The following is a 72,089-nucleotide window of genomic DNA, read 5'->3' on the forward strand; positions in this document are numbered from 1 at the left end:
CCATGATGTTTAACCTGCCTTGATAATGTAGTCTATATGGGGATTCATTCTTATATTTGTATTGGTATTAGAGTTGGACTACTAAGGCTGTTTAATTTTAAAAATTTCTTTATTGAGGAATTAACATTTTACAATTGACAGTAAATACAATAGTTTGTACATGCATGACATTTCCCAGTTTTCCACATAATAATACAACCCCCACTAGGTCCTCTGCCATCATGTTCCAGGACCTGAACCCCCTCCCCCCACTCCAGAGTCTTTTACTTTGGTGCAATACACCAACTCCAGTCCAAGTTCTGCTTAGCATTTCCTCTTCTGATCTTGTTTTTCAACATCTGCCTACACAATGGAATACTACTCAACTACTAAAAATGGTTATTTCACCATTTTTGGCCCATCTTGGATGGAGCTTGAAGGAATCATGTTAAGTGATATATGTCATAAACAGAAGGATGAGCACAGGATTATCCCACACATGGGCAGAAGCCTGTTTAAATTATAATGTGATGGGGTACTTTTTTATTTTATATTTTTATGACAAAAAGGGAGGAGAGGTAAAAGGATAGGCACCAAGGCACCATTCCACCATCTATAGAGATCCAGCTGTATTTGTCTTTGATGCTCTTCCATGGTACCAGGAATGAACTCAAAGCCTCACATATGGAAGGCATGTGCTCTACTTGCTGAGTCACCTCCTCAGTCCCTTGAGTGATCTTTAAAAATAAAAATATCCCATTTCCGGTACATCAGACCTTCATTCTAGCTCATACAAGATACCCATATATCCAGGAGAAATCCCCCCCCCCTTTTTTTTTTGTTTTTGCTGTTTTTTTTTTTTTCTTGAGGAATCTGAAATAAAAGATACCAAGTTTCTGGCATGGAAGTTCAGAACTTCAGAGCAGATATTTCAAATCCCTTTAATTCCACCCTTCCTTTAGCCTGACATTATAAAATCAACCATCAATCAGTTAGTAAACTGTATCACAAAAGTTTGACAGTCACTAACATACTTTCTTCATACCTGCCTCATATTGTTCCTGGACACCCAAGAAAATCATGCTTCCCAGTCTCTTCTACAATTACTACACTTATGTAGCTGATAAAGTGAGGATAGAGTGATGTTTATAACTTCTGGTTCTAATCTCTAGCATGTACACCCCTCCAAGAACCCTCTCTTCAGCAATTTCCTAGCATAAAAAATTCAGTGGAAAACTTAGGTATTATAGAACACGACAGAGACAGAAAATGTAAAATCCAAGGACCCTGAATAGCCTCATGCACCAGAGCTCCTTGATTACCAATTCACCCACTGGTCCACAGTAGAATGTAGTTAAGCTTAGAATAAATTCTTCTTTAAGTAACTAAGAGTTAGAGTTACTGTTTTTCCCCAGTGGCTAGCATTGCTTTACTGATACATATAGTAAAAGGTATTTTTGATGGGGCTGGGTGGTGGTGTACCTGGTTGAGCGTATGTATTACAATGAGCAAGAACCCGGGTTCGAGTCCCCAGTCCCCACCTGCAGGGGGAAAGCTTTACGAGTGGTGAAGCAGGGCTGCAGGTATCTCTCTGTCTCTCTCCCTCTCTATCAGCTCCCTCCCACTTGATTTCTGACTGCCTCCTTCCAATAAATAAAGATAGTAAATTAAAAAATAAAATAAAATACTGTTTAAAAAAAGGTACTTTTGACATTATTAAAATTTAACAAAAATTAGTCAGAAAGACATAATAAAGTATCGGTCTCTCTTTCTGATCCTAGACATTTGCATCAGGAAATACATGTAGAGAGGTAGAAAGGAAATTTGTTCTGATATATTTATATCTCTCTGGTTTTCCTGTCTAGGTGTCATCTTTGAGATAAATACTAAATACTTTGAAAGGACTACGAGGGTATGACTTCTTATCTTTATCTGCATTTGTGAATCTCTGAAGAATCTCTTGCTCTAATAAAGGATTAATCACATCAGTCTGGTACCGAGTCTAAGCCCAGGGAATCCCAGTGCACTCTATGTTTCTGTAGCGGTACAGATAGAACATGAGTTGTAGGATTTGACTGGAGAAGGGTGAAGACAGGTTGCTGATGAAAAGGAATGTGGTTCTCTCATATAGGTAACTGACAGAATAACCAAACGGAGTTAACTGGAAGTCATAACCACAATTCACACAAGTATGTGTAAAAAGCACAAACCCAAATCAGGTCAAAACCTCTAGCAAATGCCAACTGACATTGATTAAATGGAGTTAATATTGAAAGCTATCTTGGTCACAGTATTTAGCTATTAATACCCTCAGGCCTTGTAACACATTGATAGATAGGAGACAGAAAGTTTGGACAAAAAAGTCTCCACTTTTCCTCACTTTTGCAAAAGTATTATGAGTCACATATTGCAGTCAATATGCCCAGACAAGATGATGAAGAAAGAAAAAGATGATGAGAATTACCTTGGGGTGGGGAGACATGATTACTAAAAAAATTTAACACTGTTAAATCTGTTAAAGAGCTCTTTAAATTACCATAAAAAAGAATGAAAATTTAGCAAGATTTTTACTGTTGAACATTACTTGGAAGATGGGAAATTATTGGGGCTAGGGGAAAGAGTTGGAGGAATGGATAAGACATTCAGATTACTTTTAGACAACATATGCATGCTTCTTTATACATCAGAGTTGTAACATGAGTTATATCTTGTGAATCTGCTATGTATGCTTTAAAGTGAGTGAACTTATTCCAAATTATCCCCTACATTCCGTATACCTCAGGAGTCTTTCCAGTAGGAAAATCTAGTAATGACAAGTTTTTTTGGTTGACTGGTTACTCCTTATCCTTACTCAGTGATGCTATGATATTCCTTTTTTACATTTAATTATATATAAATATGGAGAGAGAGAGAGACCACAGCATTGAAGCTTCCTTCAGTTTAGTGGGGGCTAGGTTCAAATGTGGGTTGCACACACACAGGCAAAGAAGCGCTATCCAGGTGAGCTATTTCACGAGCCCAAACATGTTAATTTGAAGTATAGTTTCCCTACCTGTATTCTTATGAAATACTGCATGAAAGAAGGAAAAATTAATGAATGGTGCCAGATTTTCCATGTTATCTTCACACAGTGCCCTGGAAAACTAAGCCTGCTAAGAACGATGTCAGAAACATAGTTGTCTACAGTGATAACAACATACCCAGAAGGCAAGCTGTCTGACAATAAAGTTGCCAAAAAAGAAGGTGCTGTACTACACTGTGGATATTTTGAGTAATTCTACAAAGGTGGTCCATAACCAATAATAAAATTATATAATATAAAGGCAATAATAAAAACACAGAGCAGCTAGAATTTCTTTAAACTCAGCTAGAGCTTCCTGAGCCATTTGGTTTCACAAGGTCATTCAAAAGATACAAGATATACACTCTAGAGCAAAGACAGTTTCATTATAAAGGCAATTGCCACCACCACCATCACCAATAGTACAAAATGAATCCCCTCTTATACCCATCTTTAAATTACACTTTCTGTAAGGACTAAAAACAAATTCTATCCTGAGATGACTTGTTACTAGGTATAAGGCAGAGAATGACTGTTTACTTTGGTCATGTATGGTATTTTTAATTTATGCTAAGTTGGCTTTTACCAATTCTTCTAATCAATATTTGAGTGTACAAACATGACCAACTATAGTTTTATGGTACAGTAGGAGAGTCTAAATTTTACCACTTCAGAAATTTGTTCAAGGTGGGTCTGACAGTTTCTGCTGATCAGAATAGCTCATGTCTTATCAAGTTTGCATTGCTTGTCTGGAGACAAAGTACCTTTTTTTGGGTGGCTGGTGAAAATCTGAGAATGTTAAGAGCAAGAATGCAGATGGGACCCTAGATATCTGAGATTTGGAGCAAAAGATGCATAAGGCCAAGTTCAACTCTTAAGAACAATATTGACTTCTGGGATCCCCACCACTCTCATCTTTGAAGATGAGAGAGAAGGACTTAGGAGAAAGAAGCATATATTTCATGGTAAAGTTCAAGATCAATTTGAGTTTGTGTGTCTTACTCACTTGCAAAGCAACCCAAGTCTTGGTCTGTTATTTTATCATTTATGTAGCATCAGTTTTTATTTTCAACCAGAGTGTCCATGGACTCATTTTGGACAAGGACATTTTGCTAGTCAGGGTACTCACAGGTACACTCTTATGAGAAGAAAGTTTAATAGAAGAATAAATAGAAAGGTGTAAGTGAACCACAGGGATGGAACAGTGCTTCTTGGATAAGAGTGGCTTTTAAAAAATATCTTATTTATTTTATATTAATGAGAGAGATACAGATAAAAAGACACAGAGAAAAACACCAAAGCACTGCTCAGCTCTGACATTTGATGGTTCTGGGGATTGAACCTAGGACTTCTGAACCTGAGACCTCTGAGCCTTAGGCATGGAAGTATTTTCATACCATTATGCTATCACCCCATCCCCAGAGCAGCTTTTTATTAGTTATGTTCCCGTCAAAGAAAGCAAAGAGGCATCTTGGAGATGCTTCTCTGTGACTTGGTCATAGAGACCAAACAGAGGCAGGCATAGGAGAGAGAAAGAAGGGGGGAAGAGAGAGGGAGGGAGAGGGAGAGGGAGAGAGAAAATGAGATAATATTACCAGCCCTCAGTTTCCTTTGATAGATAGTAGCTTGCTTCTCATGAGGAAGTCAGAGGGCTCAGAAGTCTCCACAGGCTCCCTAAGTCAAGAAGAGCTGAGAGTGAATCTGGGAAAGAAGCTCTAAAGATTTACTACATAGACAAGTTACCTCCTTCTCTTCTTAATCTATAGCACCTGTTCTCAGTCACCAGCTGTTATATTGTGAGGTTGCTCTTAGTATCTCAGTGGTTCATTTTTCTTATCTGTACAGTAGCAATGCACCTGTCTGCCTCTAGTTCTCACAAGAAATAAATGAGTTCTATCTATTTGACGTGTCCTTAAAGAACCTGGATATAGGAATGATTTTAAAACATAATTTAAGCCAAAGTAATAAAAAAATCCCTAAAAACCCTCATCAAAGTTCTTAAATAAATTCACCTACTGTAACTGCCAATACACATCTATATCCTCAACTTTATAAACCAGCTCCAGCATCCCAGAGTATACATCCATTCCTTGATGAATTTTCAGTAAGGAATTCACTTTTCTCATAACACACTTCTCAACATCAGGCAAGTCCCAGAATGACCATCAAACAGAAGCAATGTGAACAGCTGGGAGTATCTGTTGGTAGTAAACACAGATGTGCCTGACAGGACATTAACTGCTTAGTAAGTTGATGTAACTGACTTCCCCACATTCAGCAAAGCTTTGTAGTCCCTGCGATGCTACTGCCTGGGTATAATGACTGCTGTGCTCCCCATTCACTCTTTGTTGAAGGTGTTTCTGGAGCATTTGAGGCTGTGCTTCAGCTTGGTGTTAATTATGAGATCAGCTCAAGACCTTTGATTTAGAGCCTGGGCTTGGAATCTTTTCAGTAATTCAGTTCCCATAAGTCTCTGAATGCACTTGCTTAAGCTAATTAAAAAAATCAAGCAGAAGAAATTCATTTCTTATGCAAAATTAAACCTGGTGTACACACTGAATATTGCACCTTGTCATGTTCATTTTTAGTTCAATTCTACCTTTTATTGTTCACTTTGCAGCTTCAGATTTCCCACTTGAGGAAAATGTTTGGTTCCTGATGACAAAGAATTGGCCTTTTTGAAAATGTTTGCTTATAATATGACTCAGATAGAAATTAAAGTACAAAAATATTTTAATGTTCTTTTGTGGTGTTATCAATGAACCAACATCATCAGACTGATAAAAATGTATAATCCCTTGGTGAAATAGGAGTAATCCTTCATAAAACCTGTCTTTTGCATAAGAAAATAATACTGATATAAAGGAAGAAAAGAAAATGACTTTAGTGTACCCGATAGTCATGTGTCGCCAGCACTAGTAACTTGAGCAGTAGAGACTAATATCTCTATCCTGTCCTACTTAATCTACCGAAAACTGATGTCACAGATTTGCAGAGTAGGTTGATAAAATTCCAGGTTGGCTTTTATAGAGTGAAACATATATAAATCCATATCCTATGCTTGCCTCTCTGAGGCTGCTCAATGGGAAGAGGTCCAATGCCTTGTTGTGAAGGGAGATGGCCTCTTTGGTGGTAGGTGATATGTGGAAACACATATTTTGAAAAAAAAAAAAAATTGAAACTGTACCCTTGAGACAACTATAGTCTTGTAAACGAACATTATTTTTGAAAATAAAATCCTAATTAAGTTCAAATTGAAAAAATAAAAGCACAGAGCTTTCGCAGGAAGCAAAATCACTTTACCTTGTAATTGTTTGTTAGCACTTTATAATATCAACTATGTATGATACCATTGCAACTGGGCCAAATTTTTCATTCTTTCTGAGAGAGAGAGAGAGAGAAAGAGAGATATTCATGTCTTGGGTGCATGGGTGAGGGGCACTAGAGGACACCATGGCACCACTTCACCATCCAAGGAACTTCCCTCATAATCTTACACACAGCAAGATGTGCACCATGCAAGGTTAGCTATCTCTCAGGTCCCACTTTCCTTTTTTCTTCCTTTCTTTCTTTTTTTCTTCCTTCCTTCCTTCCTTCATTCCTTCCTTCCTCCCTCCCTCCCTCCCACCCTTCCTTACTTCCTCTTCCTTCCTCCCTCCCTTCCTTTATTTCTTTCTTTCTCTTTCTTTTTTTGGTCTAGATAATTAATTAATTAGTTAATGAACCAATGTTATCAAGTTGACAAATCGATAGTCTCTTGGTGAAATAGGAATAGCCCTTCACAAAACCTATCCTTTGCATAAGAAAATAATTTTTGGAATAAAAGATTTCAGGCTTAGAAAAAAAAACAAGTATAGCCACATGCCCTTTGGAATATAACTAAAATATGCCTACTAGCTATCTACAAAATGAAGTACTCCCCAACTCTTCATCTGCACTATTCCAGCCTTCAGGTTCATGATTGGTCAACAATTTGTTTGGCTTTATATGTTAACTCTATTTTGAACCACCAGGTTCCATCTATGATGCCAACCAGACTTCCCTTGGACAGATAACCCCACCAATGTGTTCTGGAGCTCCAATTCCCCAGAACCCTACCCTACTAGAGAATGAGAGAGGAAGGCTGGGAGTAGGGATCGACCTGTCAATGCCCATGTTCAATGGGGAAGCAATTACAGAATCCAGACTTCCCATCTTCTGCATCCCACAATGACCTTGGGTCCATACTCCCAGAGGATTAAAGAATAGGAAAGCTATCAAGGGAGACTATGGGATACGGAGTTCTGGTGGTGGGAATTGTGTGGAGTTGTACCCCTATTATCTTATGGTTTTTTTTTCAGTATTTCCTTTTTATAAATAAAATAAAATAAAGAAGTAAAGGAAATGCCTTTAGTGTACTTGATGAATAAGTACAGAACATGTAAGTCACAGAGTTTCAGAACAACTATGTCTGCTCACATATACATCTCCAATTCTAGCAAGAAATATCACAGCAGGACTGAGATACAGTTCACTAAGAAGGGCACATGCCTTGCCATATGTGTGGCCCAGTCTGGAGTCTCATTACTACAGGGTATGTGTGATTGCATTAGAGGAATCTCTGGTGTGGTGATGCCTTTCCTTGTCTCCTTTTGAATGAAAAATTACCCAGAGCAGTGAAATCACACATGTAAAAGATCCTGGCTTGAAAAAATAATTAGGTAGCAGTTACTTGCTTTCCTGTCTAAACTTTTTCACTCTCTCTCCAGACATGTTTGTTTGTTTGTTTGTTTTGCCTCCAGGGCTATTGTTGGGGCTGGGTGGCAGCATTAGAAATCCTCTGCTCCTGGTGGCTATTTTTTCCAACTTATTGTATAGAACAGAGAGAAATAGAGAGGGGAGGGGAAGATAGGGAGAAAGATATGCTCCTAATGATGTGCTTCACTGCTCATGAAGCGATCCCTCTGCAGGTGGGGAACTGTTGGCTCACACAGGGACCCTTGAGGTCTTTGTGCTTTGTACTATGTGTGCTTAACCCAGTACGCTACCACTTGCCCCCCAAACTGTCTCAACTGACTTACAAATGCTGTTTTCAGATACAAACTAAACTAGTCAGAGAAATATATCACTACTTCTAGAAATCTTCTAAATACCCTCTGTTTTATAATGAGGGATTAAAAGTGTCAATGTCTCATAAACCACTTGAGACAAATAATCAAAATACTGTTTTCTGTTATAGAAATGTCAGGATGACCAGTAGCTTTACCTACTTGGTCTTCTTCTTCTAGTGTTTGCCCTTCTTCCGTAGCCAGTCAACAGCGTCAGGTTGAGCCTGATGTAAAGTTTCGAGACCTCCTTTGAATCTGGAGAGGTGGCAGTCATTGACTATGTGGGTCATAGTCTGTCTGTAGCCGCAGGGGCAGTTCGGGTCGTCTCTGGCTCCTCAGCGATGGAACATAGCGGCACACCTGCCATGGCCTGTTCGATAGCGATTGAGGAGGGCCCAATCATAACGTGCTAGGTCAAAGCTGGGTTGACGCTTGCAGGGGTCTGTGATGACGCTTGCAGGGGTCTGTGTTTGTTCTTTACCTCAGCTGACTGCCAACTCTGTTTCCAAGAGACTGGAACAGAGAAGTTCAGTGTAGGCGTAGGGGACCAGATTGGGTGACGAGACGTCAAGCGTTGGACAGGGTGGGCGAAGATATCCGCGTATATTGGCAGGTCCGGTCGAGCGTAGACGTGGGAAATTAACTTAGATGATGCCACATCCCAACGAATATCTGGCAGGGCGATGTTGCTAAGAACTGGCAGCCATGGAACCGGGGTGGAACAGATGGTTCCAGATATTATCCTCATGGAGGAATATAATTTGGAATCGACCAAGTGGACGTGGGGGCTACGGAACCATACTGGGGCACAGTATTCTGCAGTGGAATAGCATAATGCCAGAGATGATGATCTTAGTGTGGAAGCGCTGACGCCCCATGAAGAGCTGGCCAGTCTTGCAATGATATTATTCTTCGCGCCCACCTTTGCTGCGGCTTTTATGAGATGTTCGTGAAATGACAGGGAGCGATCGAGAGTAACGCCAAGATAGACTGGCTGGGCTTCATACCGGAATCTCGTATCGCCAAGCTGCACATTAAGCTCACGCAAGGCTGAGACATGGTGTAGATGGAAAACAGATGATACCATTTTTGCAGTGCTAGGGATTAGTCTCCATTTTTTACAGTAATCAGATATCAGAGACATGTCTTTCGTGAGTGTTTCCTTGAGGATGTCAAACTTGGATGCCTGAGTTGCACAGCAGATGTCTTCGGCATAGATGAACTTCCTTGAAGAAGTTTCTGGAAGGTCATTGATGTAAATATTAAATAGCGTAGGAGCCAGAACAGAGCCCTGAAGGGAGGCCACTTAAGACAAGTCTCCATCTGCTAGACTTGTCACCCAGATGCACCCGGAATCTTCTGTTTTGGAGAAGAAACGATATAGTGTTGGCCACCCATGGAGGCAGGCATCTTGAGATCTTGACTAGGAGACCACGGTGCCAGATCGTGTCATAGGCTGCTGTGAGATCAACAAAGACAGCACCCATCTTTAAATTCTTCTGGAATCCATTTTCAATGTAAGTTGAGAGGGCCAGGCTTGTTCGCAGGTAGATCTTCCTGGGCGGAAACCAGCTTGGGCGGGTGATAGGAATTTCTCTGTAAGAGGAGAAATACGTAACAGAAGCAGCCTCTCAAGGAGTTTGTAACACACGGAGAGGAGAGAAATTGGTCTATAGCTGGCGGCCAGTGTTGGGTCTTTCTTTGGTTTCAAAACTGCTATTATCTTCGCAGGGCACCAAATTTTGGGCATAGATTCGGATTCCAAGATGTGGGACAGGAATGTAGTGAGCCACTTCTTTGCCGCGGGGCCCAAGTTAAGAATGAGTTCTGGGGTGATTCACCTACTTGGTGAATTCTGGTAATTCACAGTAGTCTTCTGGGGCAACATTTGGTAGAAAAGAGGACAGAGTATGTGATCATTTAATTGTTAGAATTCATAGGTATATAATGCATATGTACATATACAGTTAGCACTTGAACATCATGAGCTTCAACTACATGTGTTTACTTATATGTGGAATCTTTTTTATTATTATTCTGGAAGGAAAGCAGAGCATCTCGGTCAATGTGTACAGGAACTAACTAACCTCCGTGTGCAGGAGATGCACAGTACATGCTGCCCAGACATGATTGCTTTCAAGGTTCATATGTGTGTGCAATGTTTTTAGTCAACATATTGGAAAACTTTGAGTGTTGTGACAAGATCTGAAAAACTTTCAATGAACCAACGACATAGAAATATGAAAAAAAAAAGCTAATGTTAGATATGTCATGAATGCATAAAGCAGATACAGATTATAACAATAAAAGTAGATAATAATAATATGTGGATAGTTGTTCAGTATTTCCTGCCACCTATACAAATCTATTATAAAAACTAAAAACTTATCAAAACTTACAGGAATAAACATAGACAATTTTCAGTCTAGAAACATGTAAACAAACATTACCAGTAAGGTTTCTAATCAACAGTAGGCTACTATTAGTTAAATGTCAAGAGAGTTTAATATATGTAGGTTTCTGACTGTGTAGGGGTCAGTGCCCCCCAGCACTGGCATTAATCAGGGTCAACTAGAAGTATACATGCAGGAAGATATAAGAGTACAAAAAATGCTGAAGAAATTTACAAAATTTGGTTAAGCTTATTTAAGAAAATGTCTTAAGTTGCAAACATGGTAACCATTCCACTTTTAAAACCCTGTGGTAAGGGGTAGACATGCAGCTTCCTGGGCCGGGGGGTGGGAGTGGGTGGGAGGGATGGGTCACAGTCTTTTGGTGGTGGGAATGGTGTTTATGTACACTCCTAGTAAAATGTAGTCATATAAATCACTAGTTAATTAATATGAGAGGGGGGAAATTAATTGTATGTCTTGAAGTTTTTTAAAACACAGACTGAATCTTCTTAATATATAGGCTGTGTGTTTGATATGTGGACTCTCTCAAAAGCCTAGACCAAGTAGATCAGAAGCAACCAATAGCACAGCTATATACAAGATACTGGATACTGTACAGAAAACCATAACAAAAGGACTTTTCAAAGTTAACCCAATTACCAAATAATGTGATGATAGCATTAACTAGCGATTGTCTTTTTGAACCCTAAGACAGCAGGAACCTCACATCTCCACTATAGAGCCTCTACTTCCCCCAGTCCTGGAACCCTTGGATAGGGCCCACTTTCCGATATGCCTCTCCCAATCCATATCAAATAATATTGCATCTGCTGATCACAACCTAACCAACACAATGATTGCCACCTCAACATGCTTCACTTCAGACTGTGTGTAATGACAACCCTTCAACTTCATTACTCTGGTGAGACCTTTCCTTTCATAGTATACTCTAATTCCATCCCAGGTGGTTCACTTTCTAACAAAGTCCCAAAACCTAGATATACAGCAGTTTCTGTAAGAGAGAGCATATGTTTACACATATCCATAAACTACTGCAAAATATATACCTGAAAGCAGAAGTACACTAGAGTTTGCAGTGAGTATCTCCCTAACACTTCCTCTCCACTATTCCAAGCTTTGGGTCCATGATTGCTCAAAAATTAGTTTGGCTTTGTATGTTAACTCTCTTTTCAATCACCAGGTTCCAGATGTCATCAGGATGCCAGCCAGGCTTCCCTGGACTGAAGACCCCACCAATGTGTCCTGGAGCTCCTCTTCCCCAGAGACCCACCCTACTAGGGAAAGAGAGAGGCTGACTGGGAGTATGAACCGACCAGTCAACGCCAATGTTCAGTGGGGAAGCAATTACAGAAGCCAGACCTTCCACCTTCTACAACCCACAATGACTCTGGGTCCATGCTCCCAGAGGGATGGAGAATGGGAAAGCTATCAGGAGAGAGGGTGGGATATGGAGACTGGTTGGTGGGAAGTGTGTGGAGTTGTACCCCTCCTACCCTATGGTTTTGTTAATTTATCCTTTCTTAAATTAAAAAAAAATCACTCTATTTTGGAAAACAATGCTGTGCAAGTTCAGAGATGAATAGATAAAATACAGATTGTTGTCTACCCTCAAGATACTAGCCATACTTTGCTTTTTATCTTTTACATTTAACTTATTTGCACTTTCACAGTGGTATCAATGATAGTTTTTGAGATGACTACACCATGCCTCGGCCTCGCATGAGCTTAATGTGCAGCTTGGTGGTACGAGAATCCGGCATGAAGCCCAGCCAGTCTATCTTGGCGTTACTCTCGATCGCACTCTGTCATTTCACAAACATCTCATAAAAACTGCAGCAAAGGTGGGCGCGAGGAATAACATCATTGCAAGACTGGCCAGCTCCTCATGGGCCGCGAGCGCTTCCACACTACGATCATCATCTCTGGCATTATGCTATTCCACTGCAGAATACTGTGCCCCAGTATGGTTCCGTAGCCCCCACGTCCACTTGGTCGATTCCAAATTATATTCCTCCATGAGGATAATTTCTGGAACCATCCGTTCCACCCCGGTTCCATGGCTGCCAGTTCTTAGCAACATCACCCCACCAGATATTCGTCGGGATGCGGCATCATCTAAGTTCATTTCCCACGTCTACGCTCGACCGGACCTGCCAATATACGCGGATATCTTCGCCCACCCTGTCCAACGCTTGACGTCTCGTCACCCAATCTGGTCCCCTACGCCTACACTGAACTTCTCTGTTCCAGTCTCTTGGAAACAGAGTTGGCAGTCAGCTGAGGTAAAGAACAAACACCTCATCACAGACCCCTGCAAGCGTCAACCCGGCTTTGACCTAGCACGTTATGATTGGGTCCTCCTCAATCGCTATCGAACAGGCCATGGCAGGTGCGCCGCTATGTTCCATCGCTGGGGAGCCAGAGACGACCCGAACTGCCCCTGCGGCTACAGACAGACTATGACCCACATAGTCAACGACTGCCACCTCTCCAGATTCAAAGGAGGTCTCGAAACTTTACATCAGGCTCAACCTGACGCTGTTGACTGGCTACGGAAGAAGGGCAAACGCTAGAAGAAGAAGAGATGACTCAGTATAATCAGTTAGTAATATTCTTTGGATCTGAATTATATGGAAGCTCCTTCAATCATTAATTTATGTGGGTGACCTGAGAGCAAACTTTGCCTTGGAAGCAAAATAAAGTGTAGAGCTCTGCCAGTGATTGGTTTGCTCAGGGAACTTGTCAGCCCTCTCCATAAAAAGTCATTACAGCTATTCTTACTCTAGAATACTCTCATCAGGTCACAGTGATATGTTATAGATTTACACATGGTATTTTAACTACTAACTAGTTAGGAATACTTAAGTCACCGTATCAGCATATTCCTTTCATGGAGAAACTTAATTAAGGTTAGAACCTTCTTGTCATTAGTAAATAAAAACAAAAAGGACTGAGTGGTTTCAAGAACTTTATTCAAAGAAATATTTCAGAAATTAGTTGTTTGGCTGAAATTATCACTCTGGGTTTTTTTTTTTTTTAATATTTATTGGTAGAGAAAACACTTTACTGTGCATGAGAATCCAGCTTAAGTCACCTGTATATCATATGTGAATGCCATTCAGTGGTGAAGCTTCCTGAGTGGTGGAGCAGTGTTATGCTCTCTCTTCTTTCACTCTCTATAAATCTATAAATATAAGATTTTTTCCTCTACAAAGCAAGAGTTTTCACATAGTTATGTGTTTAAACTAATGCACAGCATCAACAGTTCTCCAAAGAAGACATACAGATGCCAATAGGCACATGAAGAAATGTTCATCACCACTTATCATCAAGGAAGTGAAAATCAAAACCACAATGAGATATCATCTCTTAATTTTAAGAACAGCCTATATCAAATGTCAAGAAACAACTGTTTGTATGATGTAAGGGAAAAAAGAACCCTGTACACTGCTGATAGGAATGTAAATTGGTGAACCCTCTGTGGAGAACAGCATGGAGTTTCTCAAGCAATTAAAAACAAAAAATATCAGATGATCTAGTAATTTCAGTTCTATACAAGTAATAGGGGAACACTAATTTAATCACACAAATATGTTCATTTCAGTTCCATTTAAAATAGTTAAGACATGCAAATAACCTCAATGACCATTGTTAGATAAGTGGGTAATGAAGATGTGGTATATAAACAATGGACTACTAGTTATTTTTATGACTAATGAAAATTTGTCATTTATGACAACACTGAAGGAAATAGAATACAAAGAGTGAGGCTGATATCTAGTTCTAGACTAGAGGTCAATAAAGCTAGCTATTTTCTATGACATTACTTTTTCTTTTTTTAGGTTTGATGCTTATGAAGTAATAATATTATTTTCTGATTCCATTCTCTGTCATTTGTAACTTATTAATTTTAATAGATATATCTTCTATTTTTTTAATTTGTCTTATTTTTCCCCATAACCTAGTTGATTCTGGAAATTATCTATGGCTGTCTGACACCAGCTGCTGTTCCAGAGCTGGTACAGATTAGATGTCAATAGATGTTTGTTGAATAAATTAATGACAACTGCATCATTTCCTTTCACTTTTTTTTCCTCCTGGGAGCTCTCTAAATAGAGTGACCATAACATGTTTGTTATTGATCCTTTGTCTGAATGAAAATGCTACTGATGATTAAATCACAGCAAAAGGATTATCTGAGATGGTCCCTCCCATACTAGACATATGGCCACTCTACCTTGAAAGAGCTCTCCCATTTCTTTCCAGTGAGACTTTATTAATGACTAGAATTAATGAGCAACCCATATTTAGATAGCATATGTTGGGTCAAGCAACTTTCATTATTGCTCTTATACCAAAATACTCAATAATCACTAGTGAAATTTACCTCTCTCACAAGTCTTCCCTGTCAATATTAACATTTTCTCCCTTTATATTTTAAAATGACCTAATTACTAGGACTGACTTTTTGAATGATTCACAATTTCTTTATCTTAAACAGTCTACCTGGTTATATCTCAATGATAACTTAATTCAACTTTAATGGCACAGATGCTTGTCTGAGTTGATGATCTGGTTCCCTTTTGGATGTACTTATTGGCAGTTCCTGGCCTTTCTGAACAAGCACCAGATTACCAACAATGTAGAAAATTCAGACTTGGATGAAAATTTCAACTTTCAAAAGTGAGATTAAAGTTTCTTTGCTGATTCCTTCTACCTGGTATCTTTATTAGAACAGGCCCAAATTTGAAAAATAAACTTTGAAAGAAAAAGTAGACCACTTAGGTGGCTAATTTTAGAATTTCTATTATAAATCGTGTACTACTAGAACTTACAGATTGCCACTTTGTATAGTATGTATTATATTGGGGGAGGGCGGTTTTTTAAAACAAGAATCAAGAAGAGATAGTCTCCTGTACCCTTCTGCTTAGCATGTTAATGAGAACTCTAGACAACTTGAGTAATGTTCTGGGTACTCAATGTTTTTATACCAGTTTTTCATTTGCAACAGGGTAGACATGAGGATAACATTGCTCATGTGGGTAGGATATAAAGGTATCAGGCAATTTGAGTTTACATTATTGCTACTTACAAGGGTTTTCTGAGAAACAGTTTCTGAAGTAGGTTTTAGATCTAGGGATCTTTGTATCCTTGAGATGCCATCAAGCTTGCTAGGGTAAAAAAAAAAAAAAAAAAAAAATCTCCTTGAGCCCATGGGAGTTAAGTTGTGAATAGTGCTTAAAAAACAAAATGTAATACTATGTTACATTTTAACACTTACATCATTCTATACAAGGAACCAGTCAGCATGATTACAACTCATAAATTTCAAGTAAAAACACAGCTAAATCTAGAAGATTTCAATCTGAAAAGTGCATTCAGGATACAAGGCTTCTTATTGTTTATTAGAAAGGAAATTCTATTGCTTTCTCTGATTCTCTTTTAATAGAGGCAATGATCAAAGTAAAATGGAAATGAAAGATGATGAATGGCCTGTAGTACCATATTCAATGACAGAAAACAAGACATACAAATGGAAATATTAATCAGTGCACTGAGTTACCTTAGATACTGAGCCGTGGAAGGTAAACATCCCACAACTTAATTATTACTTTCACATACATATTGGCCCAGTGTACCCCCAGGCAATTGCATCAATATAATATCTAGCTAGAGTCAGTTCAGCATAAAGTTGTTCTACTTTCATGAACAGCTTTGGATTTATATTCGATTCATGATAATATTCTGAGCAGTGTGTATTCTATCTTCTTCACTTAAATTTGCAGTTGAAAACACCTGCTCTCAGTCCCAAGATGGGTCTTAGTCTTTATTTGGAGATGTGCTTGCTCACACCAAAAAAGATGTCAATTGAACTGAGCCATGTGATGCTACATAAAATCCAGCTTGCTACAAAAATAAATTGGCTGAAACAAATGCTTTCATCAGAAATGTCACTATTGAACAAGAAATAAAAGAGTTTTTTTCCCCCCTCCTGGGCAAGAGTAGTGGATTGCAATGTTTTTTCCCCCTGATATCACATTTTAAATACATTTTTCTGTCCAGAATTAACATTTGTTTAAGGACATGAAAAGAAAAGTAGACCAAAATGTGTCTTATCTATCAGTAAATCTTTAGAAAATAATTATTCTAATGAATTCACAGGTTATAGGAAAAAAATTAAAAACTGCAAGAGAAATTATTCCAGAATTTCCCCTCTGGCTTATCGTATTATAAATCTATTGCCACTACAGATGCTGTATTTTTTTTTTTTTTTTTACTTTATGAGGTTAGATTCTTCATCTAAGGCTAGATTCTAGGAAGAAAGTTAATGCTAACGGGTTATCATGAGCTTGAGAAAAATAAAGAAAATTCAAAGAACTCTGTCTTCAACCTTTTTAAAGAATATTCTCTCAACACACACACACACACACACACACACACACACACACACACACACACATATATATAAAGCATTAAAACATTTACATCCCCCAGACATAATTCTGAATGTCACTGTCTGGTTCAAAAGCAAACTCATCTTGGAGACATCTGAAGGAAACTTTTATCTTTATATTCATTGTTTTTCACTTACCTTCTATAAATATTCAATGACAATTATTCTGATTTATTTTGAAATACTAAATACTCAGTTTTCATCTATCTGGCTTCCATCAATATTTTCATACTGTATGGTTTCAGTAAATGTGACCAAAAGAAGATATCATCACATGAATTATATATGAAAAATTTTAAAAGAAATTCAATGGGAATCGTGTATATCAGATCTGTGTCTCCTGAAAATTGCAAACATACAAATGTAAAGAAAAAATGTTCCAGCACCCAGATGTCAACCCTGAAATAACTTTAACCACTGGGATGTTTTGTCTATGCTGTGTTAACCATCCCAGTACTTTTGAGTATATGGCTGTTCAGACTGTGTAGACAAAACAGATGGATAATTTGACAGCACCATTCAGTTTTTTTTAATCCAGATGTTCTGCCATCATGTTGGTAAATTCCTTCTACAGTCTTAACAGTTGATAATTGATAGAAACCAGCTCAGTATATTTATATCTGGAAGTTTTTCCTGAGAAACTTTTGGCTTTTTAAATCTTTCTGATTATTTGCCCAATATTACAATGTAAGTAAGTTGACAATACTGAGTAGCTTATTATGTGCTGTTAATATTTTAGTGGAACAAAGCTAGACATAATGGACACACATACCTCTACACATAAAATTTTATAGCTTTTCACTTCATAAATAAATTCTATTTTGTTAGTTGGTTTATGATTAATAATCGTAGGTAAACCTATAGGTAAAATCAATATATAACCACAAATTTCACTCTTAAACAATTACATTTCAAGTGTTCTTTCGGGAGTATACAATTAACTGTGTTATTAATAGGAAACAGAATTTTTATTATAATGTTGAAATTATAAGGATTTATAGTTTTTAGTATCATATTTTTTTCTCCCACAGAAAAAGCATACATTCCTTATAGTTAAAATTTTAAATATGTGTATTTTTTGCTTGTGTTCAGAAGCACCAACTTAAATATTGTTCTGACAATCAATATATTTGTTTCAAGAACCCTTCATAAAATGTAAGAGCTTTTAGCATGAAATAAATAAAGGCATTGTTCTCTGAGATTAGGTCAGTGTCTTTGAAATATACTGCATTAGAATGTTAATTGAGTTTGACATAAGCATGGATATAAAATGCATCGTGCCATTCAACTTACCAGCAGTGAAACTGATTACCAATTCTAATCATTGCCTGCATGGTGACAGCCTACTGAGATGGAGATGTTGAATATTTTAGTTTGTGATATTATCATTATCATGGTTGTTTAAAGTACTGACTACGTGTTTTGCAACCAACAGAAGTAATTGGTATGCATGTAAGACTAGCAGGCTGAGCACATCATTTATTCATAGACTCGTTTGATGTCACTCTATGGAGAAAAAAGTTAACAAAACATGGTTCAAAGATAAATTTACACTAACCACTATTATATGACACAAAGAACAGATCATTGTACCAAAACCCGTTTTCTAGTGAAGCACACTCTTTATAGGTCTTAAGGCTATTTTGGAAAGCAAGCAAGAAAAGGGTAAAAGCAAGAGGGACATGGGTATTGCTTAGTCCTTTAAAAAACAGTTTATACAACTATGACAATTAAAATCCATGTGCCAACAGAGAAAAATCAAGTAGCAATACTATTCAAACCTTCCCATAGTCTCCTGTAATAAAGTAGGGCGAAGTCTCTAGGATTTACCACTATGTCTATTGGGAAGTTAAGATTAACTAGAAAATATATTTAGGAAGTAACACTATAGCCCTATCTGAAAGGCCAGACACAGAGAAAACAATTCTGTATACAAATCCTGATTGGCAGAGAGGATACTGACAAGTCAGTCTCTACTTAAACAGGAAACACATTTTTACCACAATGCTAATTAAATGTCTAATTGCTGGCTTCAAACTAGATATTCTTTAGGCAGAATCAAGGCTTTAAAATGTACTAGAAAAATAAGAAATTTGGGTGCAGTAAACTAGGTAGGGCTCTGTTTTTGCCATGTGCACGAATCAGGTTTGACCCAGGTCCCCACTGCATGGAAGGACACATTGGTGCTGTGGTTTATTGTCATCTCCCTCTGCCTCTCTGTGTCTCTGTCTCTATTGAAAAAGTTAGCCTAGATTAGTGAAGCCCTGATGATGACTAAGTAAACAAACAAAAAGGAAACTTCTGTCAATAAAAAATAAATGTGTTCAAAGTAGTGCCATAAGTTATATGCAAACAAGCAAGAAGAAAAGTGGATGCTCTTGTGTACTTCAGCTTTCAGGTATATATTTTCCCCTAGTTTATGGGCACGTGTGAACATATTCTGCATCTCAGGGGATCTGGACTATATCTAGGTTTGGGGACTTTATTGGGGAGTGGAACACCTGGAATGGAATCAGAGACAGCGGGGAAGCAATTACAGAAGCCAGACCTTCCACCTTCTGCAACCCACAATGACCCTGGGTCCATACTCTCAGAGGGATAGAGAATGGGAAAGCTACCAGGGGAGGGGATGGGATATGGAGATGGGGTGGTGGGAACTGTGTGGAACTGTACCCCTTATCCTATGGTTTTGTTAATGTCTTTTCTTAAATAAAAAAAAAAGAAAAAAAGAAAAGTGGATGCTAATAAATAATGCTAGACTATTATCATTTATAGAGTAAAACCGACCTGCTATATTACATATACAGAAACATTTCTAATCATTAAAGGTTACGTGGAAGAATAGTTGGGGAACTACTCTGAAGTCTGAAGAGTTGGATTTCAGGTTTTAACTTTTATAGACAAATGTGTAGGCAAGGATTTTAAACCTTTGAAACATTTTTAGAGAGAGAAATTCTTAGTGCTATGATGCCATCTCTCAAGAATATTTTTAAGTTGGGAAATTCTAGGCCCCTGAAATAAAGAAAAGGTTAACTAAGAGCACTTCTGTGGGTACAATTTTTTAATCAAATAGCATATATATATGTCAATTTTTTAATCAAATAGCACATATAATAGCATATATATGTATTCCCTCCACTCTCCCCCACCCAGCTGGGTTCTCACACATACATAATTTCACAGTTCTTGATAAAAAGGGATAGTTTGTACACTCAAATAGAGAGACAGGGAAACCACAGTATCAGACCTTCCTCTAGTATGACTATGGAATTTCCAAGTGGAACAGGGGATCTGAACCTGGTTCACACCAATGACAAGATACTCAACCTATCCGATGAGCTATCTACTGAACCTCAATTAATATTTTATATATATCAATGTAAACATTTTCATGTGAGTACCTATACTCAGGTTTGCAGATTTTCAGGAAAGAGCCTCTCACCCCACTATGTCCACTTCCCAATAAAGTTCCCAAACCTAGATATAGTCCAGGTTCCCTGAGATAGAGCATAGGTTCATATGTGCCCATAAACTAGGGAAAAAATATATACCTGAAAGCAGAAGTACACAAGAGCATGTAGAGAATACCCCCCAACACTTTATCTGCACTATTCCAGTCTTTAGGTCCATGATTGTTCAACAATTTGTTTGGCTTTGTATGTTAACTCTCTTTTCAGCCAACAGGTTCCAGATGCCAGCAAGATGCTGACCAAACTTCCCCGGACAGAGGACCCCATCAATGTGTACTGGAGTTCCGATTCCTCAGAGCCCCACCCTACTAGGGAAACAGAGAGGCAGACTGGGAGTATGGATCGACCAGTCAACGCCCATATTCAGTGGGGAAGCAATTACAGAAGCCAGACCTTCCGCCCTTTGCAACCCACAATGACCCTGGGTCCATACTCCCAGAGAGATATAGAATGGGAAGGCTATCAGGGGAGGGGATGGGATATGGAGATCGGGTTATGGGAATTGTGTGGAATTGTACCCCTCTTATTCTATGGTTTTGTTAATGTCTCCTTTCTTAAATAAAAAAAAAAAATCTCCAATGTTTTATTTGAATTATTATTACCAAGCAGTAACTGAAAATAACTAAAACAAAAAAAATAGGTATTCATTACTGAATAACTTCCATTAGCAGGTACTCTCTCGCTCTCTCGTTTAACTTTTATTTATTTATTGTTGGATAGAGACAGAAAGAAATTGAGAGGGGCAGGGTAGGGAGAGACAGAGAAACACCTACAGCCCTGCTTCACTTCTCATGAAGTTCCCCCCTTGCAGGTGGGGACCAGAGGCTTGAACTCAGGTCTTTGTGCACTGTAATGTATGTACTTCATCAGGTGTGCCACTACTTGGTCCCAGCAGTTACTCTCTAAAGATCTGAGTATATATGTGAAGTAGTTCCTATCTTGTAAGTTTATATCAAGAGTTGACAAAATACTTAGCAAATGTCCAGATCACAAATATTTAACCTTTGTAAAAGCTACAATTTCTACTACAGTTGCTCACTTCTGTTACTATAATATAAAAACAACTACAGTAAATATACAAACAAATGAACATTACAGTAAAAATTTACAAAATTAATATCAAATTTGTCTACAGGTTAGTTTGCCCCTGGTCTAGTGAAGATTAAAAACACATCTCCAGAAAAATGCTTACATATCTACTTTTACATATATACTTTTTTTTTTTAGTTTACTCCTTTCTCAGTCTATAGATATCTTCCATTAGATCAAGAAGGTGAATTTCCCCTATATTTTAATTAAGTCTTCTCACTGATTAAAATCAAAAGAATGAAAACCTCAGAACAAGAAGTGCTATTAATATTTTGTAATTTCTAGGATCATGACTTTCATTATATTTTATTTATTAATTTACTGGGTAGAGTTAGAGAGAAACTGAGATGGAAGGGGAGCAAGGGAGAAATGAGAGACGGGGGGTGGGGGGGACCTGCTTCCTTGTTTGTGAAGCATTCCCCTGGGTCTTCTTTCATGGTAATGTGTGTGTTTACCCTGGTATGCTAGTGCCTGGCTCCCCAGGTTCAAGTCTTGAGATGTTCAAACCTGTTGGTTCACGAGCCCACATCACATCTGTATCTCTGTAGACGATACAGAAGAGAACTGAGATATTGTGATTGGTAGCTTCAAATATGCTCCCTGTTGACTTCCTTAACTGGGGGGAATCCCAGATGATAGTATTTGGCAGCCTATATCACATGGAATAGAAGAACTGTCTTTCTGAATCAAGCCAACCTCCAGTTATGAGATGATGTAAGGGTATTTTTATATCTAAGTTAGACATGATTTGTAATATAGCAATAAATACTTAAAATAACTCATTATTGGTAGATGATAGTATAAATATAAAATAATTTATAATTTATGGAACTTATAAATTAAAGATGAAATACTTTAGTTTAACTCAAAAATGTCCTACTAGGCCTATGAAAAGCAAGAAAATTATAGATGGAGGTTAGAATTTTTTACTCGTTCTTAGTTCTTAATGTTTATTCTTTCTTTCTGTCCTGGTTTTCTTTATGATACACTGTTACAGTGATCACATAACTTCTTTAAAAGGTGTAATTTTTTAGAATTTACACTTTGAGTCTTTTGCCTACATTCTTGTAAATATAAAAGTTAGTGAGAAGTGAATCAGGAAACTGAGGTTAGGAATGAAGTTTTGGTCTTTGACTTCATGGTTAAATTTTTCCTGTCTCCTAATCCAGGTGCTCTGTAATATCAGATCAACTAGTGAATATTTCAGAACCAGATAGTTGAGTCAAAAATTGTGTTCCAAACTCCGAAGGGAGGCTGGACAACATACTCTATGCTACACCTGAGGAAGATAGGTCCTGATATTGGGGCAGCTTGGAACTACTCATGACCACAGAATGTGAGCTCAGATCTACAGAGGTCACATAGGCTGCTAAGCTGAATATGGGCCCCAGATCATATCAAATCGATGGGGTTTACAGTCAACAATATCTATAAACCTCTCCAATATTACTCTCTTCTTCCTTCATCCAGCTTTCTGGTCCTTTTTTTCCAGCGATGACATCGTCTCCCCAGACAATAACTTGGATCCACCTGCATATCAGATTTCAGGCTCAGGGAAAACAAACAAACAAACAAACAAACAAACAAAAAACTAGTATAGCCAAAGGCCTTTGAAATATCACTAAAGTATGCCTACTAGTTAACTACAAAACAGAGACCCCCCAACTCTTCATCAGCATTATTCCAATCTTTAGTTTCATGATTAGTCAACAATTTGTTTGGCTTGTATGCTCTCTTTTCAGCCACCAGGTTCCAGAGGCTAGCATGATGTCAAACAGACTTCCCTGGACAGACAACCCCACCAATGTGTCCTGGAGCTCCACTTCCCCAGAGCCCTTCCCCTCTAGAACATGAGAGACAGGCTGGCAGTATAGATTGACCTGTCAATGCCCGTGTTCAGTAGGAAAGCAATTACAGAAGCTAGACCTTCCATCTTCTGCATCCCACGATGACTGTGGGTCCATACTCCCAGAGGGATAAAGAATAGGAAAGCTATCAAGGAAAGGGATGGGATACAGAGTTCTGGTGGTGGGAACTATGTGAAGTTCTCTTATCCTGTGGTTTTCTTAGAGCTTCTTTCTTAATAAATAAAATTTAAAAAATTGGATACGATGAGAAAAAAAAAACCTTGGAGATATCACTTTATAGACAGAATATTTCCTGGCAGTTTAAAATTGTGGTAGATTACAAAAGCTATTCAAAACATATTTTTATAATAATGATACAAATATCAAACATTTACTATGTGCCAGATCTGACACTAAGCAATAACATAGGACTTCATATAAGACATAAAAGAACCTCCTGAATGTGGTTTTTAAATGAGGGTCTAGATCCACTGCTTCAAACATTTTGTGGATTCTGACTGGCATTAAGAATAAAAGAAAGAAGACAGTATGAAGAAATAGCTTAGTTGGTAGACTGACTTGAATTCTGAGACAAACTATTTCATACTTGGTTCTACAAGTGTTTCTCTGGTGTCTCTCTCCCCACCCCTGTCAGTGTTCCTCTCTCTTATATGAAACTACCTTATATGTTTTGTCTGTTTGTTTTTGTTTTTTTACCAGAGCACAGCTCAGCTCTAGCTTATGGTGGTGTGGGGACTGAACCTTGGTCTTTGGAGCCTCAGGCATGAGAGTCTCTTTGCATAACCAATATACTATATACCCCACCTGAAATAAATTAAAAAAAAAAAAACACCTTGTCACATATAATCACAAATACTGCTTAAAATGTTTCTGTATCTATGTGGATAAATGTATTTTTATCAAGCCAAAATGTAAAAAGTCTTTTTACTGGTAACAGTCCCCAAAAAACTACATCATAAGGTACTACTACTACTAAATGTATTTTACAGAAAAAAAATAACAGCTTTACAAACAATAACTTCCAAAGTTTTCAAGTGAATTAGTTTCCATAGTATTAATGGCAAATAATGTAGTGATATTGTTGCTCTACGCTTCCTGTTTCTCTTCTGGTTTTCATTTACATAACATCAAGGCAATCCTAACAGAGGGTGATTAAATCTCATCAGATCAGACCATCTGTGCCACTGAGTAAGTGAGATACTTCAAATAAGTGAATGATGAATTCTGTTCCAGACTGTCCTATAAAATTACAATAAAAATAATAATGAAGTGCTCTCTAATAAAAAGAAAGTCGTTACAAATACCATGCTATTGATTTCAAAGGGCAGTAATTTTAGAGGAGCTCTATCATCTGTGTCATAATTCTCAGCAACCAGTGGAGAAATGTCAAGATTTTAAAAGCAAACAAATAGGAAAAAATTACTTCACTGTTCATCTTTCATGATGTTTTGAGTAAAACTAAGGTAGCACAAATATTTAAACAGATGGTTCAATGATATGCTTTTTTTTCTTTGCTAATCATAGTTATTAAAGTGCTCACTCTATTTTTACTGTGTTTTAAATAGGCAGAGAAAAATCCAAGTCTGATAATGACCTTTGTACCTCATGCTGCAAATTGATTTTGATGATCTTTCCCTCTCCAATAATTAGGCCAGTTTCATGCAAAGTCACCTCCCTCTCTCCATCCTCAAAGCCCATGGTGCAATTTTTTTTTCTGTCTGTCTGTCCCTCAAAACCATATTAGTTCCTTTCTTTCCTTCTTTGCCCATATCATTGCTGGATTGGGATTCTATCTCCTCCCTAAAAATCAGAGATTCTTGAATAAAGAATGAAGAAGTATTTAGAGTCTGCCAAAATTTTTTTTAACTGATGTTTTGAACGATCAAGTATCTTAATTGTCCTGTAATATGACCATTAGAATGATATGTTATTGCTATAGGCATTTAGGGATTGTGTATAATTTTTTGAAGACTTGTTACTACAGTGAATTATAAGTTGGTCGTTTAATGAATTTTATAAGGGTATACTTTGTGGCTAATGTGAGCAGATGGTAGAAGTGGAGAAGAAATAAACTACCTTATTTTCCTTTATATTTTCTTGTTAACATGCACTGAATTTAATTCCAAGGAGACATGTTTATATATATAATTTAAATGATTATCTTTAAAAAGATATTTTCAAAGATATTTTGAATCCCATGCTTTCTTTATATTTTTATAGTGAAAAAATAAATTCAGTATATAATTTTCCAATTTAATTATTTAATGTACACTTCCATATTATTAAGTAATACACAATACTATGAAACCATTACTACCATCCAGTTTAAGAACTTTTCATCATCACAGACCTTAAGACATATTTGAAGCAACTATAGTTCTGATTCACTAGGGAACATTTTTCTCTTCATTAAATCATATTCTTTATTTAAGTATAATTAACAGTGACTGCATTCTCTTATTCTCTCTCTCTCTTTCTCTCTCTGTCTCTGTCTCTCTCTCTCTCTCTTTCTCATTTGACAGGACAGAGAGATTGAAAGGGGAGGAGAAATCAAAGAGAAATGTCCCCACACCCCCTGGCGCCGGCGCCGGCGCCTCCGCCACCGCTGTGGGAGTGAGAACTCAAGCCCGGTCCGGGTCCATACACATGAGAGTATGCGCATAGCTCAACCGGGTATGCCACTGCCCGACCTCCCAAATCATATTATTTTCATAATCACCTCTATATGAACCTCTAATTCTGAGGTTGTAATGTGTTTTCTCTAGGGATTCTATGGGTCTGTTGAGAATGAAGAACTAATTTAATTATTACACTTAAGGAAAGGAGAAAGATTAGATAACAGAAGCTTATTTAGAATATTCTTTAAGACAAAGTTTGATATTGTTGAGTTTTTCATGCATTTGTGCACCAACACACATCAAGTAGGATCATAAGAAAACTGAGGCCATGCTTAAATGTTTGCAGGTCCCAGTCTTACTCTGCTTTTTGTGGTTATTCCGCAGGGCTAAAAGAAAACAAACAAACAAACAAAAAAAACAACAGAAAATAGACTATATATTTTTAAAATGAAGAGAAATTAAGAGGGGGGTGGGAATTGGGCACACAAATGGAAATGCTGAAAATTAAACAGGAAATTACCAAACTACTGCAGTATTAGCAACAAAAAGGTGATGCAGTATTACAGGAGCCCAATCATAGTAGGAGTCAGCACATGGAAGCTGGAATCATACAGGAGACAAAACCATTGTTAAAGATATACTCCCATCAAGAGAGGAGGAGACATATTTTGACCTTTCACTTCCTCATATGTTTTACTTTCCCAACAAATCTTCCATATGCTTAATCCAATTAGAAGCCACCTGTCAATATAAAATTAGACTTGACTATAAGATTCTCTTTTACTGATTTGGTTCTTTCTTGTTGAGGAGGGTAGGAAGGACAAAAAGTAACTGAGGGATAAAGAATAGGGAAGTTATCAAGGGAGGGGTTTGGGTATGGAGCTCTGGAGGTGGGCACTGTGTGGAAATGTATCCCTCTTATCCTATAGTCTTGTCAATATTTCCATTTTATAAATAAAAAAATTGAAAAAAATTGCAATTACCTCCTGCTTCATTTCATTTCACTCTTAACTTTTTTGTTATTTAAAAAGTAAGTAAAATGTGATGAAATACATACTTTTTAATATGTGAGTTCTAAAGAATTAATCTGCATATGCAAGTAACACCCCAATTAAGATAAAGAATGTTTCAACCATTTTGGAAAATTTCTTCATGTGTTCTAATTTAGCTACACTTGATCTCTCATATAGATTGAAATTTTACTTTAAAAAAATTGGGGGATTAATGGTATACAGTCAACAGTACATACAGTTGTTGGTACATGTTTAAAATTTCTTTATTTTCTACAAAATATTCTAACCTCTGGCATAAGTCCTCCTCCACATTGTGCACCAGGACCTGAAACATTCCCTCCCCAGCCAGAGTCATTTAGTGCAGTATTTCAAACCCAGTCTAAGTTTTGCTTTATATTTCCCCTTCTATTCTTACTTTCTCAACTTCTGTCCATGAGTGAGATCATCCCAAATCCATCCTTCTCTTTCTAGCTTATCCCACTTAACATGATTTTTTCAAGCTCTATCCAAGATGAGGTGAAGAAGATGAATTCACTATTTTTAATAGGTGAGTAGTATTCCATTGTAAAGATAGATAGATAGATAGATAGATAGATAGATAGATAGATAGATAGATAGATACCACAACTTTCTCAGCCACTCGTCTGTTGTTAGATATCTGGATTGTTTCCAGGTTTTGGCTATTACAAATTGTGCTGCTATGAACATAGGTACACTTTTTGGATGGGGGTGTTTGATTACTTAGGATATGCCCAGGAGAGGAACTGCAGGGTGATAGGTATTTTAGTATGATTGTATTTACTTATGAATCATAGAAACAAAATGTCAGTTTATATATAGCATTATTTTTATTTTGTGAGAAGGACCTCATGCATGTGTAAATTCAGTACTTCTTGTTAGCTTTTTTTTATATAGATGAAGAGTATAATGAGAGGTTCTACAGCGCCAGAGTTTATCCTAATGAGATGGCTCTTCCTATGTGTTGCCTGGGTTCAAATATGGGTTATGTGTATTCCGACAAATGATTAAATTTTATTGAACTTGTATGGTATTTAAAGTTCAGGAGAACTGATACTTTTACATCACTAAACTTTCCAAAACATTACCATAGCATATCTTTCATTTGTTTCAAAATTCTTCAACTTCCTTGAGCAATACTTTGCAATTTCTGGAGTAGAATCTTAAATGCTTTACAAGTTTATTACTATATTTAGTTTTGGATACTATAATAAACAGTATTTGTGGTACTCAGATTTGACTAAAGTCCTCAACACTGTTGCTTCTTAATATGTTTGTCTTGTGCAGGTATTCCCACTAAATAAAACAACCTTGTGTAACCAAGAGGATGCTGGAAGAATTACCAGGTGGAACTTTAAGGACTCTGTCGGAGAAGAAACTGTGACTTATGCACTGCTCTCCTTTTAATCATCGTTTGCTTTGGAGGAAGTTTTTGTATGTCATGTGTACAAAAAAGAGGCCAATGGAGAACTACAGATAGGAAACTTCATGCCAATACTCAACATTAATTTGTCAGTATGTGAGTCAACCTCCTTGGACAGAGGTATTCCAATTCACTCTAGCCTTCAGATTACAGCTACTTTGCCTGATCTCTTGACTGCAAACCTTGAAAACTCCGAGTCAAAATTACCCAATAACAGTTCCAAAATTGACTCATAGAAACTGAGAGATGATAAACGGACTTACTGACTGCTTAAGGCACTAGCTTTATGGTATGTTATGTAACAACCAACAGCATGAAACAGTAACTGTTTTTAGCCTTTATTTTCTATTTGTTGCTGGTTTTCCTATTGGGAATTTTCTACTATATATGAATGACTACATAACTGTATTTTAAATAGATTATGAGGTGAAGATACTTTATTTACATATTGATCATGACTAGAGTATTTGTATTTTTATTTTTCATCCTTATCTTTAATATAGCACTGTTTCCCTTCATCTTGAAGATTAAACTTTAGCATTTCTCAAAATCATAGCGTTGGGTGACAAATTTCTTTCAGGCTTTCTTCATCTGAAAAATCCTATTTTATACCACTTTTGACAGGTTTTATTCAGGGGGGCAGATGGTAGTGAATCTGTTTACATATGCAAGGATCTGGATTCAAGCTCCTGGTCCTCACATGCAGAGGGGAAGCTTCATAAGCAACAAAACAGTGTTGTAGGCATTTCACTCTCTCCTCCCTCTATATCTCTCCCTTTCCTTTCAATTTCTCTATCTCCATAAAAAATAAAGGAAAAGAGAAAACCATGGCCACTAATAGAGATGGAATTTCCATGCAGGAAAAGAGTGTATCAGTTGGCACAGTGTTTATAGTTTCCATGACGATGTTGGGTTTGATAGTGTTTCTTGAAACACTAGTTACATTTATGTGGTGTTTTGAGTGTCATAAATTAGATTGTTTGTAACAGCAATAATAAATATGGGAGAAGAAGAAAGTAAAAGAAAGTAGGACTTATATATAAACATCCAAAAATTTATACTATGTTTTAAAGTGCAAAATCACAAACTATTGTGAAATGATGTTTCATGTACATAGTTGTATATACATACATTATATACTTAATACTTAATACTATCTCTATGTTCACTGAAATAGGATAAGTGGAAAGAAACTAGATTATCTATATTGCAAATAATTAAATATAATAATATATATTCAATATCTTCAAAATGAGATTAAGAAATTTTTGGCACTTTTTCAGGATGTGTATGCATTGATTCTCTACTTAATGGCATAAAAATATCCAAAGGATATGGAAAGAACAATATGTGGAAAGAGGGAGTGAAATAACAGTTATCCATTACATTTGACTAACAAAAGTTTTATGTGAAGTCTTTTGAACACACGTACAATTTCAAATAATTACAATTATCTAACAGTGATTTTTTTAGCCTGAAAAAGGACAATCATGTCTAAGTAATATTACTTAACAAAGTTTATAATACTGACCATAAATAAACCTGAAAACCTTAGGATAAAAGTTAGGATTAGAATGAAAAGTGATAAAATGCATTTTCTAGGGGGGCTGGGGAGACAGCACAATAATCATGCAAACTACTTTCATTCTGGAGGCTCTGAGATCCTAGGTTCAATTCCCAGCACCACCATAAGCCAGAACAGTGCAGTATATTCTCCCCTACCTCCCTCTCATTTTTCCCCTTTTCCTCTCTCCCCCTCTTTCCCTCCTTCCTTCTTACACTTTTTCTTCCCTGTCTCTCTGTATCTTTCATTTTGTATTTTACTTTCATTAATAAGTAAGTTATATATTTTTAAAAATGATAAGCAGGTGTGGTGTTGCTTCTTCATTTGCATGATCAATTTAGGCAATTCATGGAACCTTCTGCAAAGTAATGTCCAATACAGGCATTCAATAGATGTCAACTGAATAAATGTAAAAGTAGGTTCTATTAAGATGAAGTACATAGACTTGCAGACTATATATACATTTTCCACATCACATAGTAAGCATACACAACACAAACACTTTGCTAAACCATCTTTACATGACAAGAGATAGTGTCACACTTAATCTCTATCTAATATATGTGATATTTTGTAACAGGGGATATAAATTTAAATATGAAGCACTTGTACAAAACATTGACTAGAGGTTTGAAATGTTAAATGCTTTGTCAAGGCAGGATTTTCACTGTAATGTCCATGTGTTAAATCTTACCCTAATCAGCTATTTTCTTCCTTAATTTATAGTGGAAATTTCAAATATCTTGATTTTGCTGGAAAATCTGATTTATATGCTTCAGTTAATGTAGAATTTTCATTTGGACTGTTCTTCAGTGATTTATATCATTGTTTTCCTTTTTGGACATGTTTTTGCACAATAGCCTTCTTTCAAGCAAGATGGCGTTAACCTTTTCTAACTGCAAAGCCACTTTTCTACTAGTATCAATACTACTTTGTCATTTCTGTCAGTTACTTTATTACATTTGATAAACAAATAAATGGAGCCCCACATATCAAAACATCAAGTCAACTATTTTGAGGATTAACCTTTGGTAATCATTACAACAGATTACAGAACCAGTATAATATTTCTAATAATTGGCCTTTTTCAAGTTGATGTGGATATGGGGATTTGAGTTAATTGCCAAAGCATCTCAAACAACAGAGCAGGTGCTAGAACATAGAACATTCCTTTGTTATTTGTGGTTGGAGCTGTTATTTGTGGTTGGAGCTCTGTTATTTTCTTTGTTATTTGTAGTTGGAGCTGTTCTGTACTAAACCTTTGAGCTGGCTTTTTAGAGTCCACTGTATAACAATTTCATTCACTTTCATGTCAACAAGCATTGGCTTGATAAATTAAAACAGAAAAATGCTGGCTAAAGCATTGAATTCCTATATGATTCATTTTACTTCAAGTTTCTGGCAGCTACCCAAGAATGACCTGCTCTCTTCCTATTGTTCTTATCATTTTCCCATCTGGAAAGGGCTGAACTTTACCTACACTGGGGAGTTAAAGGCTTGTTCAGGCTGCATTCAAAGGCTATTAACAATCATAAGTCTAAAATATCATCACCTTCTTTCAGGCAAGGTTAACAGTAGTCTATAGAATAGGTAGGAAGGTCAATATTTTACATCTACTTAAATAAATATGAGCCATATTGCATGATTTCTTTAATGATGTAGCACTTCACTTTAAGCAGAACTATTATATATCTAGGCTTTGTGATCGTCCATAAAATCGTCTAAAAGTAATTTTGAGAGCCTATCCTACATTAAGTAACTTTTGGTATTAGACATCAATTCACTTGTAAATGGTAGCTTATTCATGTATTCTTACTGTTTCACCTAAGAAGAATTATATAGAGTAGTTAATTTAGTAATTAGGCAATTAGCTACTAGGATGCAAAGGTCATTAAGGAAAAAAAAAATCACATTTTATTTTTTGCCTGTTGAGGCCTTGCATGTGCATGATTCCACTGTTTCCAGTAGACCTTTCTCATTCTTCTTCTTCTTCTTCTTCTTCTTCTTCTTCTTCTTCTTCTTCTTATTCTTATTCTTATTCTTATTCTTCTTCGTCTTCTTTCTCCTTCTCCTCCTCCTCCTCCTCCTTCTCCTCCTCCTAACCCCTCTCCCTTCCCCTTCCCCCCTCCTCCCCCTCCACCTTCCCCCTCCTCCCCGTCCCCCTCCTCCTCCTTTTCCTTCTCCTCCTCACCCCTCTTCCTTCCCCCTCCCCCCCTCCTCCCCCTCCTCCCTCCCCTCCTCCCCCTCCTCCCCCTCCCCCTCCCCTCCTCCCCCTCCTCCCTCCCCTCCTCCCCCTCCCCCCTCCCTTCCTCCCCTCCTCCCCCCTCTCCCTCTCCCTCCCCCTCCTCCTCCTTCTCCTTATCCTCACCCCTCTCCCTTCCCCCTCCCCTCCCCCTCCTCCCCCTGCCCCTCCTCCTCCTCTCCCCTACTCCTCCTCCTTCTCCTCCTCCTCCTCCTCCTTCTTCTTCATCTTCTTCTTTTTCATCTTTAAGTTCAGATAAAAAGATTTAGTGAGGGAAGAAGAGAAACAGAGAAGAGGTATCACTGCACCATTCCACTGTTCGTAGATTTCCCCTGGTGTTTTGCATGATGCTTCTACATGACAGATGATACTCAAATCCAGGTCCTACTGCATGGTAAGGTGTGAATTCTGGGCTCTGATTGGTGACACACTCAGTAGAACATACATGTTAACAGTAACCAATATCCAAGGACTAATATTCAACCTTCCAGTCTCCACCTTCCAGGTGCTTGGGAGCTTATGGAGCAGTAGAGCAGTGCTGCAATTGTCTCTTCTTCTCATTCTCCCTTTATCTCTTCCTCTCTATCAAAGAAAAGGAAAAAAAATTGCCAGTCCCTGTTCAGGGCACCATTTTGCCGGGCTAGCTTCACGAGTGGGAGAGAGAGATGACTCATGGCTGAGTGGTACGCAGTTCAGTCTTTATTCATGTGGAATGCAGCACAATCTAAGCTACCTCTAGTCACATTCCTGTCCTTATGTATCCTGAGGTGGAAGTGTCAGGTCCGAAGAGGATGTACGTAGGATAGAGGGTGGGGAGAAGGAAAAAGAGTGCAAAACAGTGAGGATTAAACCAATGCCCTGGAGGCAAGGGGGTGCTTAGTTAACAGTGGTTATGTAAATAGAATACAGTGTTAAGCAGGGGGGACTAAACCAATGAAACAGAAGGGGTCTTAAAAGCAGAATTTAGAAGCAGACCAACAAAAAATGACTAACAGGAATAGTGGAGCCATCCTGCTATCACTGTGCCCCAAATGATAACACTAGATAGCAATAAATAAAAAATATTTTAAAGTATAAGCATGCACTGTACTGGGTGAGCTACCTCTAGGCTTAATTTTTTTTAGAGGCACTAACCAGTTGAGTACTGCTAGAAAGATATTTTGCTTACTTTTGGTGAAAAAAAAAAAGAAAAATTGAGTGAGGGTTTTGTTTATATAAAGATAGAACCTAGATATAATTCTGGAATGGAAATTGAGAACCAAGTGTCTGAGTAATAACATGAAAGGTTATCTTTATTCAGTGTGAATTTGAGCCAGCAGTGATAATTACAAAGCCTAGATGGTGGGTCTATGGTTGGCATATCAAATCCTAAATGAGACTGAATATTTGGGGGGACAGGAGTATTAAGTCCAGAATAATAAACATACAATTAAAAACCTTCCCACTACATGGAAGATGACCTGAATCCCACAACTTTTCATTTAGTCGTTTATCTAATATTCATTGATTAGGCATATACCTTCTCCTGGCATTACTTAATAGGGTAAGTAATCATCAATGAAACCCCGGAGCTAGGAGTCATTAAAACAGGAATTTGGGGGCCAAATGTATAAAGTACACACCTCATTATGCAACAAGACTAGGATTTAATCCTGGAATCACATGAGAATACCAAGAACAGTGTTAGCAGAATTCTAAGCATAGTGAAATCATGTTTTGTGGTTTCTAATGTCTCTATCTCCATGCTTTTCTCTTTTTGTTTAATTTTATTTATTATCTTAATTTATTTATTGGATAGAGACAGACAGAAATCGAGAGGAAAGGAGGTGATAGGAAGAGAGGCAGAGAGACACCTGCAGCCCTGCTTCACCACTCACAAAGCTTTCCCCCCAGCAGGATAAGGACCAGGAGTTCAGTGTTGTAATATGTTTGCTCAACCAGGTGCACCATCACCTGTCCCACTTTTCTCTTTTTAAAAATACAGAATAAGGGGGCTAGGCAGTGGCATGCCCAGTTAAGCACGTATATTACTAACTGCAAAGAATCAGGTTTGAGTCACTGCTCCCCACCTGTAGGGGGGATACTTCACAATTAGAGAAGCAGTTCTGCAGATGTCTACCTTTTTCTTCCTCTCTCTATCTCCCCATCCTCTCTATTCTTTCTGTCCTATCTAGTAAAAATTAGGGAGAAATAAATATGACCACCAGGAATGTGGATTTGTAGTGCTGGCACTGAGCCCCAGCAATAAACCTAGTGGCAATAAGGGAAAAATTCAGAGTAAAATTTGGTTGTGAGCTGGATCAGTGGCATCACGCACAAGGAATTACCAGCCCTGTAAGGAAAAAGGAAAAGAAAAAAAAGCAGGGATTTGTTTGTTTAAATTTTTGAATGGAGACATAGAGAAATTGAGAGGGAAAGAGAGGTAGAGAACAGAGAAAGATACCTGTAGTTATGCTTCATTGAACCAAAGTCCTTGCACACTGTAACATGTGAGTTCTACTGGGTGTGCCAGCACCCAACCCCACAGTAATTGTTGCATGGTATTTTTTTCTTGCATCCCCACACCCTACCTGCTGGGCTGGCTTCGGGGGCAGGAGAGAGAGATGACCAGGGACTCATGGCTGGTATGCAGTTCAGTCTTTATTCATGTGGAACGCAGCACAATCTAAGCTATCTCTAATCACAATCCTGTCCTTATATATACTCTCCAAGTAGGGTGGAAAGAGGATGTGACATAGAGAGGGCGGAGCCATAAAAGACTGGTGGAAATCAGGAGAGGGGGTGGAGCAAAAAGACATCATGAACCAGTGGGGATTAAACTAATGCCCTGCAGGCAGGGCGGTGCTTAGTTAACAGTGGTTATGTAAATAGAATAGTGTTAAGCATGGGGGATTAAACCAATGAAACAGAAGGGGTCTTAGAAGCATAATCTAGAAGCATACCAACAATTCCCCCTTTCTTTTTAACTAATGGCCATAGTATCAGGAGTGTGGGGTGAATAGAAACCTATATTGTACAGGCATTTTCAAAATAACTGGCACAAGACATGGAGGAACAAAACAGGAGAGCAGCAAGAACCAGTGTGATGCCAAGGGGAGGCCTGAGGGGGGCGTTTCCTACCACAAAGGGCAGTTCCTAGCAGGAAAAAGGGAATTTCTTGCCTCTGGGGGCATCTATTGCCTCAAAGGGCATTTCCTGTCTCTGTGGGCATCTCTTGCCTCTGGGGGCATTTCCTGACTCTGTGGGCATGACCTAGTAAGGAGAGGGAGTTTTCTACCTCTGGGGAAAGGGCCTGCAGGCGAGGGAGCAGGACCTATAGAGTCCCAAGGCAGATGGCTGCAAAGTCTATGGACTACTGCTGTCAGTCTTTGAGAAACCCAGCAGGTTTCTCAAAGAAAGGAAACTGCTGTAAAGTTGTGTAAAGTGTCCAAGAGGTATACCAGTAAATCCAATGGAAGTGTCAGTCGAAAGCAGATGACAACGGAAGAAATGCCAGGGGATGAAATGCTGCACGTCTGTCTCGATGGGGAATGTCAGCCACCAGAATTCCACTTTTCAGTAGAGAGTGAGCTTTGCAGTCTGTGTATCTGTTTCTTCAGGTTGTGCCAGGTCACATCACTGGTTTCCGGGGGTGCATTGTAGTCATGCCATCTTGTGGGCTATGTCAGAGAACAGGGGTCCAAATGGATTTCCGGGGGTTCCATTTGAGCAGATGCTTTTTCATGTGAAGACTTGATAGCTGTAATTCACTTACTTGTCAAATAAAACTTGTAGCAGATTAGAAGTTTACTATAATTGATAACTCCATTATAATTGGAAGTCCTTTCTAGTATGATTTTAAGGTTGTTTAAACAGTTTAGACTCAATAAAAGAACCATGGTTAGAAGCCTTAGGCATGAGAATCATTAAAATAATCATTGCACTATCTGCCCTGCCCATAACTCATACAGTTTTCAGGATTAAAAGTTTCAGATTTATGCCAAGACGGAACAAAAAAAATCAAAGGAGGAAAAAACAATTTTTGGATTGTTTCTGGATGTCTCTATAAATTATGGCTTCATCCAGCATTTTTTTTAAGTCAATGTCATACAAAAATTCAGTCATTCAAATCACTTTCTTATGAGACGCAACTGAAAGCAGACAGCAAACTTAAGATATTCAGAGAGAACAACGAGGGGGAAATTGAAAGAAAAGCTGTAGGCAGCTTTTGCTTCTTTCACCTTGAACCAGATTATCCAGATCTCACCATGTAACATCATGAGTCCCCAGAGGGCATCCTAGTCCAAAAAAGCTCCTCAAGATCCCAACACCTACCATCCTTCTTTATCTTTCTTCTTTTCTTACTGCTTCCTTTTATACCCTCCTCTATCAAGCTTTTTCCTTTCTCTCATTCCTTCATGTATAGTTTTTTTAAAAAAATTATTTATTTATCCCCTTTTGTTGCCCTATTTTATTGTTGTAGTTATCATTGTTGTCATCATTGTTGGATAGGACAGAGAGAAATGGAAAGAGGTGGGGAAGACAGAGAGGGGGAGAGAAAGATAGACACTTGCAGAAGTGCTTCACTGCTTATGAAGCAACTCCCCTGCAAGTGGGGATCCAGGGGTTCAAACCGGGATCCTTGCCATTCCTTGTGCTTTGGGCCACCTGTGCTTAACCCGCTGCACTACTGAACAACTCCATTTCATGTATAGTTTTAAGTTTTAGTCTCAAGTGATTACTAATGTTCTATTGAACCCACAGCCTCACCTAGACTTTGGCTAAGGATTTTAAGGAAAGGTCATTTTCTATCCTAAAAACAAATTGACTTGACTGTATAAATGGTCAATATTTGGAGAAAAAAAAAGGATGTAAGATAGATAGATCAGCAGGTAAGGCATGTCCTTTTTCATTTATGCAGCTCAGCTTCAACCTTGGCATCGTGCATGAGTGGTATATCACTGGGTAAGCCCCAGTGCTTTGGTATCTCTCCCTTTCTCTCCATCTCTTCACAAAAAAGAAAAAGAAAGGCCAGTCTAAGAGCAGTAAAATGATGCATGCATGAGGCCACTAATAAAAGGGTAACAGTAGAAAAGAAGTGAAGTATGACCCAGGAAGATAACTCACTTGAATAACTGTGAGGAAAGGCCCACTGTCTGGAAAATCCAGGCCATTATTTCCATGAGAATCTGAGAGGGTTGACCCTAAGCTCTATCCTCACAGGAGGGGCAGCAGGCAGGTCCCCATTTGACCCCATGACCTTAAGATGGATAAATTTTCCCAGACAGGGAAGCTTCTTATACATACTTTTGAACAAAGGCCAAAAATTACCGTATATGGCCAACTGGAACCCACCGTGAATATCCTGGTTTTGCTTAACTGCCCCCTTCCCCCTGTCCTGAGGTGCTTTTAATTCACCTTTAGAGAGAAGCCTGTCTATGCATGGTGAGCTCATGACCTGTTCAGTAATGAACAAACATCTGATAGGTCAAGATTTAACCCTGTATTGTGTGTGGCTTAATGATTACCTTAAGCTTTTCCTAACCCTTGAGTATATTTACCTGCTTGTACACCCAATAAACGAGATGTCTTCCTGAAGCTCTCCAGGAGTGGTGGTTTACTCTGCGCACTCGCCCTTGTCAGCAGTCTCCCTAGGACCCTTGGGGTGGCCCATCTCCCCCTCCTCTATGATCGCTGGTGAACCTGCCCCCACAAATAATGCATCTGCTTTGTCATATGCAGGACACAGGTTTGAGATCGGCATCCACCACACAAGTATCTTTCCTTCTCTCCCTCTGTCTTTGTCTCCTTTCTACTTGAAAAAGGTCGCCCAGAGCAGTAGAGAGAGAAAGGGTGATTTTATATGATAACCCACAAGTGCTATGGTGATAAGTTGCATAGACCAGACCTTAAGTAGAAGACAACTTGTTTGTAAGAAGACCTATCCATTTATTCTACCAAATATCTCTTTGTTCACTGTGACTTTGTTGGAAGTTGTGAAATTAAGTCAACTGCTAATCAAGAGTGAAGAACATTTAACTAGGGGTAGCCAATCATAAGTTAAGTAAGATCATCAAGACTTCTTAGATTCAAGTTCTCTTTAGCAAAAGGCTAAGAGCTGAGCTGTGTAGGACCTAAGAGTTCAAGGATAATTTTTGCTGTAGGAAATAATCCTGTACTTCCTAAACTAGAATAGTTATAGAAAATTTTAATCACTGTAGAGGTGTTCAACTGACAGAAAATTAAGCTCTTTACTCATATAAATAAAGAATGAACTATTATACTGGAGCTGAGAAAAACTGAAGATAACGTTGAAGGATAAAAAGTAAAATACTAAGTAAGCAAATTTAGTATTTCTTTCCAGTCAAGTTCAACATTTTCCTCTTCTCAGTTTTTCTCCTATTATGATAAAGATTAAACCAAATATTATTTGATAGAAAAGCCATTTATCAAAGAGCACCATTTGACAATATTTACTGGCTCTGGAAGGATACTACTAATCATCATATGTAACATTACCTATTTTACTGATGAAAAAACTGAAGTTCCACCTAAGTGAATTGCTTAAATCCCAACAGCTAATAAAGAACTAACTCAGAAATTTATAACTCTTTCTTACTGTAAAACCCATACTCATTTCATAGCATTATTATGATCTTCTCATCCTTACTTTTATAAAATGTGTGGAGTAGATCATCGATTCTATTTATTTTTTAGATCTCTCACTCTCTTCCTCTAATTTTTGGGGACATGTATTTGTTATGACTCCAATTTTTCTACAGATAATAACTGTTTGTCATCATAATAATAGGTAGTTTTGTATTTAAGTATGTCTACAACTATCAGTCTTTCTATTTTGTAAGCTTTGGTAAAAAAATTATGGAGATGATAGCAGATTTAAAAAGACTGTCTAAAAATTGAAGTTTACACTTTCCATAAATAATGGAAAATGATAGATCACTAAACATGATGGCAATTAGAATTAATCTGTCTTCTTTGGATACTGACCACAATTCCAAGCAAATATCAATAATATATATTTTCTTATAAATGAAAGCATCCATGTATATGTGTGTGTGTGTGTTGGGTTGTCAGAAAAGTCATGGCAGATAACATATATATACATATACATTTATATATACATATACACATACATATATATACTAGAGTACTGCTCATATCTGGTACATGGTGGTGCTGGAAATTGAACCCGGCTTTGGAATGTCAGGCATGAATAACTTTTGCATATCCACTATGCCATCTCCCTGGCCTGCATAACACATGTTAAAGGTTTACACACACAAACATCTGAAGCAAGCAGATTGCTGAATTAGTAGTCTTTTTTCCCCATTTTTTTAACTTTTCATTTATAGTGGGCTACCAGCTTGTAATATTACTGAGTCTAGATCCACACCATATCCACCACAAGTTCTGTGTCCTCACCCTCCCAGAGATAACTACCATAGTTCTCACAAAGCGTTATAGTTATTTTTCTGATAGTGATGTCTAAATATCTTCTTCCAGTTACTTAGTTGCCTTGTCCTATGGTAAATCTCTTTTGATGTATAATAGATTTCTAATTTGATATAGTCAATATTTTTTCATTTCATATTTTTTCATTCCACCTGCCCATGGACTCAAGTCTCCAAATATGTCTTTGATGTTACGATCCTACAAAGGTTTACTGATATTTTCTTTTCTCTGTCTCTCTCTTTTTATTTATTTATTTTATTTCTGGTCTAATAACTAGGTCTTTGATCCATTTTAATCTTATTTTGGTGCATAGTTTTAGATAATGATCTAATTTCATTTTTCTACATGTAGTTGTCCAATTGTCCCAGCACCATTTGTTGAAGAGGTCTTCTTTTCCCCCACTGAATGATTTTGGTCCCTTAGTTATATATTAGGTGATTATATGTGTGTGGGATTATTTCTGGGCTTTCAATTCTATTCCATCGATCCCAGTGCCCATTTTTATTCCAGTACCATACTGTTTTAATTACTAGTGTTTTGTAATATAAAATAAAGTTGGTGAGTATTTTTATTCTTGTTTCTCAAAAGTGCTTTGACAAGTTGTCATTTTTTGTGGTTCTATGCATATTTTTCGGTATTCTGAATTCTATTTCTGACATTTCTCCAGATCCTTATACATGTGGTCTACTTCTGTAGGTTCTGACATAGATGTATGTGGTTTTTGAACCTTACGCAGTTGGCATGGTCTCTGTTATTGAGGCAGCAGGTGGCAGTGTAGTTACAGTGCTGTATTCCCCTGTTTATATATTATAGTGGTGGAGGAGATGTTGGGGATATGTTGCAGGGAAAGTTTAATGCTTGTGAAGTCAATATGGGATCTTGTTCCCATGTTCCCAGTCTCTGTGGCTCAATAAGTTTCTTAAGTGTTGTAATTTGGTGAGTTTTCAGGTGATTTTTTCATCGTTTCAAATATATATTTTTTGTTGGTATGCATGAGACCCCTTCTGTTTCATTTGGTTTAAATCCCCCCTGCTTAACACTATTCTATTTACATAACCACTGCATTCTATTTACATAACCACTGTTAACAAGCACCACCCTCCCTCCAGGGCATTGGTGGTTCAGTGATAGGATTCTCGCCTGCTCCGCCCCCTCCTTGTCACACTCTGATTTTCACCAGTCACTTTTCTCTCCACCCTCTCTATGTCACATCCTGTTTCCACCCTACTTGGCAAGTATATATAAAGACAGCATTGTGAGTTTTACAGCACTTGAGTTTGGCTTAGCTCGTCTTAGATTGTGCTGAGTCCTGCATGAATAAAGAGATACTGCCTACAGCTCAACCATGAGTCCCTGGTCGTCTGTTACCCGCCCATGAAGCCAGCCTGGCGAAAACAACATAACCCGTCGAAAACAACAATTTTTAAATATTTATTTACTTTACTTTTGTTTCCCTTGTTGTTTTTCATTGTTGTTGGAGTTATTGATGTCTTCGTTGTTAGATAGGACATGGAGAAAGGAGGGGAAGACAGAGAGAAGGAGAGAAAGACAGACACCTGCAGACCTGCTTCACCGCTGGTGAAGCGACTCCCCTGCAGGTGGGAAGCCAGGGACTGAACCAGGATCCTTAAACTGACCCTAGCACTTTGCGCCACGTGCACTTAACCCGCTGCACTACCGCCGGACTCCCTGTTTCAAACATTTTATCAGGGCTGTGATGTGACACAGCTGTTCCTCCATGGCCACACCTCCAGAAGTTGCCTAGACACTAGAACACAAGGCTTTAGTTTTCATCCAGGTTTTACCCTTAAACACTGGTGAGGCCTTGTGTGCAGTTTAATATCCTGTTGCCCCTGAGTTCACAAGTTAAGCATTCAGAAATCTCATGCCTTCCTATTGCAGACAATGTACTCCACTGGATAGCTTGCAGACAATGTACTCCACTGGATAGCTGTCAAGATGACGCCAGCTACTTTAAGAACACCTTTTTTATATATAAAATCTGTTTATTTATTTATTTATTTGTTATTGGATAGAGACAGACAGAGAGAAATTGAGAGAGAAGGGGGAGATAGAGAAGAAGAAAGACAGAGAGACACCTGCAGACCTGCTTCACCACCTGTGAAGTGACTCCCTTGCAGGTTGGGAGCCTAGTGTTTGGACCAGGATCCTAACTGATCTTGTGCTTTGCACCACGTGTGCTTAAACCACTATGCTACCGCCTGATTCCCATAAGAACAGCTTCTTAAGCCCTTAGATTTTTCTCCCTCACCCCTTTATTCCATTCACTGATTAAATACTCCTGTACCCATGTCCAAGTGAGTTTTTTAAGAAATCTTAGTTGTAATTTTTCAAGTGTCTCGATAATTTTTCATTGCTTTAATACACTGATTAGAGGTGGAATGTGGCAGCTACTCCATGACCATGCCTCCAGATATCTCTGAAGAACATTTTTTGTAGTCTTGCACTAAGGTATTTAATACCTAAGGTATCTTTCTTCGTGATTCTAAGATATTGTTTAGAGCAATGTCTTTTAATGATTCTTCCAAGTTCATAAGTCTAGCTGCACAGCTTATGGTTTAGGGTTATCTGTGAAGTACTGGTTCAGCCCACCCCCACCCCCCTAGAGAAATTTTCTGACTGCATACAGTTGAAAACCTATCATGGCTATTCCACACCAAACACATTGAGACACCAATCACAGCTTACAGCACAAGAGAGGAATAACTGCTGAATGCAGCTGTGGGGATCTTAATTCTGTCAGTTGTTCTTCACTTTGATTCAGCTCAATCGGTTTTTAAGGACATTTTTTTAAGAGAAGGAAAGGAACACTGAACTCTATATTGGAAACATATCTTTCTTATAGCCCTACATAATCTGTATTTCATTTTTTTTCTTCTTAGTAAGCCAACTTATCAGGATATTCTTTTTAAAAATATTTATTTATTTATTCCCTTTTGTTGCCCTTGCTGTTTATTGTTGTAGTTGTTACTGACGTTGTTGTTGTTGGATAGGACAGAGAGAAATGGAGAGAGGAGGAGAAGACAGAGGATAGACATACCTGCAGACTTGCTTCACCGCTTGTGAAGCGACTCCTCTGAAGGTGGGGATCCAGGGGCTCCAACCGGGATCCTTATGCTGGTCCTTGCACTTTGTGCCACCTGCACTTAACCCGCTGTGCTACCGCCTGACTCCCCAGGATATTCTTGTACATGTAAGCCATAGGTTTGTCAGGGGGCAGATGGCATACTTTTTTTTCCCCTGTTGTTCCTAGATTTATTAGCTACATGAAACTAAATTGATTTCTTTTCTTTAACTTATTTATAAAAAGGAAACACTGACAAAACCATAGGATAAGAGGGGCACAACTCCATACAATTTCCATGGCCAGAACTCATATCCCATCCCCTCCCTTGATAGTTTTCCTATTCCTTAACCCTCTGGGAGTATAGACCAAGGTCATTGTGGGATGCAGAAGGTGGAAGGTCTGGCATACTTTTTAACTCCTGGCATACTTTTTAACTCCTGAAGAAAAATGACTGCTTAACCTTGTGATTATTGCTGTGAAAGAATGCAAACCATCTTGCATCACGTGAGACATTTGCAAAATTAAAGCCCTTAGCCACAAGGAACTTGACAGAAGAGAAAAATCAGAGTTTACAGATTTGAAACAAAATAGAGACAACAGTATTTATTATCTGCACAGCAGTGAAATGCACAATCCATAATATGTGCAAGCAAAAACATTTGTGAAACACATAAAGTAGACTACAAAACATTCAGAGATTGCTAATATTCACATATAAAAGAAATATCACACTAAGCCAAGTCAGCACTAATGAGCAAAAATACTGCTCACACTTTAAGTGGCTGTCCTATGAGCACATATTTTCTCACAGGCAGGAACAATTACTAGAATTTTTTAAAGCCCTTGCTAAATATGAAGTGTCAAGGTTTACAGAAACAACACTATGAATTAAATATCTTGCATATACTTAAGGGTTCAAATTCGCATATATGTATGGAGTTGTATTAAAAATATTTGCTAGAGTTGGGTGGTAGCGCAGCAGGTTGAGCGCAGGTGGCACAAAATGTAAGGACTGGTGTAAGGACCCCAGTTCAAACCCCTGGCTCCCCACCTGCAGGGAAGCTGCTTCACAAGCGGTGAGGCAGGTCTGCAGGTGTTTATCTTTCTCTCCCCCTCTCTGCCTTCCCCTTCTTTCTCCATTTCTCTCTGTCCTATCCAACAACAATGACATCAATAACAACAACAATAATGACTACAACAAGGGCAACAAAAGGTAATAAATAAATATTTAAAACTACTTGCTATTTGAGATGAGAATAAAATTGTGGATAACACAGAGAAAGCATGTTTGAATACAAAGAATGAATAACAAAATGAAGACAAAATGCATATAAAAAAGTCAAACAGACTAGGAAAAGTATGTCACATATAAATACCAATCTAGGGCTGGAGAGACAGTGTAATAGTTTTGCAAAAAAATGCCTGAGGCTACAAGGTCTCAATTTCCATCTCTAGCATCATCTTGTTCTGGAGCCAGATGGTGAAAAAGGACCCAACTTAGAGAGATGAGAGAGTTTTGAGACACGAAATTGTACCCATGTGTCAATAACTGTCCCCATGTCAATAATTGTAACCATGTCAATAATTGTACTCATGTGTCAATAACTGTAACCCCAATAAAATAAATAAATAAAACATTGTTGGTACACGTGTCTCAGAGCCGGACTAAGTGCTCCAACTGGATGGCACGCACCCCCCCCTCCCACCCTGGGCACAAGGTCCTTTCCAATCCTTCAGCTCTGGACAGAAAAATAGTTTCATGGAAGCCAACTTCAACAAACTGCAAATAAAATGCTGACTGTAAATAGAGCACTCCTGAGTGGTTTCCAGAAAGTTGAGTCCCTGCTATGTTTGAGACTCTGGGTTTGAAACCTGGCACCACTTGGGAATACCATAAACAGACAGCTGGGGGAAAGCTGCATGGTTGGTGGAATGGTGTGGACCGATGTCTCTCCTGCCCACTATCCAAAAATGAAAATGTTGGAGCAGGCAGTTGCTCACTGGTCCAGAGTTCATTCCCCAGTGCCATGTGCAGATGCACATATGCATGGTAAATACATAGTGCATGGAGAGATGATTATGCATATATGATAGACAGATGAGTGGATGAGTTGGCTGGTAGATGATGGAAAGGTAGGGATGGGTAGATGGATGAATACACAGATGGATGAGTGGGTGTATGGATGAATGGGTAGACAGTTGGGTAGTTGGGTAGGTAGATGGATGAGGGGAGGGTGTGTGGGTAGATGAATGAGTAGATGGGTGGGTGGGTAGGTGAGTGGATGGGGGTGGGTGACTGGATGAATGAGTGGATGGATGAATAAAAAAATAAAATAAATAAAACATTGTCAGCTATATAGCATGTTGTTTGAACTTTGTTTTTGTATAACAAAATATTACTATTCTGAGTTAAAGTTAAAGGAAATACTGACAGTTTTTATGGCTATCAAAAATAAATATTGATATTTCATATTCCATATTTCATATATAAACCTGAAAATTTCAATGATCTTATGAAAGGATTTAACCAAGTTCTAAATGCCATTGTATTGATCCTTTCTGATCACCAGTGACTCTGGGAGAAATTCCACCGGAAAGGTAGTTTGCAGGTTTGTGACCGAGAACAAACAGGCTGATCTCCCTGAAAAGGGTCAAACAGGATTTTTCCCAGGATGCTCAGAGCAGATCTTTTCCACTGTGTCACCTTGTTATTTAGAATAAATAGCAGCTGGATACTGAGAAGCTTTTACTTTTCCACTAATATCTTTTTCCTGTTCTTAATAAAACAAATGATCTCTGTTCTCTCTAAAGAACTGTAGTTGAGGGTATAGGGTGGCTTACCATACAGGTGTAGGTTCATCAGTAAACATGTCCTCTCTGCAAAACTCATCTTTTTTATGCTTAGGGCAAAGATTTAGTCATTCTCTCCTCATCATGTGCAATCTGCTTCAGCATCCCTGATGGTAGCATTAGGTATAAACCCATGGTTCACTCCATTAGACTTTATAATTTACAACCATATACATTCTTCTTACATATGATATTCTATTTGGTCTTATTCTTCTAATTTGTCTGATGTCAATTTGTTCATTCTTCAAGTCTCTGAGGAAAAACCTGGATAGATGGGGGATTCTCCCTGCCTTTCTTGTGTTTTCTCTCTTTCTCACTCTCCCCCTCCCTCCTCTCTTTCTCACTCCCTCTGTCCCTCCCTCCCTCTCTCTAATGTATCAGAGGACTCTAGAACATTTCAAAAATACAAGATAGGGTAAACCACAGGGCACTGATATAGCTGATAGTATATCCTATATCTATACCTGCCACATAGTTGGCAACAGAAAAACACCATGAATGGAAACCTCATTTATTACAGATTCAGTTTCACATTTGAATTGCCAAGAATAAATGAGTGTGAATTCTGAGTAATTTTCTTTTCTTTTTATCAGAGCTCTGCTCAGTTTTGGTTTATGGTGGCGCACAGGATTGAACTTGGGACCTTGGAGCCTCAGGCATGAGAATCTCTTTACATAACCATTATGCTATCTCTCCCTGCAGGAATTCTGATATGTTTGAAAGAATACAGTTTTCCTACTCCCTGCCCCCCCCCAGCCCCCAGCGAGATTCTTTAGTGTCTACTTTCAGGATCTCAAGGTCAGGATTCTTCTCTTTGTGAATACCTTTCTATAGTCAAGCACTGCTTGGGGAAGTCATTGGAAGATACTGTTTTTAAGGAGAAATTCTCACTTATTAGGAGCCAGGCAGTGTGCCAGGGACTTTACATGCTGTAGCAGTCAAGATCATAGAAAGAAACAGATGGCAAGCTCAAACAAGAATAATTGAGGAGAATTTAATGAAGGGAATATTTACAAAGGTTCTGTGAGGTTGTTTCAGGGAATCTATCAAGGGATGTTGCAAGTTTTCCTATGTTCCAAGCACTGTGCACCAGAACTAGAGATGATGGGAAGGCATTCACATTCCCTTAAGCTTAAAGCACTATGGGAAAGAACACAAACTCAGAAAGAAAAGGTGCAACTTAACAAGAGTTATTTATGACCTTCAATGTATCGTTGCAGTTCACTTACATAAACAGAGGAAGAGAAGCAAGAAAATACACCCTGACTACACTCTCTAGTCTTCTCCAATTTCTTTTGCTGCCGTCTAGCTATCAAATTAAATACAGGGAGAGGAAAAGTATATCCACTGACTTAGTTGAGAAATGTCATCTATCTGGGACACATGGGGCAGTAGTAATGAATGGACATCCCTCACCACATCCTAGTGTGACATAGATTATAGAAATCAGAAATATAGAGCTGAGATATCTCTTCCAGTACGATATGTACCTTACCATGATTGAGATCCTGTGCTTGGACTACGACACCACATGTGAACACATTGGCACAGAGGAAAGCTCCACAGATTGTGAAGTATTGCTATGGCATTTCTCCTCCCTTTCCTTCTCTCTATCTAAAATAGAAAGATTGGCAAAACACAGTCCAGAGTTGTGGAATTGTGCGTGTCTAAGGTCCCCAAGCTGAAAAATGTAGAATCCCTGAAATTTATGGTTAAGGAAAATTTAGTTTAGAAAGTCAAAGAACTCTCTCAATAACACAGAGGTAATAAGTGGCAGTATAAATATCAGAAACTATGCTTTCTCAGTCTATTGTCATCCTTTCCAAAACTGAAGAAGTATAATGTTTTTAGTGGGAAAATGAGAAAGAGCTGAGGGTAAGAAAGGTTCTATTCTTACTTTTTGGTACCTGTTACTGAATTTTATTGTTTTATCTTGCTTTATATCTTACTGCCTTCCAGCCACCAAGTTGCAGATGCTACTGTCATTCCATCCTGACTTCCCTGGGCAGATGACTACACCAATGTGCCCCAAGATATCACTTCTCCAGAGCCCTGCCCCACTAGGGAAAGACAGAAACAGGCAGGGGAGCATGGATTGAACTGCCAATGCCCAGGTCCAGCAGAGAAGCAATTACAGAAGTCAGAACTCCCACTTTACACACCTCATAAAGAATTCTGATGGTGGGAACATTCATATCCCTATTAGCTCATGATTTTGTAAATCAATATTAAGTATGTGATAAAATTTAAAAAATAATGAAAAATAAGAGAAAATAAACAGAAGGAAAGAACACAGCTGATGTATGTCAAGCACTGCCCATATCCTAAGCATTATTTTGAGTTTTTTCAAAATGTAAACGCTAACCTTAGATGAGTTAGATCAGAAACAACTGTTCTTGTCAGTACTAAGATATAGTTATTTTTAAATAACATTAAATGACATAATTCACAATGAGGCCTTATATGGTACAGTAAATCCTAACCATGGAATTTTTTTTAAGGAAACCAAGCTCCCAAATAACTTGGTTATAATAATAATTTTCTATTGTCATCTTTTTTTTTCAACTGTCATCCTAAACTCTAACATAGCAAGGAACCTTCTTCATTCTTTTTAAAATCAGTATTTCTCCCAGTCCTGGAACCTCTGGGACTTTGCTTGTTATTTCTTCATGCTTCTCCTCTTGATCTCCTCTCCAGTGGTACTGCCTCTGCTGACCTCAACTAAACCAATGTAAACAGTGCCTCCATGCCCTTGTACTTTGGACTCTGTCCAGAGATGCCGTGTCTGAGATATCAACCCTCCAACTTCAATAATCTGGTGATATCATTCCTAACTCATGTACTCCCTAGTTCCATTTCAAATGTCTCATTCCCTAACAAAGTTACAGGCTCTAGATATAGAATAGTCTAAGGGACAGGGTATGTGCACTGGGGACTTGAACCTTGGTCTAAGCAGTTTCTGTTAGGTCACTGAATACAGAATACAACCTTCTAGATTCCAAAGGTAGTGTACAACTTGCTCTGAAGCATGTGAGCGATTGGTGGAGGTATAACCAGTAGTGTATACACATTACCATCTGCAAATACCAAGGTTCAAGTCCCCAGTCCCCAACTATAGGGTTAAGAGCTTCACAGGTGGTGAAGCAGGTCTCTTTCTTTCTTTATCCCCCTCCCTCCCTATCATTCTCCTTAATTTTTCTTTGTCTTATCAAATAAAAGTAAGAAAAATAAAAAGCAGGGGATTGGTCACCAGGAGAGGTGGATTTGTTGTGCAAGCACCAAACCCAGAAATAACTCTGGTAACAATATTAAACAAACAAAGAAACAGAAAGAAGCATGAGTAGCCCACTATCCTGGTCCTGATGGTATTTAAGATGTTTCTTCTGACATAAGGGTAGATGCACTCTAAATCTCAACCTCTCTCTCTCTCTCTCTTTCTCTTTCTGTCTCTTTCTCTCCTCTACATTATTTAATCAGCCATGTTGCTAAAAGATGACCCAGCCCTACTCTGTACTGCCTGAGTGCCAGCTGCACTCATTTCTAGTAGACTGCTTTATTTGTATGACAACCTCTCCTATGAACTAACATTTCACGGGGTTCCCGGTTTCCAATATCATCTGTTAGATCAGCATCTGTAGCGGCTATCGCTGCTTCAGGCTGCAAAGTTTCAACGTTTGCCTTTAAAATATCATTTCTTCACCTCTCCCAGCATTCCAATTCACCAGTTTGTTTCCAGTTGTCCTCAAATAAATTCAGACACAAGGAAGCATGGAAGATAGTTTAAACACAACAAAGCAGTTGTGGGCAAGGCTTATGCAGTTCACCTTAACAAGTATTGCATTGTCATTTAAATAACTTTGTATATGCTTTGGCAACTGGAAAGTGTTTCTTAGTTGTGTGTGTGTGTGGGGGGGTTGGTGGTGGTGGTAGATGAATAAGCTGAAGAATGATGGGTTAATGTGAATTGCCTGTGCTTTGTTTTTCATTTCCACTGTCCCTATTATCATGCTGGGCTTTATGATAGCAAAGAACTAGTAATTTATCTCTTCCCTGCTTACAGAAACTTTACTGTTTCCACAGTTTCTCTCCATGATTTCTTTCCATCTTTAATACATTAAATCAGCTCTAGATTCTCATGTTGGACTTTATTGCTTTGAGACATTAGAATATGATAAAGTCAACAGAAAAACCTGTGTTTTTTCTGTTAAATATGAATAACCTACAAATAGGAGTTATTGCCATGCAGAAAGCATGTCAGAAGCTCACTTAGAATTTAGCTCTTACACCTTCCCCACTAGCGAAAGAGAGAGAAAGGTTGGGAGTATGGATCGACCTGTCAACGCTCATGTTCAGAGGGGAAGCAATTACAGAAGCCAGACCTTCTACCTTCTGCATCCCACAATGATCTTGGGCTCATACTCCCAGAGGGGTAAAGAATAAGAAAGCTGGTTAGGCGCAGTTGGCGCAAAGCACAAGGACCGGCATAAGGATCCCGGTTCGAACCCCGGCTCCCCACCTGCAGGGGAGTCGCTTCACAGGCGGTGAAGCAGGTCTGCAGGTGTCTGTCTTTCTCTCCTCCTCTCTGTCTTCCCCTCCTCTCTCCATTTCTCTCTGTCCTATCCAACAACGACAACAACAATAATAACTACAACTATAAAACAACAAGGGCAACAAAAGGGAATAAATAAATAAAAATAAATATTTAAAAAAAAAGAATAAGAAAGCTATCAGGGGAGGAGATGGGATATGGAGATCTGGTGATGGGAACTGTGCAAAGTTGTGCCCCTCTTATCCTGTAGTTTTGTCAATGTTTCCTTTTTATAAATAAAGAAATTAAAAAAAAAAGAAAAAAAGAATTTAGCTCTTACATGTTATTTAGCTCTTAAATGTTATCTTCCATGTGCAAAACAATGTAGCTCAAATTACAACTATTAAATCATTGAATCAATTTATTAAGATGATGCAACTGCCTCACTACCTTTGGGGCACACCTCTACACCTCTGCATTATTTTTCTAGTGGTTAGTTGAGGAGAAATGCAGTCACATTTCCATTTTGTCATTTATCCTCTTTAGGCTTCTTCGAGCCATCTGCCTTATGGTTAGCCAGAGCTGAAGACTTGGTCACAATCACAGGGAAGCCACATGACCTGCCAGGCACTGAACCTTTTATTTTAACCACAAACACAGTTATTAGGAAGTAAAATTTTCATGTTGGTGAATCCTATCTTAACTTTTGGGATCAAGAGAGATGATCATATTTCGATGTCTAAATCATTCCAGAAAAGTTACCTTGCCTTCTTCATCTACATGATTCAAGTAAGAAAGTATTAGCCTTAACTTGTGGATACATCCCCTAGGCTCAAGCCTATATCTAGTATCTGTAACTTTGTTTGATGGTGTACCAGTTGAGATGGAACTGGAGATATATATATTTTCAACTAAAGGTCATCCCAATGACAGCCTTTATTAGAATTGTCAGACAAGTAAATACAGTAAAACTTAAGATTAACTTAGATCCCATTAAAAATCTTAGTTGTATTTCCTCCCTAATTTGAGACCAGACCCCAAACACCTCATAACCACCTGGATACAACAAATGATACTCAACACTTTAACAACTGAAAGTCTAAACTCATCATAAAGAAAAAAAAAAAAAACCCACAAGGATAAGAGAATGGCTCATTTAATAATGGCCTTTTTGTTCATTAACAAGCCACCCCATCATCTGGGGTCCTAGTCAGGGAATCCTTGGATTCCCACATAGATATGATGGACCTAGACTTTTAATAGATCCCTCTCTCCACCATCACTGGTCGCTTCAACCAGGATGTCATCATAATCCCTCTTGTGAGCCCCTTTAGGACACCGCTGGCACTATGAAGCAGCAATGGTAGGGGCTGCCCCACTTTCAGAAGGGAGGTGGGATCAGCCCACTCTGTCACTCAAGGAAGACATGAGAACAGAAATGAGTGCAGCCTAGAATTTTCCCAGCTGCGACCATGGACTACAAACTCAGACTGACAAGAACTCAGGTTACAGAGGTTCCTGAGATAACTGTGAATATATAAGGCCCTAGGTCAGATGGATGGGTAAACAGTTAATTGTATTTATATATCTTCTTAAAGTTTGAGGGTTACTTTCTGTCCTAATCCAGCTTTCCAGCCCTATCTCAACTCTGACACCATCTTCCCAGACAATATATTTGGTCATCCTCATGTTAGCTATCAAGCCCAAAGAAAAATTACTCAAATCATGGGCCCCTAGGAACATACTTAAAATAGACTTCCTAGCTTCTCTCCATCCTAAGATCCATATTTTTATCAGCTATATGCCTACTTTTTGGTTCATGTTCATTCTTTAATTTTTTTTTCTTGATTTATATCTTACCCCCCTATATCTTACTTGCTTTCAGCCACCAAGTTGCAGATACTACTTGATTCCATCCTGAACTCCCTGGGCAGACTACATCACCAATGTATCCTGGAACCTCGTCTTTCCAGAGCTATACCCCACTAGGGAAAAATAGAAACATGCTTAGGGTATGGATCAACTTGTCAATGCCTATGTCCAGTGGAGAATAGTTACAGAAGACAGGACTCATACCTTCTGGACTCCCAAAAGAATTCTGGTCCATATCCCCAGAGGGGAAGAATTATTAGGGGAAGATAAACAAAGGTCTCTGAATTTCAATTCCATTAGGACTGGGAGAGAGAAAAGGAAAAAAAGGAAGGCCATTCAGAAGTAGTGATAGGTGTGGGTGTGATTTAGAAAGGAAGAGAAGGCAGGACTAGAAGAAAATGGGCAAGTGGTGGGTGGGTAGTGGCACACCTGGTTGAACGCAGATGTTACAATGTGCAAGGACTCAGGTCTGAGTCCCTAGTCTCCACCTGCAGGGGGAAAGCTTTGCAAGTGGTGAAGCACTGCAGGTGTTTCTCTGCCTCTTCCCCTTTATATCACTCCCTTACCTCTCTATTTCTGGTTGTCACTATCCAATAAATAAATAAAGATAATTAAAAAATAAAAAAACTTTTATAAAAGAAAAAGAATGGGTAAGTGTATGTAACTATAGTTATAGAAATAATAGTCAAGCCGTATTTTTTGATCTTGGGAGAGCTACTGTTGTTTCCAATGGAAGGAAGGGAGACACAGAACTCTGGGGGTGGGATTGGTGTGCCAATATACTCCTGTTATCTCATTTTGTAAATCAATATTAAACTACTAGTAAAAAAAAAAAGAAAAATTAAGAAAATAGTAGGCTGTTTCATTGTATGATCATAATAAGCATTGTTCTCGACATATACCAAAATAGCAGAATCATCAAATATGAATTTAATCCTTATAATGCCTTATTAAGAAGCAATTACTCAATTACTGCAGGTGGGTAAATTGAGGCCCAAAGAAATTATGCAGTTTTCTCAGTGACATATAGTGAGTAGTAGGGTTGAAATTAAAAAAAAAAAAGTCCGTTGTTTATTTATAAATGATAGAAAAAAAGGAGAGAAACAGCATCATTATGGCCTATGTGCTGCCAGGAATAAAACTCAGAACATCACACTCGAGGGTCAATGCTTAATCCATTGTGCCACCTCCAAGGCTGTGACAGAACTAGGATTTAAACTGGAGTTATAGCTTCAGAGACCATGCTGCTTACAGCTGTGCTCTCAATCCTCATTCCCACTTACCTTGAACTATCAGCAGTGAAAATGAGAATAATCCAAACTGCTATACTCATTTTCCTACTTTTTCCTTTTGTCAAGATTCTAAACTTCAATCATAGTGCCTGAGATTTTTGCACAAAATAATAAATATGGCCTATTCATTTGTACCTGTATAGAACTTTATTTATGCTTTTCTTTTGCCAACATATACTAACAAAGGTATTCACTGAGTCTGTTCCTACCAGGTTGAGACCGCACAGTGGTCACACCTGTATCCCTAGATTCTATACGTGTCTAGTCTATAGTAAGAACTTAACATTGTTTTACTAAATTGACTGATCCTAATATAATAATTGGCACTGAGTTTTGGCATGAATCTGAAAATTTAAAAAAAAAAAGGAGTTTATGTAATTTGGTTGTCCTAGGATTACAATATAGAAAATATTCAGGGGCTTGGGAAGTAGTGCAGTGAGTTAAGTGCACATGGTACAAAATGCAAGAGCTGACATAAGGATCCCGGTTCCAGTCCCCAGCTTCCCACCTGCAAGGGGTGAAGCAGGTCTGCATGTGTCTATCTGTCTCTCTGCCTCTCTGTCTTCTCTTCTCTCTCAATTTCTCTCTGTCCTATCCAACAATAATAATAACAAGGGCAACAAAATGGGAAAAAAAATGGTCCCCAGGAGTAGTGGATTTGTGGTGCAGGAACCAAGCCCCAGCAATAACCCTGGAGCCAAGAAAAAAAAAAAGAAAGAAAGAAAGAAAGAAAAGAAAATATTCACTTGTCTGTTAAATATATATATTTGCTAGAAAATTTGAGCAGGTGTGAAACTTAAGGTTGTGAGGGCAAAAACCTCAAATATTGATCTAAAAGGGTCTTCAGGGGGACAATATGTCTTGCCTTCCAGTAAAACTATTCTTGTATTATACCTGAAAACTATTAAAAGTTATTCCATTCAATTTTGCCAAATACCCATCTGGTTAGATAAAACTACATCATGATATAACTACATCACACAGTTTAAAGTTGAAAGAAAAATGCTTATTCGTCTTCCCTAAATGAGACTGGGTGACTGTACTGCCATGGAAAAGACAGAATGTGGAACACGTAAACAGCATAATGGTTATGCAAAGACTTTCATGCCTAAGTCTCCAAGATTTCAGGTTCATTTCTTCATATATCATAAGCCAGAACTGAGCAGTGCTCTGATTTCTGTCTCTCTCTTCACCACACTGACTCTCTCCCCCTCTTTATTATATCTCTTTCATTAATAAGTAAAATTTTAAAAAAGGAAAGAAAGATTTTGTTTGTTTAATGTGTCCAGGGGTCCCCCATATGTCTATTACCACTGCTCCTGAGCTAACTTTTTTCTAGTTTCATTTTAGATAAATAGATACATAGAACACAGTATACAGACAGACAGAGAAGAATGAAGAAGACCACACCACCACACTCTTATCCATGTCTAGCCTGTGTAGTGGTGTTGCCACTTGGTGCCAGGGCTCAAACTTGGCACCTCACACCTGCAAAGGTACATATTCTACCAGATGAGTCACCTTCTGGGCTCCAGAGTGTATGCTTTTATTCTACCTTTTTCCTACACCGTCCTCACATGCATAGATTGCTACACAGTGTTTTCTTCTGTGTGTGACTCTGTGGCTATTATGTTTAGTAGTTGAACAGCATCTGGTTGAGTGTCTTACTCTAGCTATCCATCATTAGCCTCTCACTTTCACACACAAGCTAAGTCCTCCCAAAGGATTAGACAATGAAGAAAACTTACAAGCCCTACTCCTTAAAGAGAAGATTGAATTTATGTTTGAAAATATATTGACAGTTACCCTAAATTGGTAATGATAGACTTCAACATACTATCTGTTCATCATTTTCCACATACATCCCATTAGCAAGACATGTCAGCACAATCTTCAAAATATATCCTAGCAACTACACCACTTGCTTACATCATTGGAGATATATCTTCTTTAATGTTTTTTGAACCTGCAAAACAGATCTCATTCCAGGATAAATTCCATTTACCCTTCATATTCTTTCTCCAACATGCTTTTGCATCACCTATTTCATGATGTTCATTCTTGTTTAATTTTTCACCACCAGAAATTACATTCCCTAAAAGCATCCTACCACAGTCACATTCTATGCAATTTACCTACTCTTATTTTTCTACAGCATCTTGACTTATTTGTTTATTATACATTTTCTATGGGAACATAAACACTTTAAGATCAAGAACTTTTAAAAAAATGTTTATTTATAAAAAGGAAATATTGACAAAACCATAGGATAAGAGGAGTACAACTTCACACAATTCCCACCACCAGAACTCTGTATACACTCGCTATACACTCTATATCCCATCTCCTCCCCTGACAGCTTTCCTATTTTTTAACCCTCTGGGAGTATGGACCCAACGTCATTGTGGGATGCACAAGGTGGAAGGCCTGGCTTCTGTAATTGCTTTCCTGCTGAACATGGGCATTGATAAGTCGATCTATACTCCCAGCCTATTTCTCTCTTTCCCTAGTGGGAAAGGGCTCTGGGAAAGCGGAGCTCCAGGACACATTGGTGGGGTTATATGTCCAGGGAAGTCTGGTCACCATCATGCTAGTATCTGGAACTGGGCAGTTGAAAATAGAGTTAACATACAAAGCCAAACAAATTGTTGACCAATCATGGACCTAGAGACTAGAATAGTGCAGATGAAGAGTTGGGGGGGGGGGCCTCCATTTTGTAACTAGCTAGTAAGCATATTTTAGTTAAATTCCAATGGTCCTGTGGCTATACTAGTTTTATTTTTTTTTCCTTTTTCTTTTTTTCCCTGAGCCTGAAATCTGATATGCCACTGTATCCAAGTTATTGTGTCTGGGGAGATGATTTCATGGCTGGAAAAAGGACCAGAAAGCTGGGTCAGGGAAGAGAGTAGCTCCCTAATATGGAAAAGGGGTATAAATATTGTTGACTGTAAACCCCATCGATTTGATGTGATCTGGGGCCCATAATTATCTTAGTAGCCTATGTGACCTCTACATCTCTCTAGATCTGAGCTCACATTCTGTGGTCATGAGTATGAACATTCCATGCTGCCTCCATATCAATCCATCTTCCTGAGGTGTAGCATAAAGTATGCTGTCCATCCTCCTTTTGAAGGATGGTACATTCTCTACCATTGTTGATCAATGTTTAGGGCAAGATCCTATGGGGGCCCACAAAGTGGTCTATTTTGTTGTTCTTGATAAAAATTACCAACTGATAACAATGGAGAGAGGTATTTATTAGAGGTCTAGGCCCATCAAGTCTGTTTGGGAATCTCAGGACTCCCGGATTAGGGCCCTAGGTGATGAAACAGCTTGATAGTGACTGAAGAGTCATCATTTGGGAGTCGGGCTGTAGCGCAGCAGGTTAAGCGCAGGTGGCGCTAAGCTCAAGGACTGGCGTCAGGATCCCGGTTCGAACCCCCGGCTCCCCACCTGCAGGCAGGTCCCTTCACAGGCGGTGAAGCAGGTCTGCAGGTGTCTGTCTTTCTCTCCCCCTCTCTGTCTTCCCCTCCTCTCTCCATTTCTCTCTGTCCTATCCAACAACAACGACATCAATAATAACTACAACAATAAAACAACAAGGGCAACAAAAGGGAATAAATAAATAAAATAAAATAAAATAATTAAAAAAAAAAAAGAGTCATCATTAAAGTATGCCATTCTTTTGCCCTTATTCAGCTTTTGCAGTCCTTGCTTTGATAAGGTTAGCTTTGGAGTGAGTGAGAGAACTGTAATAGGAAGTAGGTTAGGAGGTTATCTAAGTCTAAGTAAACACTATTTCTTTTTTCTTCTTCTTCTTTCTTTTTTTTTTCCTTTCTTCACTTTTTTCCCTCTTTTTATTATTTATTTTATTTTATTATTGTCATTAACTTTTTGTGAGGAATTTTACTGCAAGATTTACCAGCTTGATAGGCAAACATCTGACCTCTATGATCTTAAACTCCTGGGATTATATCCAAAACTAGGCTCTTTCCCCTAACAGAGATGATCTTCAGATATAACTATTCATTTGACATTAACACAGGGAGATTATGCTGGTTTATTTGGTTGGGTCCATTTTAATCACATGAACCTTTAAAAAGAGAAGAGAAGTCAGAGAGAGCAGAAGCCTGAGAAAGATCATATGTGGCATTATTGAGTAAGAATGGAGAACTGACAGAAAATGTAGGCAAATAGTAATACAATAGGGAGACCTTGATCCTCAGCTGCATAGAAATAAATTCAGCCAAAATCCTGAGTAAGAGAGCCTGTCATTTTCCCAGAGATCCTTTAGAAAAGAATGTTGTCTAGACATCATCTTGATAATAGAACCCAAATGAATCAGGAAAATTGAATAAAAGTACCTCACTTTCAGCCACTAAGATTGGGTGATTTTTACCAAAATATTTCTCTCACTCTATAGCTATTTTTTAGGATTTTATGGTTCCTCACAGCCTCATTTCCTTCACTAAGTAAAGGAATTTTCATGCAAGTGTTAATTTGCATAATGCCTTCCACCCACACACTAAGAATGTTTCACTCTTCTTATTAGTGCAGCCTTCAAGTCTCTAGTGGGATGAATCTCATAGACCTTTACAATAGTTGCCTCTGTCTCTCCTTTGGTCCTGCATGCCCATTTGCATTGCTCGGCTGATGCTTCAGCACATGATAAAATCACCTTTATTTAAGAGAAAGAAGGTGATCAAGATGGTTCCAGAACTGCCAATCTCTTGAAAATAGGAGCTGTTCCAACTCTGCACAGAGACAGAAAGAACACCTTCTTTACCTCTCTGTTCCCCTCTAATGAAAATAGCAGTGGAACAGTAGTGATGGTGATGGTGGTGATGACGATGATGATGATAATGATGATAACCTAATACTTTCTTAGCACTATGTGTTAGGCACTATTCTATGTACTTGGTGTAGAATGCAATTAGATATTATAATAGCTAACATCCCATGAGGTTGGGGCTTCTATTCTTCCACTGAAGGGAAAATACTGAAGCTTAAGAGAGTTAAGTAATTTGCTCAAAGAGCTTTTCCTGTGCTCATGGGGTCCCAGGAGGTCCCTCTATGTTCTGTATGGAACCTTCTGAAATGCCTTCTGGTCTGTGCCATTGCTCACTAAAAGAGACATTAAAATAAGCTCATGGCAGATGATTACAGGAGATTTGTCATTCTGTTTTCCCTTCTTTGGCTCCTTCTCTTGAGACACTTTGCCCCTAGTTATAAAACAAAATAAAACAAAAGCAAAAAACAAACAACAAACAATGTACTTTCATTCTAGTGGGTAAAAGCTAGTTTGTAGGTGTGTGTGTGTGTGTGTGATTATTTGTGCAAAAATATTCCCAATACACTTATATAAATCATTTGTACCCTGGTAAAACAACTCATATAATTTTATCTCTCATAATATTTTGATAATTGTCAATACAGTGATATGAAAAGTGCCCCTCTAAAAGTTAATGCCTACCTCCTACATGCCTGAACTTAGGATAACTCTTATCTTATATGGCGAGATGCGATTAAATTCTAGAGTTTGAAAGGAAGGGTATATCCTGGATAATACAGATAGGCTCTACATCCAAAGGCAAGTGTCCTGATAAGAGTGAGGCAGTGGAATATACAGGTGTCAACTGTAATGGCTGTTGAGAAGGCCCACAAAACACCTAGGCTCAATTAAGTAAAGAAAGAAATAAGGGAAGATACATGCCCCCAATATTCAGTTGGCTAAGACACCAAACCTTTTTCCATAAAAAATTTGAATCAGATGTCCTGCTAACCACGGGAAGCAGATTGTTTGTGTTTCTTTCATAGGAATCCCGGGAAAAACCATCTGGACCCCTGCACACTCTGACATCGCCCACTAGACAGCACGACTACAGTGGCACACCCCCCAAAACCCATGATATGACCTGACACGATCTGAAGAACCTGATTCACACACTCCAAGGACAGAACTTTCTTACTGCCTTTCTGCCATTCCTGCTTCTGCTTTGCCTGTCAGGTTTTGGTAGTTTCAGCTCACTTTCTACAGAAAAGTGGAATTCCAGTAGCTGACCTTCCCCATGGAGATAGACATGCAACGTTTCATCCCCTGGCATTTCTTCCCCTAGTCGCCTACTTTGGACTGAGACTTCTATCAGACTTGCTGGTATACCCTTTGGACACTTTACACAAGTTTACAGCAGCTTCCTTCCCTTCATGCTGCTGGCTTGTCAAAGACTGACCCGCAGTAGTTCATGGACTCTGTAGCCTGTTGCCTTGAGGACTATACAAAGCCAAATAGCCCCTCCACTTGGCAGGCCATGCCCTCCCACCTGCAGGTCCTGTCCTTTGAGGCAGGAAATGCCCTTCACTCATTACTAGGCCCTGTCCCCAGATGCAGGAAACACCCCCCTGCCCAACAGCCTTCCCTTGGCATCACACTGGCTCTTACTGCTCCCCTACTTGTCCCTTCCTGTTTTGTTATAGCATTAAAGTTTATGCCCAAAAGGTTTCTGCTCACCCCTACACTACTATTCCTCTGTCACAGATGGAGTCTTTTACAGACATTGACCCATCTTAATGTGATGACCAGATAAAAAGATAGGGAAAGATGTAGAAATATTGTGAGGAGATGGTGGAGCCTGGCAGAGCCTAACCTATGAGATGAATCCCTCCAGGTAAGTCTCTCTCTCTCTACAGAGGGGTTGAGCACAGGGGGACATATAAATCTCACAAGGTTGGCGGCCATGTAAGTCTTCCCTCCCCCACAAAAATATCCTACATATTCCCACCTGAATATGGCATTCCTTAAAAAACATTTAAGCTTGCTCCACTCTAAATTTCCTATACTGTGGCCATTATAAAAGGAAAGGGGGAGATGCTGGGAAATCCTGCAGATGTAGTCACAGGCGCCATGTTGTCCCCTCAGGGCATTGTCAATTCCCTGAGATAGTTGGAGTTCTTTGTTTACTCCTCCCCCTTCCCATTATCCGATCCCCAAGTGCCTTGTTTCCTAGCCAATCACATCCCGACTTTCTCCCATAAAAGCCCTTCTTCTTCAGCCCCTTTCTCTTTTGCCCGCTTTTCACCTCAGGGAATGGAAGGGTGCGGTGCTTAGTGGGAGGTGGCCATTTTTGCTAGCTCCATGTGGCCCGAATTGCTGCGCTTTCACCCAACTCTGAGATGCCTGCACGAATAAAGAATTGTGTTCCCTCTCCGCTCCGGATCTCCTCCCTCTCTCCTCTGTGTCACAGCCGACATACAGGTGTATGGGGTTTAGAATAGTAGGAATCAGTATGATTTGGGAGATAGAGATTGGAGAGATGCAGTAATAAGCTAAGGATAACCTAGAGTTAGCAGGAGCTGGAGGAAATAAATAAAATTCCCCTCAGCAGTCCTGTTAAGAATGTGGTTTCAATGTGCCTGGTGGCTGCAGACCTGGTAGAGCTCACATGGTACAATTAGCAAGGACCCAGGTTTCAAGCCCTGAATCCTCACCTGCAGGAGTATACTCCAGGAGTGGTAGAGCAATGCTGTAGCTGCCACTCTCTCTCTCTATCGCACTTTCTTTATTTAATTCTCTCTGTCTCTATTGATCTCTGCCCTTCTCTTTCTGTCTCAATAAATGAAATATTTTAAAAAAGAGATGAATCTGGTTTCATATTTCTGACTTCCAGAAATATAAGATGAATTTCTGTCATTTAATGCCAAGTCTATAGTACTTTGTTATGGTAGGTGCAGGGAATTAATATAGACAACAGACCTTTAGATTCTAAAAGATTCTAAAACTTAATTCTGTCCAATTTTCTACTCTTGTTTGTAAACAGAGGAACTCTACTACATGTTAATCAATGCTCATATTCACCTTGTTGGATGTTAAATATATCAGAATATTTGGTCAAAGTACTTGTCAATCAACTCTTACAAGCCTATAATGTCAAAATTGTTAATCACTATGCATTTAAATGTACTTATTGAAAGCCTCCTCTATAAACCAAATAAATGTCCCAGATATTATAAGAGGCAAATAAACTGGAAATGAAATAATGATGATGATGATAACAAAGACAATGTAGAAGACAATGACGGTATCTGACACTTTCCTGGTATTATGTGTCAAGTATTATTCTAAGTACTTGACATAAAATGCAATGGTGTGAATATATATCCTGGATGTGGAGGTGGATTGATATTTCCCTAGTTTATTTTATGTAAAATAAAATATATAAAGTAAATTATATAAATTATTTTATATAAATGGTGATTTACAAAATAGTAAGATTACAAGGTCTAGTTCCACATCACACCCACCACCAAAGATCAGTGTCACCACCTTCCCACATCCCTAAGATAACCACCATAGTTCTCAAAAAATCTTAGTTACAGTTTGTTTGCTTCCTTTTTTTTGCAAGTTAATCTGTATCAGTTCTCTAGATCTCTAGATTCCACATATGAATGAAACCATCCAGTAGTTACTTCTCTTTATTTATTTCACTGAAATAAGCTCTACCATGTCTGCAGCCACCTGGCTTCTTGAAACTACATTCTTAACAGGACTACAGTACCATCAGACACTCCTGAGGGAAATTTATTTATTTCCTCCAGCTCCTGCTAACTCTAGGTTATCCTAAGCTTAATCACAAGTTACATCTGTTTTGTTCGAATGAGCACATCTTTTTTTGATTACAGAGTAGTAGTCCATAGAATACATATAAAATAACTTCTTTAGTCAGTAATGTGCCAATGGGCATTTGGGCTGCTTTCACTCTTTGGTGACTGTAAGCAGTACAGCTAAAAATTTAGGGGTGCATATGTCCCTTCAAATAAGTGTTTGTATGTCCTTCTTCTTTTTCTTCTTCTTCTTCTTCTCCTTCTCCTTCTCCTTCTCCTTCTCCTTCTCCTTCTCCTTCTCCTTCTCCTTCTCCTTCTCCTTCTCCTTCTCCTTCTCCTTCTCCTTCTTCTTCTTCTTCTTCTTCTTCTTCTTCTTCTTCTTCTTCTACTTCTTCTTTATAAAAAGGAAACATTGACAAAACCGTAGGATAAGAGGGGTACAACTACACACAATTTCCACCACCAGAACTCTATATTCCATTCTCTCCCTTGATAGCTTTCCTATTCTTTAACCCTCTGGGAATATGGACCTAAGGTCATTGTAGGATGCAGAAGATGGAAGGTCTGGCTTCTGTAATTGCTTCCCCACTGAACATGGGCATTGACTGGTCTAGCCATACTCCCAGCCTATTTCTCTCTTTCCCCAGTGAGGTGGGTTCTGGGGAATTGAAGCTCCAGGACACATTGGTGGGGTTGTCTGTCCAGGGAAGTCTGGTCGGCATTATGCTAGTACCTGGAACCTGGTGGCTGAAAAGAGAGTTAACATATAAAACCAAACAAAGTGTTGAACAATCATGAACCTAAAGGCTGGAATAGTGCAGATGAAGAGTTTGGGGGGTGTCTCTGTTTTGTAGATAGCTAGCAGGCATATTTTAGTTATATTCCAAAGGGCCTGTGGCTATAGTAGTGGTTTTTTCTTCCCCCCCTTAGCCTGAAATCTGGTATGCAGGTGGATCTAACTTATTGTCTCTGGGGAGATGATGCCATGGATAGAAAAAGGACCAGAAAGCTGAATCAGGGAATAAAGAAGCTCCCAAATATGGAAAAGGTGTATAAATATCATTGTTGACTGTAAACCCCATCGATTTGATGTGATCTGGGGCCTGTAATCAGCAATGGAGAGAGGTCTACACGCCCATCATGTCTGTTTGGGAATCTCAAGACTCCCCTAATAGGGCTCCAGCTGTTGGGTTGGCCTGATAGTGACTAAAGAGTCATCATTAAAGTATTCCAGTCTTTTGCCCTTATTCACCTTTTGCAGTCCTTGCTTTGATAAGGTTAGCTTTGGAGTGAGTGAGGCAAGTATAATAGTAAGTAGGTGAGGAGAGTACCTAAGTCTAAGTAGACACTATTTCATTATGAACGTTATACTGACTCACTGCAGACTATTGTGTACTTTTGCTTTCAGGTATATATATTTGCCCTAATTTATGAATACATGTGAACCTATGCTCTATCTCACGGGACCTGGTCTATATCTAGGTTTTGGATTTTGTTAGGAAGTGAACCACCTGGAATGGGTATGTTCTTTGGATCAATGTCTAAGAGTGATATTGCTGGATCATAAGGTAAGTGCTTTTTGTTTGAGGACTCTCCATATAATCTTCCACAGGGGCTGCACCAGTTTAAATTCCCACCAGCAGTATATTAGAGTCTCCTTTTCTCCACAGTATTGCTAACACCTGCTATTTCTTATTTCTTTTTTCCCCCTTTATTTATTAGATAGAGAGAGGGAAATTGAGTAGGGAGGGGAGATAGGGAAAGAGACAGAGAGACACCTGCAGCCCTACTTCACTACTTGTGAAGCTTTTCTCCTGCAAGTGGGGATCAAGGACTTGAACCTGGGTCATTCTACATTGTAACATGTTGCTTGACCAAGTGTGCCACCACCTAGTCCCCCCATCTTTTGTTTTAATGTAGGCTTTTCTCATATTTATGGGGTGGAATTTCAGTGTGGTTTTAATCTGCATTTCTCTAATCACAAGTGAAATGAAAAATTTCTTGCAATGCCTGTGGTATATGTAAATGTCTTTTCTAGAAAACTTTATTCTGTTCTTTGATCCACTTTCTTACTGGGTTATTTTTTTTTTCTTTGTTGAGTTATATGAGTTATTTATAGATATTTTATATTAATTGCTTCTTGGATGTGTAATTTGCAAAATATAAGATACACAATGACATAATAGCTAACATTAGAACTCCTGTTGCATACTGGAAAGAGAATACTGAAGCACTAAAGAAAATTAGATGACTTTTCCAAGGTCCCAGAGGTGATAAGAGGCAGAGTGAGGATTCAACCTTTGAGTTCATTGATTGCTAGTATCTTTAGGTGACAGAGAAAATCAGAACTAAGAATAAGAAGTCATCCATCAGACCTGTCAACTAGAGACACTTTAAAGTACTATTTAGTTCATCTACAAGTAAATATCAATAAAATCACTATCATTGACTATTTATAATTGGAAAAATTTATTGCACTGGAATCAGTCATGGAGAAGAGTGGGGGAGCCTGCATTTCACTAACTTCTAGTGTCTTTTCTCTCTCTCTCTCTCTCTCTCTCTCTCTTTCATTAGGTATTCCCACTTCCCAAAGTTCTCTACCTTTTACCCAGTTCTTGAGTCTGACAGTCAAGGCTCTGTTTCTACAAATGTCTCACATGAAAGAATCATACCCAGAACAAGATCCTTTTTACTTGTAGGATCCTTTGCCTAGGAGGTTAAGAGGGGAGGACTCAGTAAGAACTGTTTGTTTTACTTCCCTGGGTCCCTCATTTAGAGCAGTTTTGAATTTCCTGGCTCACTGTACCCTGGCAGGCAGATGTTTGAAGCCCTTGTGCTCTGTGGAGGTGAAACTAGCAAATAGCCTCCTTTGAGGCTTCTCTTTTTCACTGGGTTGATGGACAAGAGGCTGTGAACTTTGATATGCTAAAGAGTCATGTTTGTGAGGGCTGAAACAGTGCCAAACAGCTGCCTGCTTTACTGCTGCCTGGAGAGGCCAGAGAGAAGCCCCAGCAGCAAGAGGGGAGGACGTGTGAGAAGGTATGCCAAAACAGTTAACAGAAACCGTGAAGAAATTTCGATTTATATTGCTTCAAAAAGAGAAGGGAAGCGAGGAAATTGAACTTTCAGTGAAGTTTGGTAATTAAACTCAGGAGTACTGACAGGGTAGCTGAACACAACAGATAAATAACTACTTTCCGGTAATTATAAGCCAGGATGGTAACATATTAGACAAGCTGGTTCACTTGGTATTTTCAAGTCTGACATTTCGATTGTAGGGGATATTTGGATCCCAGTTAACAGCTTTCTTTTTCTCCACTCACTTTTCCTTCTCCACAGCTTGCTGAAAATGAGATGTGATTTTAAGGAGGCACTTTTCAGTATGTTCCCACTACAACCCATGCATCAGACCTTAAAGCCTGCTACTGCTGAGTACAGACACTGTGACAGTGTCTGATTTTCTAAACATCACAAAATATTATTAAAAAGAGCCCAGGTGTCTCTTAATAGAAATAAGGTGCAAATTACATATTTTGTTTTTAGACAGTACTTTCTTGGCCAAAGACTTCTAGAGCGTTTAAGAAATCATTCCATAATGCAAACATTTCATTTCTCAGGGAGTGAACTGAGGCAAGGAGTCCTTTTCAATAGGAGTAAAACAGGGACACTTAAGCTGAAGGAACAGAACCTTTCTCTTTCAGTAACCAAAATAACACTGGGCTATACAATCTTCCTCCTTTCTTAGAGAATAATGTTGAATACTTTTAACAGCTGAATTTACATAAAGGGATAAATTTTTGCCCTTTTCTCTGCGTTGTGTAGACTGGACCATTGCCATCATTCTTTGGCAGAAATAAAATGAAGGCTTCATGGTGTTGGTTCCATAATGGAACCACCCGATGAAGAACTAAATGATATCCCGGTGGGATTTTAGTCTGAGTGATCCAAAGTGTTATGCTTCAGACTACACATGGTTTAGACTTTACTTTGCTGCCCCAATTACATGTTTCCTTCCTTCTTTCTTTCCTTCCTTCCTTCCTCTCTTCCTTCCTTTCCTTAATTCACAAAAGCAATATGCTAATTTATTAATTTCTGTGGGGGGGATCAGTTTCCAATGCCCAGGCTGTGGCCTGGCAGCAAGATATGTCTCAGCTCTGTTTGAAAAGACTATCCACCCCACTTGGCACTTCAACAGGCTGAAATGGAATGTCTTTTGTTGTAAACACCTAATTTGTTCATTTTGAACTGTCTGAGTAACTAGATCAAAGACCAGTGTCAAATGCCCAAAGCAGTGTTTGTCAGCAGTGGACTTTTTATTCTTGTTCTAAAGAAACTGAAGGGGGGGGGGTGCATAAAACCCCGACTCATACTGTATTTCCACAAAAGCATACGCAAGCTCGCCTTGGCAGCCTCTTGCAGCAGAATGAATACAGGCTACTGAGTACAGACCATTTGTCTCCTGATTACAACAGACCCCAGGGGAACTGATGTTGGCTTTGAATTCCACCTCTCTTTCTTTGAGTGCCTCCTTGCTGTGACAGTTCCACCCCCCAATCCTCACAACACAGAGCACTGGGGTGTCAGATCTCCTTTCTGCTGTGGGCTTTAGTCTTCTCTCTAAATTAAAACAGGGCTTTCTTGCTTGGGATGTGTTGACTTGATGTGGAAAAAAAAATTTTTTTTAAGTTATTCTCATTTGGAATTCAGTAGTGGGCAGGATGAATGCATTTAGTGGTTGTTGTGTTTCACATGCATAACAAAGCAGCCTGCCACATAGAGCATGTAGGCAGAGACAATGGGTCTAAAAAAAAAAAAAGGAATTTAGTCCCTAACAGGAAAAATGGCAGGAGTGGGCACAAGGGCACAACTAGCTGCTGTACTTCGGCCCACTTAATCTTTTTTGCTGGTTGATTTATAAGGACTCACATTATGCTTTTCTCCCTCTAGAATTACAGTTGTGAAATGGGAGAGATTTTTCTTCCTCTTGAAGTACAGCTTTATATTAGGCAGTTTGGAGGGTAGCTAGGATGTATTCTGCTCAATTACAACTATTTTTTACTGATAATCCATAAAAACTACTCACGCCATCAATGAGAAATAAAATTAAACCGAACAGTTCATTTCACACTTAGCAGCAGTTGAAGTCATTAACAAAAAAATTTTGTCAGGTTTTGTTTTATTGTTCATTTCCTAAATAGGAAACCATAAAATATCTGCAAAGACTTTCTGCATATCAGATTACCTAGATTTGTTTTATGCATCTGCCTCTGATTTCTTTTATATTTATACTTACTTTATTTTCCCCCATCACATTTATTTTTACACACACACACACACACACACACCAACAGCGAGCTGTCATTTAGCAGTTTCTTTTCCATTATGTTTTCACTGCTGGCAAATGCTGGAACAAAGGCATGCAAAGTGTTACTAAATGGGAACCAGCATTCAGCCCGGCTGGTGAGGCTGTAATCAGTTTGTCTGGGATGAAAATGCATGCTTTTCAGCAGCGGTTAGAGATTTTTCTGTTTATCTTTGGAACGGATGCTTAGTCCATGGAGTCAAGTGATGTGTTAATGCCATGTCCTCATGTGGCCCAACATTCTCCTTAGTAGAGTGAAAGATATGAAATGTGACCTGTCAACCGTCAGTTAGTAGAAAGTAGTCCAACAGATGCTTTTCAAACACAAAACTCCCAGCTCATGTCAGTGTCAATTCCTGAAACATGTTACTATCAAGGATTTAGTTCTGGTCAGATATACACATGCTTCTCTGCTGACACATTACTAGTGAACTGTCCAAGGAATAGGGAGAGAAGCAAGCAGCAAGAATGACATAAAGAACCATCAGGCAGACTCAGCATCTGGAAAGGTATGGGAGTGGCTGGGTGGTTATTTAGGCTACCAACCAACTCCCTATATAATGCACACCTCAATCTAGAATGTTCTTTCTTTTTTAATATTTATTACTGGATAGAGACAGAGAGAAATTGAGAAGTGAGGAGACAAAGAGACACCTGCAGCACTGCTTCACCACTCATGAAGCTGTCCCCTGACGGGTGGGGACCAGGGACATGAACTTTGCATTTAATCAGGTGTGCCACTGCCTGGCCCCAATCTAGACCTTTCTATTAGTAAAGAAAGTTTTCTTATGTTATTAGTAGCCCACACTCTCCCAAAAAGAAATTATGCTGCTATGAAAACTGAAATCTAATGTCTGATTTATATAGTACTTGACATCATCTGACACTATAAAATTTCCCCCTGAACTACTTGTGTTACTTTAAATTTCTGAAAAGTAATTATTGAGTGGATGATATTAAACACAGATCATAAAAATTAGAATTTGAAAAGCACAAAGGCTTCAAGTGTCTTAACATAAGTGTACAGTAGCAATTATTTTTACCTTGTTGGTTAAAGTTTCTGTTCTCTGTACAACATAGTGACTGACGCTCACTGTATTCTACAGGTATCAGGCTATTGGGCTATTCTCAGATGGGATTGCTTATTTGGCTCCACTTGTTAAATGACCGTTAACCAAGCATTTATTATGTTTATACCACACACATTTTACGTCCTATCATCATTATTGGGTATATATAAAACAGAGATGCCAAATGTGAATGTGAATAAGAGTGCTGAGTTTGAATGGAGAGGAATGTAATGCTAGAAAACTCTTTTTAAGTATGGGGAGATTTTATTTTATTTTACTAGCGCACTGCTCAACTCTGGCATATGGTGATGTGGGTGGGGTGCGATGAACTTGAGACCTTGGAGCCTCAGGCTTGAAGGGTTCTTTGCATAACCATTATGCTATTTCCTCCACCCCATCTGGAAAAACTTTTATTTCATGTCGATTCAGTTCTGGTTTCTGCTGGTGCTGGGGACTGAACTGGATATTAAACTTGGGGTTTTGGACATTCACACACAAATATCTGTTGCATAATCTTTATGCTTTGTCCCTGAATAAAGGTTTGATAATATTGATTTATTAATAAAAATAAATAACAGTTCAGATAAAATTAGGTGAACCAGACAATTATAATAAAAATGGATAAAGTTGCTTTAAATTCTAAGCTATCCAAAGAAACAAAATTAGAAGTCAAATTGAATGATTCATAAAGTTGGTTATTTTGTAAATGGATGGGATTATATAAAACTGAAAAACTTCTACACAGAAAAGTATACTATCACCCAAACAGAAGGACCCCCCTACAAAGTGGAAAAAGGTCTTTATAAAACAGATACTTCATTAAAAGGACTAATAATCAAAATACATAAACAATTCAGTAAACGTAGCAAAAAAAAAAAAAAGCCCCATTTGAAAATGAGGCTGAGTCAGGTGGAAGCGCAGCAGGTTAAGTGCACTTGGTGTAAAGCACAAGGACCATCTAAGGATCCCGGTTCAAGTCCCCGACTCCCCAGGGGAGTCGCTTCACAGGCGGTGAAGCAGGTCTTCAGGTGTCTATCTTTCTCTCCTCCTCTCTGTCTTCCTCTCCTCTCTCCATTTCTCTTTGTCCTATCTAACAACAGAGACATCAATAACAACAACAATAATAACTACAACAACAATGAAAAACAACAAGAGCAACAAAAAATAGAAAATAAATATTTTTAAAAAAAGAAAAAGAAAATGAGGTGAAGACATGGATAGAAATTCCACCAAGAGAGAGACCGAAAGGGCCAACAGGCACATGAGAAAGTGATCACTGATTATCAGAAAAATGCAAATAAAGACAACAATGGGATGTTACTTTATGTCAGGTTGTGTCGTAGGGGAGAGAGAAGAGACCGGAGCGGATCAGGAACACATATCTTTATTCATTCGGGCACCCCAGAAATGGGTGAGGGCAGAATGGTTTAGCTAACAAAAATGGCCGCATCCCACTATGCCTAACAGCCCTTCTCTGGGTCGCAGAAGAGAGGAAAAAAAGCGAGAGAGAGAAAGACGGAAGCAGGAGGGCTGTTACGGGAGAAATTCTGAAGTGGCAAGTTGGGACAGGATTGGCTAGGAAAGGGGGTGGAGAGAACAAGGCACTCTGGGAAGGTAGAAAGCTTCTGTAGCAATTGTTGCTAGGGTTTCAGCTCTACCGGGAATGGGTGATACCCTGAGAGGGCAAGTGGGGGATATCTGTAAATAAAACTTGCATGGAAATATAATGTTTTGTGGGCCCTGCCAATGTTCTACCACATCTGCACAATATCCCAACAACTTTACACATGTAAAGATGCCATATATCAGAAAGGACATAACGAATATTGGAGAGGAAGTTCAGGCAGGGGGAAGGGACACTTTTGCATTGCAGGTGGAAATGTACATTGGTCCAACCCTTGTGAAAAACAGTGTAGAAATTGCTTAGACCTATGGATGTTGGAACTATCCTATGATCTAGCAATTTTTCTCCTGGGGACTTAACCAAAGGAAACAAAAGCATCTATCACAAGGCATCTATAGATACCTATATTAATAGCAGCACAACTTGTAATTGTCTAAACTTGGAAGCAACCCAGATATCCAACGACAGCGAAGTGGCTAATAAATTTTGCTATGTATACATAATAGAATACCACTCAGCTGTTAAAAATTATGAAGTCTTCTCCTTTGTCTCAATTTGAGATGGAACTTGAAGATGTCCTGTTAAGTGAGATAAATCAAAAAGAGGACAAACAATAAATTATCTCACTATAGGTGGGACTTAATAAATAGGGACAGGAATGGAGTACACAAAGTGAAACTTGTACTGGGCATGGTATATTGCATCCAAAAAAAAAAAAAGAGAGAGAGAGAGAGAGAAAAAGGACTCTGGGGCTTTGGGGCTGGGGGGGGGAGTGTGAGGGAGGGACTGAAGAGAACTCTGGGGGGGAGTCCTGGTGCATAACGTTGTAAAGTGCTAGGTTGCTAGGTTAGGGCAGAGGAGATAGCACAATAGGTATGGAAACAAACTCTTCTGCCTGAGATTCCCAGGTCCCACATTCAATCCCCCATACCACAATATGCCAGAGCTGGGCAATGCTCTGGTAAAATGAAATAAAAATAGCAATAAATAAGATGACCTAAGTTGTGAGTGAGAGTATTCTGCAAAGAGCTTTCAGAAGGAGATGAGAAATTATACACATGCGTCAATGACTACACTGTAATCCATTACCACCCCTCAAATTAAAATAATAAAAATAAGTTATTCATTTTGATCAACTTAATGAGTATGTGGCACTTTCAATGAACTTGGAACTATTCTAAGCATTTTGGAAATCTTAACTCACTTATTTCTTGTAACTGCTCTATGTGGTGGGTAAAATCCTATCTGAACTGTGAGGAAATTAAGCCACAAGGGTAGTAGGCAATTTCCCATAAGCCATAGAATTAACAAGTAGTAAAGCTGGAATGCAGTACCCAGGCAACTTTTTCTAGAGTCCATTCTCTTCTTACTATTCGACTCTGCTTCTCTTTATCTTTTATAATCTATTTGACACATCAAAGAGCACAGCAACTTGCAAGGGGCAGGGGAGGCTCAGAGGGTTGGGGAAGGCGAAAGATTGAAAAATGAAAGTATAACTCCAATTTATCTTTTAGCTAAACTAAGATGCTTATGTTGGTGATTTTCTCTTTCATATATCTATATATCTCTATATGTTTATCTATATCCCCTTTAAGCGCTAGTTATCAGAACACTGCTCTGGCGCAGAGCCAGAGATTGAAACTGAGTCACATGAATATTACTACCACATTCCACCCAGGAAGCCACCTCTCTGGTCATGTCTTTCTTTTTTGAATATTGTATTTAACCAGTTTTTATTATGACCTCTTTATGATCCCACTGCAAAAATGGACTTCTAGTCTATAAACTGTGGCACAACACATTCATTTTCCATTAAGTTTCAACACCAGACAGCTATTTACTGGCTTTGCCATAATGGCTCAGATTATTTTTAAATGAAAAGAAAAAGAGAGATAACTTGAACTAGAGGAGGATTTATCAGACCCCTTCTCATAGTAGTGTTCTTTGGTCACATATGTCTATCTTGTTAATTATTTTGTTAGTTTCACTTCCTTTCATGAACATAAATGTACATATCCATGACCATACTTATCTATCTCATAATTCAGAAAAT

The sequence above is a fragment of the Erinaceus europaeus genome, chromosome 2 (assembly GCF_950295315.1).
Source record: "Erinaceus europaeus chromosome 2, mEriEur2.1, whole genome shotgun sequence".
Taxonomy (NCBI): domain Eukaryota; kingdom Metazoa; phylum Chordata; class Mammalia; order Eulipotyphla; family Erinaceidae; genus Erinaceus; species Erinaceus europaeus.